Source organism: Corythoichthys intestinalis, chromosome 1 (assembly GCF_030265065.1).
Source record: "Corythoichthys intestinalis isolate RoL2023-P3 chromosome 1, ASM3026506v1, whole genome shotgun sequence".
NCBI classification, from domain to species: Eukaryota; Metazoa; Chordata; class Actinopteri; order Syngnathiformes; family Syngnathidae; genus Corythoichthys; species Corythoichthys intestinalis.
Genome location: NC_080395.1, coordinates 72,833,541 through 72,905,629, shown reverse-complemented (window position 1 = coordinate 72,905,629; position 72,089 = coordinate 72,833,541). Strand labels below are relative to the sequence as shown.

Below are 72,089 nucleotides of genomic sequence, written 5' to 3'. Positions count from 1 at the left end.
CATGATAGGACAAACCTTCTTGCGATAGTTATATGTGTTTTTCTTATTTTCAGATTTTTAAAGCTTAAACTAGCTTCCAAAATGGCTGCCCCTCTTGAAGCTCATCAGAAACAAAGAGCTGTAATCGAATTCCTTGTTGCAGAGGGAGAAACCCCTCTGAGGATTCAACCCCTGCTGGAAAATGTCTACAAGGATGATACCATAGACTATAATAATGTAAAAAGATGGGTGCTGCGATTTAAAAACAGTACTGAAGACCACTAAGAGGTGGGTAAAGCCAGCTTAGCCGATAAGCCCAAAAAGGGGGAAACCATTAACTCTGAGGTATACGTACGTTCCTACCCTCACCTATGGTCATGAGCTGTGGGTCGTGATCAAGAGAAAAAGCTCCCGGATACAAGCGGCCGAAATGAGTTTCCTCCGCAGGGTGTCCGGGCTCTCCCTTAGAGGTAGGGTGAGAAGCCCGGTCATCCGGGAGGGGCTTTGTGTCGAGCTGCTACTCCTCCGCGTTGAGAGGAGCCAGTTGAGGTGGCTTGGGCATCTGGGCATCCCCTGGAGAGGTGTTCCGGGCATGTCCCACCAGCGGGAGGCCCCGGGGACGACCCAGGACACGCTGGAGAGAGACTGTCACTCGTCTGGCCTGGGAACATCTTGGAATCCAGCCGGAGGAGCTGGCTGAGGTGGCTGGGGAGAGGGAAGTCTGGGCTTCCCTGCTAAAGGTGCTGTCACCGCGACCCGACTAAGCGGAAGATAATGGATGGATGGATCAAAAACAGTAGCAGCACAAACAAAACTTTTTACAGCACAAATGTAGAGAAAACAATTGACATCATTTTTTAAATACAGTTGTGTCTGATGGGCAGATGTTGGTAGTAATGCGTTACATGTAGTCCGTTACATTTAATTGAGTAAATTTATGAGAAAAATTTACTTCTAAGAGTAGTTTTGCAAAGCTGTACTTTTTACTTTTACTTGTGTAAAATTGTAAAGAAAAAAATGTTACTCTTACTCTGCTACTTTGGGCTACACAAGAGTGGTTAAATTTTTCCACTTTATTCTTCATATTAGATTTACTATTTTTTTTGCCTGCAATGCCAAGAGTAGAGACGTGCCCGGTATATTACCCGGGTAGCTCTACTGATTTCACCAATTGGACGACGCAACAATAAACAAATGACTCCATTATACGAATCAGACGCAAGCTTTCCGTTCTATCTTCACGCCAGCCTGTTCATTCATGTGGTGTCTTTAAAGCACCATAAAAAAAGAAGTATTTGATATACAGCGCTGCTATCAATATGACTCATAAGCGCAGATTTAACCTCTCACCTAGTTTTTAGTTTGGCACCGATTGACCACGGAAATCTGGAGATATGATCCTTTTAATTTCAAAATAGTAATTATGAAAGAACGCTTCATAATTCAAACTCGGAGCTATTTTCTCCACCAGAGGGCAATCATGCTCTTTGGACGAATAATACTTAATTATTCAATGTTTTTTTTTTTTTTTTTTTTTTTTTTTTTTATTATTATTATTTCTTTGTCCTAAGGTGTTTATGTAATGGGTACAGTATCATTAAAACAATAGTCCAAATACATAACTTTGTGCACAGAAAAGAAATGCCATTGTTATTGTATATTTATGTATTGCTGGCCAAAAGTATTGGCATCCCTGCAATTCTGGCAGATGCTCAATTTCTCCCTGATAATGATTGCAATTAAAATGCTTTGGTAGTAATATCTTCATTTATTTCGCTTGCAATGAAAAAACACAAAAGAGAATCGGGGGGAAAAAAGTGAAATCCTTATCATTTTACACAAAACTCCAAAAATGGGCCGTACAAAAGTATCCCTTTGAAAAATCATGTGATGCCCCTCTGATTTGTGTAATTAACAGCACTGTTTTTTACCTGTGGCACATAACAGGTGGTGGCAATAACTAAATCACACTTGTAGCCAGTTAAAATGGATTAAAGTTAACTGAACCTGTGTCCTTGTGTGTACCACATTGAGCATGGAGAAAAGAAAGAAGACCAAAGAACTGTCTGAGGATTTGAGAAGCCAGATTGTGAGGAAGCATGGGCAATCTCAAGGCGACAAGCACATCTCCAAAGTCCTGAATGTTCCTGTGTCTACCATGCGCAGTGTCATCAATTAGGGTGAATCCCATGGCACTGTGGCTAACCTTTACCTTTAGATGTGGAGGGAAAAGAAAAATTGACGAGTGATTTCAACGAAAGATTGTGCGGCTGGTGGATAAATAAACTCGACTAACATCCAGACAAGTTAAAGCTGTCCTGCAGTCCAAGGGTACAACAGTGTCAACCCTACAATCCGTCAGCGTCTGAATGAAAAGGGACTCAATGGTAGGATGCCCAGGAAGACCCCACTTCTGACCCAGAGACATAAAAAAGCCAGGCTAGAGTTCGACAAATCTTACCTGGGAAAGCCAAAAACGTTTTAGAAGAATGTTCTCTGGTCAGATTAGACAAAAGTAGAGCTTTTTGGGAAAAGACATCAACATAGAGTTTACAGGGGGGAAAAACGAGGCCTTCAAAGAAAAGAACTCCCCCAAAGCCAAACATTTGCTTTGCTGCCTCAGGCACTGGACTGCTTGACCGTGTACATGGCATTATGAAGTCTGATGACTACCAACAAATTTTGCAGCGTAATATTGGGCCCGGTGTGAGAAAGCTGGGTCTCCCTCAGAGGTCATGGGTCTTCCAGCAGGACATTGACCCCAAAAAACACTTCAAAAAGCATTAGAACATTGTTTGAGAGAAAGCACTGGAGACTTCTAAAGTGGCCAGCAATGAGTCCAGACCTGAATCCCATAGAACACCTGTGGAGAGATATGAAAATTTGGAGAAGGCACCCTTCAAATCTCAAAGACCTGGAGCAGTTGGCCAGAAGAATGGTATAAAATTCCAGCACAGTATTGGAAGAAACCCATTGATGGATACCGGAAGCGGTTACTCTTACTTGAGTAAAATTTTGGGGTGCTCTAGTACCCACCTTTGCTGATGGGAGGCCAACATCATGGAGGTAAATTAGCGACTCAGTTCAATTTTCAGCAAATATGGTCAGTCCATCAGCTAAAGAAAAAAGGTGGATTTATTTACTTGTTTTAGGTTTAAATCAAGAATGCAGAACTCAGTCAGTTTTTCAACATAAGGAGAAAGATTGTACGTTTTCCTGCTACCGAACTGTTTTGTTATTTTATTGTTGTTTCATATGCTTTTCTATCGTGGCTTGTTTACCTTATGTTGAACCTAGTATTAGTGGTGATGATTTAAAGCCCCTTTAAGTCAACTCTCAAAATACACATCAGATCCTATAAGTGTACGACCACCAATTTGGCCACTAAACCATTGGTGGGAGGGGCTTAAACCACGACTATATAGGTAAAGTGAAAATATCAAGAGCCGACTAATAGAGACTGCAAGAAGAAAGACAAATCTTTGTCTTGCAGCTTCTTTATTGACTCATCTCTGCAAAGAGAATTTGAATTGAAATCCAGCACTCCAAAAAAATACAAGTAAGTCTTTGTTTTTGGTCAGGTTCTGATATCATAGCAGATTTTTCCATCATGTGTCTATGCAGTATGTGTTTGTTTTTCTTGTTGAAAGATGTATTGGTTGCTCTGACTCATGCTATTTGTTTTTTATTCCATCGTTTGTTTTTTTCTTTTACTAAAAACTGATGACCTTTGTTTTCATGTTTGGTATTTCTGAAATGCTGTCCTTATAATAACCTCAACCATGTATGATTTCTCCCATGGAGTTGGTTTGTTACGGAAACGTTAGACTAACACATATATGTTAAAACATTTAAAGGTGAAACATATCGTGATTAAATAAGATAAATCCAGGATTTCATTTACTTTTGTATTCTGTTTGTTCAAAACTGACCAATTTTCAAGTTTGAGTATGTAAATATCAATGCTACTTTTTACATATCCAAACTTGAAAATGGGTCAATCTTGACCCGAAAACAACAGATCTGATCAGAACAAATAATCCTTTATTGACACTCTGTAGGGGAAATTCTGGTATTGCAGCAGTATAAAAACAACATACTGTCAAAAGTATGAAAAATAGAAAAGTATAAATACTATATACAAGGTATGTACAACTAAAATCAGTACAGGTGAAATCTAAAGTGACAGTGAAGATAGGTGCGATGAAAAAATAACAATGCACATCCAGATGTTTGTGCGTGCATGAGAGACAAAGAAGTGTGTGAGAGTTTGACTGTCATCGTCCTGTTCCATGGACAATTGAATGTGAGCGGTTGTAAAGTCTGATGGCTGTGGGCCCTGCAAAGGTTTTGTATTATCCGGCTGAGTTAAATTACAGGTCAAATTGAATCCATCAGCAAAAACGTGGGCACATTTCAAACCGAACACAAGAGTTAACCTGCCATTAAAAAAACAACAGCAGTCTCGATTCTTGGTTAAAAGCAAAAAAACCATGCAGTTAGCATTTATTTTAAATATTGCGAACTATCATGCCAATGCAGTAGCGGCTAATTTCTCCCATTGATTTTTTTTCACAACGTTTCAAAATGCAAGCATGGTACGAAAAATAGAATAATTGTCTTGAATCCTCGAACAAATCAGTCCTGAGACAATCTTTCCTGTTTGTATGCGGTACAGCTTTCGTACTTTTTCAACAGAAATCCGGCGTTAGATTGCTGCATGCGTGCTGTGTATTTGTGAATAGCTTCTCTTGATGTGGGCGGCCCCCTACTTGAAGGTGAGGCGCAGTGCAGGTGACCCGTCAATATAATTATGAAGTCTATGGTCATAATTATTCTTATCATGTTTTAAAGGCACATTCAACTGCTCTTCCGCTGGACAGCATTAGTTTGTCCAATGTGGGCGCGATCATCGGGTGAATTTTAGATTATAATCCTTGTCCTAATCTACTTTTGTCCAAGAACATGAGACGGATCAGCGTGATCTTGTCGAAAGCAAAGTTTGGCGTCTAAAGCTCACTGATTTTTTTTTTTAAACTGACCTCTGATTTAAGAAGTGACGCAAATAGCATTAGAATAGTAAAGCTGCTATTTCTGGGGAAAATATGGGGATGCTTTACTCTCACTTTCTGAAGATTTTTGGTCATTTTAGGGCATTTTTTGGAGTCACTTGATTGTTAACTCTTGATTGAGTGCCATTGACAGCACTAGACGTAATTCATTTTGAGTTACCTAATCTCCCAGTCAAAATTATTAGGTCGTCTAGCACCGTCAATGGCACTTAAACATGAGCACTAACAGCCAATTCCCAGTTTTAATTATTTGGAGGTCTATTGCTTGGCTGGCAATGAGTACCGGTAAATTTTGGGTCACTTATTTTTTTATTTTAGGGACACTTCCTGATGATTTTAGGTAATTTCTGGGTCACTTCCCATAAACATTAGGGCTTTTTAAGTTCACTTTGTGTTGCCATTAGAAATAAATGTTGGGTTTTTTTTGGGTCAAATATAGGTTGACCTGGACTGTATGTTTTTGGCATAAACACTAAACACGTCGTACGCCTTCATTTTCTGAATTTTTGGATGAGCAGATCATGTGAATTAAACAATTTAGAATTAGGATTTTTTAATGATTTTGATTAAATTCTTGAATAATTTAAATGCAACCGTAAACATGAGGGGCAAAATTAACAGAAAGCCTGCATCGCGTGAATTTTCAGTGTTTCAAAGTTGGAACGGCGAGAATCTGTCAAAGCGCATGAGCTAAAAAAAAAAAAAAAATTGACGGAGGGTAAAGAAAATATGTTATGCTACTAAGAACACAGACATTGTTTCAGTTAGATTAATTAGTAATTTAAAATATTTGACACTATCATGAGGGTTTTCAACACCTGTTTGAGTGAAAATCTTTATTTTTTCCCCTTTTTGAAGGATTTCAAGATGAATGCAGGAGAAAGAGCAAACAAGGCTGCCCCTCCTGAATTCAAACAGAAGGAAACTAGGCAGTTCAAGAGCAAGGCTCCAAAAGCTGGGCAAAAGGGGTAAGCTTCATAATATTCTAAATGTGGACATCATATAGGCAATTATTAACAACATCATACTTAAGAACAATTTTTCTTTTTCAGGTTTGACAATGACGTGCCAGGGATGGAGGGTCTGGGAGGTAAGTATAGTTGTATAGTTGAATAAAGAACAGCGGTCGGCAACCCCTGGCTCTGGAGCCGCATGCGACTCTGTAAACCCTCTGAAATGGGTCTTTATATTAAAAAAAAATATTTGATTACGATTTATTCTGGCACTTGTGAAATTTAAAGCAACACTAGGTAACTTTTCAGTTTTGGTCGATTATAGCGACGCAGGTGGACAAAAGCAGTACAATTTTGCTTTAAGCAAGACTGCGTTTCCCATTAAGACCAGCTGTTGCAAAATAACAAACGTTTGATTTTGTACCGTATTCCCTTCACCGGCCGTCTGACCCCCCGCCCCCAACCAAACTCGTCAGTGCTGCTGAGTTCGGGGGGGTTTGGGTCATGCCAGCAAGTGAAATGTTTATGCCAATGCCAATGTTTATTCTTGAGTGGCATTTTATCCTGGTAGCCTTATAATATTTGCAATTTTTTGAGGTAGGATTTCTGCCTTCCCCAAAGTCAATTAGTGCCGGTGAAAGTGATACAGACATAAGCGGATTTTTAAAGGGGGGCCAGGGGGCCAGGTAAAGCTAGGGGGCCAGGTAAAGCAATAAAACTGCAACAAAAATGAATGAAATAAACAAAAATTATTTTTCGAACAGATCATGTGACTAGCACCTTCGACGATCATTTGCTTTGCATATGATTTTCAAAAAAAAAATAAAATAAAAATAAGGAGAGGGCAATTTTATTTTTCAAATAGTTTTTTTCTTTATTTGAAAAAAATTATGTGTATGTGTTTTTTGGGGTGGGATTAAATGATTTAGACACAAATGTCCTACCTATAATATGGCCCAAACACAAAAAGGATTGCTTCAATCAAAGAAAGAAAAAAGAAAAAAAACATTTTTTAATTAGAAATCAAGTGTTCAAATGCAAAATTTTCAATCTCAAATATTTTTTTCGCATTCAAAAACGTTTTCTATGATTGAAATGTTTCTTTTTCTTTTTTGATTGAAGTGATTTTTCTTTTTGAAAAAAAATATTTTTTGATTGAATAATAAAGGCAAAAACGTTCTAGCCAAATTGTGGCCAAAACACAAATCAACACTACTTCAATTAAAAAAGTTGCTTCAATCAAAAAAAAACACTTGACTCCAATCAAAAAAAAAAAAAAATCAATCAAAGAAAAATAGCTTTCACATGCATTTTTTTTTTTTGAGTTTCAAATTTATTTTTGCTTTCAAACACTTTTTTTTTTTCTATTAAAGCGACTTTTTTGGATTGAAAATATATATTTTGATTGAAGCAAGTTTTTTTAATTTCTTTATTTTTTTTATTGAAGCAACTTTTTTTTTTTTTTTTGGATTGAACAATAAAGACACAAATCTACCCCATATGGCTCCGCCCAGGGGATATAATTTTTGACCGGCGTAACTACATTGGCAGGACACCGGCAGGCTTACCATATTTAATGGATGACGATATTGGCGAAAAGTATTGCCTAAGCAGCCTTAGATTTCCCCTTAAGAATGATGGGAAACAAAAAACGCTCATTGTCAACTTATTATTATAAATATTCATTTAACTTAATTTTATTGCTGACACTGCGTCTCGGGGTCATCAACATGGGTCATCAACATGTTGTGCCCCCCACCCCCACCCCAAAAGTCAAACTCCACCTATGGATACAGAACCCCTCAAGATATAAAAGAGGTGTCATTCGACTAGTTGTCAGTCGACATACTGTAAAGGTTGAAAAGTTACCTAGTGTTGCTTAAGCAAAGAAGCTCAACTTGCCCCTTAGTAGGTATATTAAGTCAGGCTAGCTTTTAAATGTGTTTGATAACTGAACACTAACACACGTAATGCATTTACCAACTATGTAAAGTCTCGGTTGCAGGTCAGAAAGTGTACCCACAAGTCTTTGCACCATTCACAGGCGGATACATCTTCCGAGTGGCAACTGTGACTTTACACAGATGGGGAATTCATGATTTGCGTGATTGTTCTGTAAATAAAAGTATATTTAAAAAAGTAGCCCTTTTTTAAGCTTAGTAAAAAGAGTAACTCTGTCAAATATGCACTACAGAATAAATTTATACAGTATGTACAGTATATATTAGTGGTGTAATGGTACACACAAGTCAAGATCTGGTACGCAACTCACTACAGGGGTCACGGTTTGGTACAAGAGGGAAAATAAAATGGCTTTTGATTTTTTTTTTTTTTTTTAATCACATCATTTGAAAGTTTGTTCGATTGGCTAAAACTAAAAAGCACCTCTCATTTAAGTGCAAAATAAATAAAAGAAAACATCAAACTTGTGAACTTGTGTTTTTTATTGATCTAACATTCTTTAATTCACAATTTATGTGCAAAAATAGACAACACACCCTTTTTTTTACCTAGGTAACAGTTAAAAGTCAGGTAGCACTCGCCAGCTAGCAACCTTGGTAACTTTTTATTTTTATTTTTTTAATAAAAAGATGATTACACTCTCTGTAAACCATAAACAGTGAACATACACTCCCAAATAAGATTTGTTATGATATTGGCTAAAATAAAATGAAATGTGCAAATAGTTCCGAAATTGAAAAAGCATCTCTTGAAATAGTGCAAAAATAAATACTCATTAAGTGTTTGAATGACTTCTGCCTATGGCTAGAGCAAAATAAACATTTCCTCATTGAAAACACAAAATAAATACACTTCAGAACTGTTATTAATACTGCATTTGATCGTTTCCACTCTGTACATTCGCCTTAACTTTCCTCATAGCGATCAATGATAACTTCTTCAGCTGTTTTGGTTTGTCTTCTTTTTCTTGTAATGTCAGTTGTTGGTTTACGCGCATAACCTTTACCGCCCCCTGAGACAAGGTGAACCCAACTTCGACATGGAATTTTTTTTTTTTTTACTCGAACGTATTCGCCGTCCCACTGCGCACACCAAACTGTGACATTATGAGACAAATACAAATACCCTTACACCATTACTATATATGTGTATATACATATGCACATTTATGTACAGTCAAGCTGACACAATCATATCAAATGTCAATATGTGCATGCAGCTCGCAGAAACTTGGTCAAAAGGGCTCCTTGAAAGGTTGTTTACCCCTGATCTAGATCATGTTTGGAATTTTAGTTTAACTTTTATCCTGTTTTTTTTTCTCTCTTCTCATTAGATTCTGCAGTGATCTGTCCCTGGGAGGCATTTGGTGACATGGAGCTAAGCGACCTGGCTCAGTTTGGCATCGTTTAAACTGACAGAATGGCCCTCGGCACATGGTTGACTCTAGTACTGTTATGCATAGAAACAGTAGAATTTAATAGTGAATTTTATACATGTCGGAGAAAAATTTGAAGTCCAGGTTCATGCAGTATTTTGTCACCATCTGTGATATTGTACTTATGTATTTTCCGTCAGTCTTTCTTCAAAATACCAGTCCCACAAACGGGCTTAACAGTTGATTTTCATGCACACAGACAAAGAACATTCATCCAATTAAAAAATATTTACAAGTCTTAAAACGTCATTTATTATGAAAACCATGCAATTTCTTTGACCTGAAAATCAGAGCATTTCTGATACACAATCTGCAACTTAACACATAATAACATCAAGGACTATGTATTGAATTTATAGAGGCATTACACCATTGGGTTAGTGTGTTGTTTATATTTTTAATTGTATTTGTTGCAGTTGGAATATAGAGAAAGTCCATGCTGACCTTTGGCATGAAACTTGAACAAAATGTACAATAAATCCCTATTTCTAAAACTGAATGTCTTATTGTCATTCATTATGTGGGTGTCTGACGACAGGATGCGTCCATATCTAAGGAAAAGAGCATATTTTCCTGCATTCACTGTTTGATTGATTGCATTAGTCTTAAATTGCCTGCAACAGCATGAAAAAAATCTTAAATAGCATTATCATGTTAATTAGAATCAAATTTTGAGACGATTCGACTATATACAACAAAGCGCAGATGTTGGGAAATTAGTCTTTTAATCTGCTCTTTAGCCACGCCTGTCATTATAGCGCTTTAGCGTCCCCAGCTGGAGGATGACGTCGGCAAGGTCACGATTTCAGCTGGTTTAGAATTCAGCCCATTGAGAGGGAAGAATCAGAATGAGGAAAATACGACAAAGAGCAGCAAAATCTCATGATTGTTTCAATCTCTCTACTCCAATATTTTTACAGGATATTCTTTTTATCTAAGTATTTTTCCCCAATTGCTAAAAAAATGGTATGGTCATGACAAATAACAGTCTTGTTATAAATGGAATATGAAACATTAAAAATGCATTTATTCAGTACGACAGAGCAAAATTACTGCATAATGGTCAAAACTGTTGACCTCTTGCGTCTCCTGAACGGTATTTTATGTCGTTATCTAGTTTGCACTCCTACCCGTATTTTAACTTTGTGCATGAATAAAAGTAGCAGACCCTCATCTTTGTGCATCAGTAAAATTAGCAGACGCGCATTATGGAAAATGCTATAAGAAATGGATATGACGTGCCGAGGTGAATTAAAGGCTTGGATCACCAGCGGCGAGAGATCGTTTACTAAAACTGTCCGCATGCGAAGAGCAACTTTTACACAAGTGTGACAGCTTGGAGCAGTGTGAAAAAAAATCCACTATCGCCAACGGGTTTCGAGAAGCCGGTCTGCTGCATGACGAGGAGGACGACGCATGCTCAGGAGTGAGCTTGAGGAGTCAGCTAAGTGCCGTGTTACTGGCGCTGTTTAGAAAGAGAAGTTAAGGTTGAGAAAAAGTCACCCGTTTAGTTAGGTTACAATTCTTTAGTTTGGTAACTTGTGGAACAACACAGCAGCCATACAGACACAACCGCAACAACAATAGGAAGGCACGTCTCTCGCTCTGCCGCGCCTCCCTTACCCCCGTAAGTCACGCGCTATATTTTAACCCGATTCGTTAAAGTATGTTATTAAAACTTATAAAGTTCTGTGTATTTCTCAATAAATATCTCGTGTTACTATGTTGGCACACGCGGCTTATAGACAGGAGAGGCTTATGTATGTACAAAATGGTTTTTCTTTTAAAAATGTACTAGGTGAGGCGTGTAATCGGGGCGCCCAATAGTGTGGAAATTACGGTATGTGTGGTTCTGAAAGGAAAGAAAATTAGTTCTGATGTAATAAACAATGCAAATTGACTGTAAAGCAGTTAATAACACACATACATGACTCGCAGTGTAATGATCACAAAGGGCGGGGGGGGGGGGGGGCGCGCACAAGCCGGAAGCATGCTGCGTGCACAGTTGGTCATCTTGGCCACAAAAGTGGCAAAAACTAAGCACTGTACACTCATATGGATGTACAACATCATCTTAAGATGCTAAACTAACACATTCCCTCTTAACACAAATGTGTAACGCGGATATTATGGTGGGTGCGCGAGTGCGCGCGCATCACCCGCAAGCACGCTGCGTGCATTTGCGGTCATCTTGGCCATAAAAGTGACGAAAGCAAAGCTCTGTACACTCATTTGGATGTACAACATCTTCTTAGATGCTAAACTAACGCATTCCCTCTTAACACCAAAGTGCAACGCGAATGTAATGTAAACAACGCTCTCCTCCACGCAAAGAGGACGAGCGGAGCGACCAGCCGACAGTAAAAACACGAAACGATCACGCTGGTAACGGCTCTAATTTATCATTAGAACTTTATGGCATGAAGAGGTAATACTTTTATTCGTTCATGGACGCACAAAAATTAATAATTCCACTAAGCTGGCCGTCTGCTCGAAATGCGCAATTTACGCCTATTCTCGGTCCCAGAATACGTATTCTATTGTCATGACGTAGGAAAATTACAGGAAACTGACTGCCTGCTATTGGAACGAACACATACCTATGAAATCTTTCTAAAAGGAGTATTAAAATTGATTATAAAATTGTTTAGGATTATTTTAGATGCATATATGTTATATTTTTCTAATAGAGTATTCAGCGAGAATATGCTAGACCCAATAATAGACTTTTTGGGAAAAAATTACCATTTCTTTAAGTAGCCTCATGAATTATGACTTGGCCTATGAATACCACTGCTTCTTTACACTCGGCGGCGACACCTCCTGCCTGGTACCTTTGGGTGGTTACACTGTGAAAATTCATGTTGAGATACTTGCTTGCTTGTCGGTGTGTATCATGCGTCAATTCTGTGACATTGATTGTACTGTTAGGAATCTATTGGAGAATCGTTAAATAATCTGCCACACGATTCCATGGAATTGATACACGTGGAACCGGTTCTCTATAAGAACCGGTTCTCGATTCCCATCCCTAGTGACGACCTTCACCGATCAGCGGCGTGCAAACTCGTCGTTCCTCTGCTGCGGGCAGAGGAGCGTGTGGTTGCCCAAGCCTAACCCAAGGATAGTCGTCGATTGCCAGGCACACGAAGAGGGCAGATGGGACTGAAAGTCTGGACGATATGGCGAACCGCAGACGAGACCGGGGGGGCTTCACAAGCATAAGCATCATTCCGTTATCTTAACCGATAAGCGCTCAGGGCCAGCAAGCTCAACTCCCACTATGGCTCCAAAGAATTTGAAACCTGGACACTTGGATGAAATAAAATCTTCCATACAGAAGTTGAAGGTCTCCTTGACTAGCTTGATTCAAAACCAGAATCAAGAAATCGTCAGAGAGCTCCAGTTAATTTGCGCTGAAAACGAGAAACTCAAGCAGGCGGTCGAGGAGAGAGATGTTCGCATCAAGAGGCTGGAAATTTTGGCTGACGATCTCGACCAGTGCCGACGCGCATATGAGCTCATCATTTCTGGATTACAACTGACGCCTAGCCCAGGTGACACAGCGCCGCAACTGGCAATTGCTAAGCTGAAAGAGTATGGAATAAACATGAAACCGCTGGACATCCGTCGCTGCTTTCTGCTCCCATCTGGGGGGAGAGGAACGGCGACGGTGCTCATGAAGCTGGCAGACCACAAGACCAAGACTGTCCTCCTTAACCAGCGCCGCCACCTGAAAGGGTCGAAGATTTTTTTGAATGACAACTTGACTCGCCGAAATGCCGAAATTGCAAGAAAAGCACGTCAACTCAAGAAAGCTGGAAAAATAGCCAACACCTGGGTCTCGGATTGCAGGATCCTTGTCAAGATGCAAGATATGAAGATTAAAGCTATTACGAGTCTTGACCAGCTGACGAAAATTAATGATGACATCTGAAACCACACTTCTTGACCACAACTTCTACAATAGCTGGATAACTGTAAATACTACACAGCGGACCAGTATAACAACTTGTGGATGTGGACAGTAAACTGAAACTTATCAACGGCAGGAGTCTCTACAAGAATCTTGAACACATTAAGGATTATCTACTAAAGATAACAAAGGCTCTGACTTTAATTTGCACCGATATAACATGACATGTAAAAACATAATTATCTGCTGTGTCTACCGAGCTCCTGATTTAAATGTCTAGTTTACTGAGTATATGGAAAAGATACCGTATAAAACGAATAATAAGCATGTTTTTCGCTGTGGAGACGTCATGTGAAATTCTTACAGTGATCTTTGTGTGCGCCAATTGTTGCCAACATGTACACCTTAGCAATGTATCCTTTTAAGAGACTTATAAGAAAAGCATTTTGAGTCGCTACTCACACCAGCTGTGATAACACATAATCACTTTTGCCACACGCATAGCCACAACAAAATGTTCCCACAGCAAACAGATGCAAAAATGTCAGGGACATGACAGAGCCATAACCTTGTACGCCCTGAAATTAATCGAGCTGCTTGACTGGACGTTGAGTTACTAAACACAGATTGTTTATTGTACAGTTTTGTGGCCATCTGATGTATTCACCATGTCTGAATGTGCGTCTTTAGTTGTATGGGGGACGGGAAACTGATAAGCATATGCTTCTTCCCGTCCGCCTTTGTCTTCTTCTTCGGTTCCCTCGGGCAAATCATATCACATTTTGTAATTGTCAATGATTGTCAATGATACCGATGATGATGACAATAAATTATTCAAAAATAAGCAGAGTATAGCGTTCTCTTGGAAGGCACACGAAGAGAACTGAGGGGGGGGTACGACAAGCTGCCGGTCGTCGGCCAAGTGGCCTTCTCGGTGGACAAGGAGCACTGTCAGCCACAAAATGCAAGCCACGTCCTTATTAAAAGGTGTGCAGCAACAAAAACCTGCAGCACATTTGGCTGGCGTGATGCGAAATATAAACGAATTAATCTGCAAAATCAGCTGAATCCGCAATCCATTTGCACACTATAAAGGTGTGTTGTGAGATGCTGACCCGGCTGACGTCACATTCGCATTCTTCCCAATGCAGGAAGACACTCATTTTCTAGTGGTGTCAACAATAATCCATGCGGCGATGCATCCCGATGCGGGGCATGGACGATTCGATTCGATGCGGGCAACAAGCCGAATCGATTCAGCGCATTTTAAAATATATAAGTACGTTCAAAAATTTTCCCTGCGCAATTCCGGTGATGCAATGGATTTGGTTTCCCCATTTGTATTATTATTGTCACGTTTCATTTTTTACACACTGCATAACTCTGGTCAAGTTTCCCACCAACCTCATAGAAGCCAAAATGTCTCCAGATGTCAGTTTTCAATGTCTTAGGTGCATCAAGAATCTTTCTTGCTCCCTCTTTCTCCGCTTCAGCCATTGTTATGTTATGTCCTATCTCTTAGAGGTTAGATCTTGTGCCCGAATTCGGGTTCGGGCCCAAAATGTTAAGCATTCACGTTCGGGTCGGGTCGGGTCGGGCCGCCCTGCGCCGGACTAATAAAAAAAAAAATGGGATAAAACCAAGAGCAGGCTCTCTGTATTGTGCATTTGCTTGTGCACTCACATGAAGCAGTGGCGCTGCCCGCTTTTTCTTCTTCTCCGCTGTGGCGCTTGCGATTCGTTACGAAAGACACTTTTATTTATGCACACAAAGGCAACACAAATGTGATCCTTTTAAATCCTCTCCTCTGCGTGTCTGCAAAATCGGATGTTTTTTTTTTTAAATATTAAACTTTCCCAGCGTTATTTCGTTAACGCATTGCTTCTATAATGATCACAAAAATATGTAGACTATTTAAACATTAAGAAACATGCGTTTTTTCTGCCATCTCGAAGAAATGAAAATAAATTGCTGCTGCTGCGTTCTTTTTTTTTTCGCGTCACTCCAAGCCGGGTCGGGCTTCAATACCAGCGGGCCGTGTCGGGTCGGGCTGGATTTTTTTAGGCCCCATCTAACCTCTACTATCTCTCTGCTCTCTCAATTGCAAAAAAATGATATTTCCTCATGTTGAAACAGATTGTTATGGCTGCTAAAATGCTGCTGCACTTCATTTTAATTCATTATTTTTTATTGTTATGTGGTACTTACTAATTGCATTTCTAAGTTGATTGCACATATATAGTGGGCTAGGCCTACATTTTACTTTTGTTCTACATTGCAATTTAGTTGGATGTTTTGTTTGCAACTGAACTGATCCCTGGATTGATATTGCGATAAAGATGCTGCTGCACTACAATATCTTCTTTGTCGCTTTCTTTAATATTTACTTGAATATTTTTATCGATGGGTTGTTGTGACTAAAATACAGTGACTGCGTTTACTGATTTTGCACAGGAGTTCAGATGTTGCATTGTGTGAAAGGCTGCTACTGTGTGTAAAAAAAAAAAGAGAAAGCCCTGGTCTCATTCAAATCACCAATTAAATGCTGTGATCAGTTTTTTGTTTTTTTTAAATAAATATATATCTAAAAGTATTTTCATTTGACTTCAACCAGGAGTGACACAAGAGCCAATAAAAAGTTGTTTAATGTCTGACCGCTTGTGTTGCCTCATGATTCACGAAAAATATGCTTTGCTTTAGAATTTTAATGCATCCCAGGCTTTAAGGCATCGCAATGCATTGCCGAATCGAACCGAATCGAATCGTGACCCTCTTAATCGAATCGAATCGAACCGAATCGAATCGTGGCCCTCCGAATCGTAATCGAATCAAATCGTGAGGGCAGTACCGATGCACACCTCTATCATTTTCATGGCGCGGGATTCAAAAAATTATATAATATATAAATGGATCGCTTCCACACACATCCAGGCGGTCTGTTTCATTCAGGAGCATAAAATACCGTGTGAAATATGAAATAAACATGCTTTTCCTGTCATGGGCACTTTGATCCAACCAATTAAATAAAGAGCCTTTAAATCATAGTATAAGTGATACACGAACCTTCTGGTCCAATCCGCGACAGGCAATAACACTAAACAACGCCCAAACACACCCTTTTCCATCCTACAGCCTGCCTCACAAACTCCTTTAACAGACTAAACTTTCTAGTTAGCCGCTGTCACTTCTGAGGAATCATTTCACCTGTTGATTATTGACCCTGGATCCAGCCTTCCTCTCCGTCTGGGTCTGTTTGCTGTTTTTGCCTTGCAGTCTGATTTTTGCCGACTTGGAATGAATTGTTTACTTGTGTTTGAAAGTCTTGGGTGAGCCTTTTTTCAGCTTTTAAAATGGAGTCAGTACAAGTAGCTAAAACTAAGGTGGACAAATGGAATTTGACTAAAAGGCCAAATTCCAACACTTGCCTGCAAACAGTCAAGAAATACTCACTCAGTCAGATTTGACATTTGTTTTTATTCATAAATCCCGTGTTTTTCATCAAGTGGCCTCAGAACCAATTTTTCCGTAAATTGCACTTGTTCGCAATCGCACACTGCTTGCACAGACTCAGTGCACAAGAAAATCTATGGAGTGCACAAAATAAAATTCAATAGAAATGTATTGAGGTCAGACCCGGCGGCATGGGCGGGCATTAGGGGGCCCGCCCTGAGAGACTGCTGTGCCCCCCCTAGCTCGATTAAACTACTGTGTATTTTTTTTTTTTTAATCTTCCACAAAAACACACACACACGGAGAGGATGAACCCTCTATTCATCCTATCTTGATCTGTCGTCATTCAATTCAACCAATCTGAGCAGCGAATGAAGGCAATTGCTAGCCAACCACAGATAAGGGGGGGGTGGGCCAAGTTGCAGGCCATTGGATGCTCATGTTTATCAGTGGATATGTAATGTTTACGCTGAAGCATGCTTACGCTTAAGCACTTTAGTTGAATAAATGCACAAAGAAATGCACCATTGGTTTTCGGCATACCTGTCAAGTTGTACGGTTTCGGCGTAATTTGTACAAGTGATCACTGATTTTTAAAAGTGTACGGCATCCGTTCAAAATCTGGTCGTTTTTTGTGCATTACGTTTTATTTTTCTCAGTTCGTAATGTGCGTTACGATGTGTTACTACGTTGGTTGAATGACGCGAGAAAAGTCAGAGACACTGAGAGAGAAGAGTGTTGTGACGCTGTAGCAAACGCAATGCTTGGCTAAGTGGGTCCAATATTTCCTGACTGTAGCTGACAGACTACAATCTACGCCGAGATATCAAATGCTTATATAACTACATGTTTAATGACAGACGGCGGTGTTAATAAACAGCCGCCATTTTGAAGCAGTAGACTTCTCATAAAGGCTCTGTTTTAATGAACCTTCCTAGCGAATATAAGTACGGTAACTGTTTATCTAAAGTACTCCTAAATCGGCAAAATCTTGACTTGAATCTATCTTTAAATGACGAAAAAGTTTTAAGACTTTCACATTTCGAAAGTAGAAAGAAGGAAACTAATGCAAAAACGGTAGCAATTTTAACAACTTTAACAGTTGATGCACAACATTAAACAATTTCCTAACATAGCAAAGGTATTATGTTTTTTTGTTTTTTTAATGGAAAAAAAACATGAAAGGTAACACCAGTTACTTTGCCAAGTAACTAATTACTCTTACATTCAGGTACCTGAGTTACTAACTCAATTACTTTTTGGGAGAAGTAATTTGTAACTAATTAATTACTTTTTCAAAGTAAGATTAACAACACTGGTCATAAAGATGATGTCTGCATAACGAAAAGGGACGAAAGCGCAGATTTCATTCTGCCAGTTTGTTGCCGAACACAATTTGCCCGCAACTATTGCTGATCACTTCTCAGAATTAGCAAAAGAAATGTTCCCTGACTCAAAGATTGCATCGGTAAGTTCATTTTATCAATTGACCTTTTTAATTTACAATTGGACACACTGATGAACTACCTTCAAGTCAAACTGAATTGCGAGCTGAAGTGCAGCCATCAAGACATGATAGAAATTGCCAAAAGTGTTACATACAATTGTAACAAAAGTCACTGTTAAATTTTAGTAATCATGATGTAGCTGAAGATACTGATTGTTCTTTGATTGCACCAGGTTATATAGTTGTGAAGTGCACGACCTGAGGAGTGCGGAGAAAATAAAGAGTGAAAAGTGAGTAAGACTCTTGTGCTGATTTGTCAAAGCCATTTCCCGCTGCCAATTTGTGCAAGCGCTACATCATTAATTAATATTGCGTGATATTCCTATCCCTAGGGATGGAGAATCCGAGGCTTTCAGAAACAATGAATGAATGAATGAATGAGAGAATTGCCCTAAATTGATTCACTGCTCCAAGGCGTTTGACACACTGCATAAAGGCGCCATCTGCTGGATAAACCTGTGCACGTTTCTTTTTAAAACTAAAGTTCTCAAATTCATTCCATGCAGTCATGTAATGAGCATCAGCATTACATATGTTCAATAGAATTAAGTGGATGTTGTTTATCTCTTTCAACCGTGGGATTGTGTTATCATTAAGTTTGATTTGCAAAATTAAAGTTGAACTTTTTAAGCCTGTGTCATTGCTTTGTCACAACATTGTTGTGATCTAGGGCTATACAAATAAAACTGAATTGAATTGAATTGAATTGAATATGTGTTCAAAGCAGCACAGTATTTGTAAGACACGACAGCGCTAGTCTTGTTAAGTGGGTCATCCTAAATATTAGGGAGTAACTCTTTTGTTTTGCTAGATTTTTATATCACAGTACAGTATGCACAGTGCTTGGGAACATGTATATTATTTAATGCATCATATTATTTACAGGCGCTTTTCTCTTTTTGATTGTTATTTTTTCGGCTCCACACTTGTTCTTTTAATCCATGATCCAGAACAGCTAGTAGCACATTTGGCTCAATACAAACTCCGATTAGCGGGTGGAGCTACATGTTTTTTTTTTTACCTGCACACGTCAGGATGTGTCTGAAAAAAAATATACATTACTGTATATCACCCTTTGTTGCCAAATGTATCACATTTGATACACCTAAAATTTCATGATTTCGAGACTAATTCAGATTTTTGACATTTCTTTTTGGAAAAAATGATGGATACCAGTCAACGCATGCATCTGCAGGATCCATGAGAAAAAGAAACAGGATTTAGCAAGGGTTATAGATATTAGAGCGCTTATTACACATATTCATTTTGACTTTTCTTTATACAAATTGGAAAAAAAGGTTTCTTTAAGATCTTATTTTTCAAATTTTGTGATTTTCTGACAATCGCTTCATATTGCTGGCATTAAAGGTTAAATTAGTGCTGTCAAATTTGTCGCGTTAACGGGCAGTAATTAATTTTTGTAATTAATCACGTTAAAATATTTGACGCATTTAACACATGCACGGAATTATCCACTCATGCATTGCCTCAAACAGATTATAATGATTTCGTTTTTGCATATTGAGAGCTAAAATGGCAGTGAAACGCGAGTGGACACAGGCATTCATTGGACCGCGCCTTTTATTGACATAAACTTTGGCAACTCGTTCATAACAAACATATCTATTGTGGCGAGCGACGTGGGGAAGTAAGACAGGAGAGGATCTTTTTCTTAACATCCTGTATTGTACACAACGCAGAGAAGATATACCATTTGCACCCACCACTGACAGTCATGGTTGCCCAACTTCCCGTCATACATTTGGGTGGAACAGTTAGGTCACTACAGTATAATTTAGTGAAAGCCTTGACTTTGCCTTGGCTAGATTTCTAATTAATTTAAAACTCGCTATTGACACCTTGTGATGTATTTCAATCACTACCTTATGTAGTTAAAGACACTGTGGAAGAACGGCAGGGAGCCCATGTGACGTCCCACTCGGCGACGTCAACAATGGCAAGTCATTAGTTTATTTTTTGAGTGAAAATTTTACAAATTTTATTAAAATGAAAACATTAAGAGGGGTTTTAATATAAAATTACTATAACTTGTACTCACATTTATCTTTTAAGAACAACAAGTCTTTCTATCCGTGGATCCCCTTAATAATGTTAATGCCATCTTGTGGATTTATTGTTATAATAAACAAATACAGTACTTATGTACAGTATGTTGAATGTTCATGTCCGTCTTGTGTCTTATCTTTCCATTCAAACAATAATTTACAGAAAAATATAGCATATTTTAGAGATGGTTTGAATTGCGATTAATAACGATCAAGTAATTTTTATGCTGTGATTAACTCGATTAAAAATTTTAATCGTTTGACAGCCCTAATATTAAATGTTTTTTTGTTTTTTTCAAGACACCCCTCAGGGACAGCGGTTACTGCTTGTAAGTAATACCCACTGTCGTGAATAAATACCAAACAAAAAATTACAATATTGTAGTCGTAAAATTGTGTAAAACCCAGACCAGACCGGGACCATCGGGATTTCTCCTGATCCTCCTGATTACCCACTCCGGGCCTGTATGTATTTGTATCTATTCTAAAAGTCTAAATGTTTGTAGTGAAGGAAAAGAAAGTCATTTTTTTTCTTTTTACAGGATCTTTAATTCTCTTAACGAACAGGAGATGATGACACACAATTCAGGAACAAAAAGAAATCATTAATCACCTAAGATAATTACATTTATTAAGGAAAAAGTAATTTAAAGCTGATTGATCAAGGCGCGTTTGGGAGGAATTCTCATATTGGCTTGATGCCGTCTGTGTTGCCAGGGGCAGAGGCGTAGCAAGGGTCCCCGGGGGCCCCAGGCAACAAGCAACATGGAGCCCTTCGAGCGTGTGCAAGTAAGGGGGACAGTTGGACTTGGAGCAATGGCATATTTAATAAAAGTCTAATAATGCCTTGCTCTCATAGAGCGCTTTTTAGGACACTCAAAATGCCCCCCTTTGCATTATTCATTCACTCCACACTCAGTGGATGTAAGCTTCTATAGACCCCAATCACCAACGTCACACAATCACGTGATCGCTGTATTGTGCCTCCATATTGTCTGTCATTGTGTATCCGTATTGTCAATGATCGTAGTTTCTAAAGGTGGATTCACTTGCAAATTATGGAAGTCCCGGTGCTTTCAGACGCTGTAAACCCATTGGATGAGTTGCATAAAAGCCGTTATTTGGAAAAGCTTAGGTCGATCCACTCGCCAGATCCATATTTGATGCCCAAATCGATGTTTCCTCCCGTCCAGTCCCGTCCCATGCAAAAACCTCCAGTCATACTCCAGTTGATGTCACGATGAGGCGTCGGGTACCCAAAATCGGCACCGGCCCGAATATAAACTGACATTTGGGCAGTTGAGCGTCACCATTGTCACGATTGTAAAATGAAACTTGATTTGCGGTTCGACAACAGGACGGTGTGTGCCGAAAAATAGCCGCCACGCGTGAAAGGTCCCCCCTGACGGGAGCTCTTATTTATAACGTTTTATTGACGTGAAAACATCAAATGTTTTCATGGACGCATTACAGTCATGGATTTACGACTGTAAAATCAGTTTTAAATAAATAATTAAATTATACAAAATATTAGTACTGTATTTCAGTAACCATCTCTTTCAACAGAAATGCATTAGTCTACAGCAGACATGTCCAAAATCCGGCCCGGGGGCCAAATGCGGCCCGTGGTCAAATTACATCCGCCTCCCAGCCTCTGTCATACAATCAATAACGTCTGGCCCGCACACAGACTTAATAAATTGGTCAGCAGTACAGCTACCAGCATATGAAGTAGCTTACACAATCTAAGCAGCACTCTAAGCAACATTACCCCGTGTAACCCCTCCAATTTTCTAAAATGGCGAAAATTGGCAAAAAAAAAAAAAAGTTGACTGCGACGGCCGACGCTTCAAGTATAGGTGGAAATTGGACTATTTCTTCACTAAAATCCGCAACAACTGTGTCTGCCTCATTTGCAGAGACAGTCGCTGTTTTAAAGAGTTCAATGTGAGACGATAATACCAAACAAGACACGCTGACATGTACGACATGATTACAGGGAAGATACGCAGCGAGAAATTGAAGCAACTTGAAGCTAGTTTAATTTCACAGCAGCAGTATTTCGCAAGAGCCCGTGAGTCGAAAGAGAATGCCACAAACGCTAGTTGCAAGATTGTTGAAATCATTCATTTAAAAAAATAATAAAGCAAATGTGACACACCGAATGGCTTGCTAAAAGCGCGCGGATAACAAACGAGGTTGGAAAAACAGCTTGTTTTGGTGATTGCTTGTTCGGCATGGTTGCGGCCAACAGTAACCGTTAATCCTGCAATAAAAAAGTATGTGAGACCAACTCTCCGTGCATTCTCTATATCCAGTGTGACGCTACAATAGATATTGCCGACATTTTAATTGGGTGGGCACGACTCACGTCTGGGTGGGCCCCGCTTTACACTGACTCATATGGATGTACTTACATTCGTTCATGGACCCACACAAGTCCTCTGCTCGAAATGCGCATCTTACGCCTATTCTCGCTCCCAGAATACACAGCGCTTATGACGTAGGACAATAACAGAACGGGTTGCTATGGGAATGTACACATTCCCAAGGAACCTTGCTAAAAGGAGTATTTAAATTGATAATAAAATCGTTTCGGATTATTTTAGATGCATACAGTATATGTTTGTTTTTTGTTTTTTTAAAGAGTATTCGACGAGGAATACGATATACCCATTAATGGACTCTTTTGGAAAAATCACCATTTCTTTAAGTAGTCACATGAAAAATGAGGTGGCCTGTGAAAATCAACGTAAAGCAACTCGGCAAGGACTCTCCAGAGAGTCCTTGGTGAGTCACTCTTTAAGCAATCATTTGATATTAATAGCTGATTGGACTTTCTTAAACATGTATAATCAATGTGACATGGTTAGTGCTGATTGGGATTGATAACAGAATCGATAGATAATCTGCCAAATGTTTCGATGGTATTGATACACTCCCTACACTTGTCACTGTGACAGTGCAGTAAAGCTGCAAGTGCTAAATCTGTTGGCCCTCTGGGGGCCCCTGCTGGCTGGGGGGGCCCTAGGCAATTGCCTGGTTTACCTAGTGGGACGCAACGCCTCTGGGCAGGGATGGCCTCATATTGAGTGCTTATGTATATGTGCGTTTTTTTTCTGAAAATACTGTCACAATAATAAACTTTATGTTGTTCTGATCATATAGTCTCCTCCGTTTTGCGCATGCGCGTCTAGAGTCCGTGGGTGTACGGACTCCACGAGAGTCGTATGCAGTGGGCATTGGGCATCGCAGGCGTTCTGCATCGGAGCTGAGCGCAGCGCACGCACAGTGCACGCGCGGCGCACACTAAGTCACGTAACAGTGTCTTATCCGCCACCTCTCAGCATTGATGGTAAGTACCGTACCTTATTTGTCATTTAATTTTGTTATTTATTAAATCTAAGTGGTTGATCTCTAATTGCTATGCATATCTGGAATTTCATTATATTATATACGGTATACACTATTTGAGCAGTAGTGGCTTAACCCTTGAGAACAGTGTAAGAAGTATTTCCAAAAATATGTTTCTTTACCGTCCATGTCAATATTATGGTCATTATTAGGGTAAAATAAAATTGCACCTTATTAACTCACATATATTTGTATTATGTCACACCTCAATTTATTCACCTCAGATTAACTCATTTGAGCTTAAGCAGACGTCCATTCAACAAAATAGAAACATCTGGTTACATACCCGCGGCACGGTGGCTGAGTGGTTAGCACGTCTGCCTCTCAGTTCCCAGATCAAGGGTTCAATCCCGGGCTTCGGCCTTCCTGTGTGGAGTTTGCATGTTCTCCCCGTCCCTGCGTGGGTTTCCTCCAGGAACTCCGGTTTCCTCCCACATCCCAAAAACATGCATGGTCTAAATTGTCCGCAGGTATGATTGTGTGCGTGAATGGTTGTATGTCTCCTTGTGCCCTTCGATTGGCTGGCAACCAGTTCAGGGTGTCCCCTGCCTACTGCCCGTAGTGAGCTGGGATAGGCTCCAGCACCACCGCGACCCTTGTGAGGAAAAGCGGCATGGAAAATGAATGAATGGTTACATACCCACTTGCTGACTTCATGAGAAAGCGAACTTTTACCTCCCTAAAGTGCGTACGCCAGGAGAAAAAAATTCTTAAAAAGCATTATTATGTGAATTAGAATCATATTTTGAGACGATTCGACTATATACAACAATTTGAAAAAGCGCAGATGACGAGAAATTAGTCTTTTAATCTGCCGGTTAGCCACGCCTACCATTAAATGGCTCTAACGTTCCCATCAGGATGATGACGTCGTCAGGAGAATGGTCTCATCTGTTTTACTATACAGCCCATCGAGGGGGAATTTTTCAGAACGAGGAAATTGCGGTGGACTCGACTCCAATATTTTTACAGGATATTCTTTTAATCCAAGTATTTTTCCCCAATAGCTAAATAAATAGTATGATCATGACAAATAACAGTCTTGTGCTAAATGAAATATGAAATAATAAAAATGCAGTTATTAATTACGACATGGCAAAATTACTCCATAATGGTTAAAACTGTCGACTTCACCTTTCCTGTCACACCTGCCGAACGATATTTTATGCCATAGTTAGTCGGGCTTTTGTCATTTCCCTTCCGGCTTCGGAGAATATAAACAAACCAAGAGGCGTGACAGCTAGCCGAAATGCTAACCCGAACCGAAATATGTTTCAAAGTCTTCAAAGCGGAAAATCACACATAACTGGCCCGGATAATTTCACATTTCACGGTTGTCGATTGTCTTTACTGATCGGCAACCCGCCTGGTGGCGAGCAAATTGGAGTTCATCGTTCCCCTGCTGAAGGCAGAGGGCTCGTTTGCGTGAAGTATGAAATAAACATGCTTTTTGGTGTCATACGTACTTTAATGTACTGTAAAATTAGCTGCAATTGCCAATTCATAAGAGGTACTTCTCAGAATATGCGTCTGATACTTTTCACCTACTGACAAGCTATACGTAAACAATCAATTGTTTAGCAGAGTAGAAATAGGAGCTTTACAGGTCACGACGGGTCCTAGAAGAAGGAACCAGCAATGGCCCCGGGAGGGGGCCACATGACACCGCCTCATCGTGATAGGATCTCATGATGTGAATACTGTAGATACTAATTTATTCACACCTTTGAGGTAGCACTATACTGATACTTCCACTACCATAGGCACTCTTGTGGTAAGGGAACAATCAGCCAGAATTCTGTATTTGACATTTGCAAATATCTCTGGAATCCATATATTCAGATCGAATTGCAACTTCAGGTCTGTGAGTCTCTTCTTTAAACCATTTTTGAATTATTAGTATACTTTTGCTCTTGGGTAACAAACATGACTAAAAGTTATTGTTTACCCTAGACCCCCATTGGGGTCCTGTGGCCTTGAAAAACAATTTCTAACAACATTCAATGAAAAATTGAAGTGCAATTATTACATATTGCAGCTTAATGATAATGACAAAAACAAAAGAGCCAATGAAAACAAGAACAAACACTAGCAGACGGTACATTTGTGGTTTTAATAAACAATTTGTGCACTGAGAATATTTTCTCAGTATGAGACATACAGTGGGGCAAATAAGTATTTAGTCAACCACTAATTATGCAAGTTCTCCCACTTAAAATATTAGAGAGGCCTGTAATTGTCAACATGGGTAAACCTCAACCATGAGAGAGAGAGTGGAAAAATCACATTAATTGCTTTTTAAAGAATTTATTAGCAAATCATGGTGGAAAATAAGTATTTGGTCAAAACCAAAAGTTCATCTCAATATTTTGTTGTGTACCCTTTGTTGGCAATAACAGAGGCCAAACGTTTTCTGTAATTCTTCACAAGCTTTCACACACTGTTGCTGGCATTTTGGCCCATTCCTCCATGCAGATCTCCTCTAGAGCAGTGATGTTTTGGGGCTGTCGTTGGGCAACACGGACTTTCCACTCCCTCCATAGATTTTCTATGGGGTTGAGATCTGGAGACTGGCTAGGCCACTCCAGGACCTTGAAATTCTTCTCCTTTGTTGCCCTGGCTGTGAGTTTGGGATCATTGTCATGCTGAAAGACCCAGCCACATCTCATCTTTAATGCTCTTGCTGATGGAAGGAGATTTTCACTCAAAATCTCTCGATACATGGCCCCATTCATTCTTTCCTTTACACGGATCAGTCGTCCTGGTCCCTTTGCAGAAAAACAGGCCCAAAGCATGATGTTTCCACCCCCATGCTTCACGGTGGGTATGGTGTTCTTCGGATGCAATTCAGTATTCTTTATCCTCCAAACACGAGAACCTGTGTTTCTACCAAAAAGTTCTATTTTGGTTTCCCCTGACCATAACGCCTTCTCCCAGTCCTCCTCTGGATCATCCAAATGCTCTCTAGCGAACCGCAGATGGGCCTGGACGTGTACTTTCTTCAGCAGGGGGACACGTCTGGCAGTGCAGGATTTGAGTCCCTGGCGGCACATTGTGTTACTGATAGTAGCCTTTGTTACTGATAGTAGCCTTTATTACTGTGGTCCCAGCTCTCTGTAGGTCATCCACTAGGTCCCCCTGTGTGGTTCTGGGATTTTTGCTCACCGTTCCTGTTATCATTTTGACGCCACGGGGTGAGATCTTGCATGGAGCCCCAGATCGAGGGAGATTATCAGTGGTCTTGTATGTCTTCCATTTTCTAATAAATGCTCCCACAGTTGATTTCTTTACACCAAGCGTTTTACCTATTGCAGATTTAGTCTTCCCAGCCTGGTGCAGGTCTACAATTTTGTCTCTGGTGTTCTTCGACAGCTCTTTGGTCTTGGCCATAGTGGAGTTTGGAGTGTGACTAACTGAGATTGTGGACAGGTGTCTTTTATACCGATAATGAGTTAAAATAGGTGCCATTAATACAGGTAACGAGTGGAGCCTCGTTAGAAGAAGATAGACCTCTTTGACAGCCAGAAACCTTGCTTGTTTGTAGGTGACCAAATACTTATTTTCCACCATGATTTTCAAATAAATTCTTAAAAAATCAAACAATGTGATTTTCTGTTTTTTTTTTCCACTTTCTGTCTCTCATGGTTGAGGTTTACCCTTGTTGACAATTACAGCCCTCTCTAATATTTTCAAGTAGGAGAACTTGCACAATTGGTGTTTGACTAAATACTTATTTGCCACACTTTATGGCTGAATTTCTGTACTCTACTAACCAGCTCAGAAAGACAGCCATGACATGCTCAGTGAGTTAATCCTCTTGTCCACTTAAGGTGCATAGCTTTCCTTTCCTGCTCAGAGTGTACGTACCTAGACATGCTGTTTGACTGATTGTTGTAGTCCATGTCCTTGTGACCTGGAGACATTTCAGCATTTTCAGCAGCCTGGGCTTTTATTTTGTGTTTTTCACGGCGATGGGGCAGGAGCAAAGCCACAGTGAGGAAATGGATTTAGCGCAGATTCAGGAGCTGTGCATCATTTTCATGAAGGAGTGCCCTAGTGGTGCGTTGCATTTACATGAGTTTAAGAGGATCTTTGGAGTACCCAACACTTCTGCAGAGGAGTCTCTCTTCATTGAAACAATATTTCGCTCATTTGACACAAATAAGGTAAAATGAATGATTAAACATAACAATAGGTTCTAATCTCGGTTCCTCTTACCCGCCTCCGTAATTCCACATTTCTCCTTGATAACAGGACAATGCACTAGATTTCCTGGAGTATGTCGCAGCACTTCATCTGATTTTAAGAGGGAATCTTGAGGATAGACTCAAGTGGTCTTTCAAGATGTATGACAAAGATGGGAATGGAAAATTAGACCGGCAAGAGGTGAAACGGATCATAAGGGTATGTCAAATCACACACGTAAACCATGGCTCTGTGATTAGTATTTCATCATTGAATAAGCAATGAAAAATACTGTCTGTTTGTGTGATGCCATCTTAAAAAAAGAATCATAATGCTATCACTTTTTAGATTATTATTGAACTGCACTAAACAGCTTAGGGCTGAAAGCTTACACGGTTGGTTCGCTTTATTGGATGAGAAGTTTAACTCTGGGTCTGTTATATATGGCTGTACTTTATCGTAATCTTCTAAACCCAAGTTTAGCCCACCACCATGAGAACGGATTTACTTGACATAAATAGTTCTGATTGTTTGAAATGGCAATATCACATTTAGAATGTTTTCTGTCAGCAATGCAAAAGTATTTACTGCATAATCAAATGTATTGGACTCTTTTTCTATATGTGTTTGTAACCCATTTTAAATATTATACAGATTCTCTACAAAATCAAGCTCCAGACAACTGATGTTGATTTGACACCATCTGAAATATGTGACAGAATCTTTGATTTGGTTGACCAGAACAGCGATGGTAAGGTATCACTCCTATTTGAAAAATAAAGTGTAGCTCAATGTAAAGCATACTGCAGTCATGCATGTTTTTTAATTTAATCGAAAATATATATGTTTATTGGCTCATGGAGCAACCCTTTTGACTTACACCATCATAGAGCACACTTGTTTTTTAGCGCAACTCGGACGGCACGCAGGTCAGGGTGGGTGCAGATCGTCTTCCTCTCACCATCTCCTGAGAACCTAACTTACTCGGAACGCGCCTCTTTTTTTGGGATTGCAAATGCATTCACACAACTAGGTGAAAAAGCCCCTATTGAAGACAGTCCTTCAAAAAAGGAGGCGCTACTGAGCTCTGCAGCCACGCCCATATTCAAAGCCAAGGAGGAGCCTGTCTCGTAAAAAAGGGCATTTCCTGTTCCCACTAGGGGATATTTCAATGCAGTCGTGTTCAGGCTGGGATACCACACATACATGTCAGATATGAAAAAGATTGAACGTTGTATGAGGGAGTTATTAGTCATTTTCTGTATTTGATGTTTTGCCCCCCAAAAAATGGCCAATTTTGGCAACCCGGCCAGGTCAGGCCCGTGAATGAAAACTCACAGTTTGGAGAACTTAAGATCTCATACAGTGCCTTGCAAAAGTATTCGGCCCCCTTGAACCTTGCAACCTTTCGCCACATTTCAGGCTTCAAACATAAAGATATAAAATTTTAATTTGTTGTCAAGAATCAACAACAAGTGGGACACAATCGTGAAGTGGAACAAAATTTATTGGATAATTTAAACTTTTTTAACAAATAAAAAACTGAAAAGTGGGGCGTACAATATTATTCGGCCCCCTTGCGTTAATACTTTGTAGCGCCACCTTTTGCTCCAATTACAGCTGCAAGTCGCTTGGGGTATGTTTCTATCAGTTTTGCACATCGAGAGACTGACATTCTTGCCCATTCTTCCTTGCAAAACAGCTCGAGCTCAGTGAGGTTGGATGGAGAGTGTTTGTGAACAGCAGTCTTCAGCTCTTTCCACAGATTCTCCATTGGATTCAGGTCTGGACTTTGACTTGGCCATTCTAACACCTGGATACGTTTATTTTTGAACCATTCCATTGTACATTTGGCTTTATGTTTTGGATCATTGTCCTGTTGGAAGATAAATCTCCGTCCCAGTCTCAGGTCTTGTGCAGATACCAACAGGTTTTCTTCCAGAATGTTCCTGTATTTGGCTGCATCCATCTTCCCGTCAATTTTAACCATCTTCCCTGTCCCTGCTGAAGAAAAGTAGGCCCAAACCATGACGCTGCCACCACCATGTTTGACAGTGGGGATGGTGTGTTCAGGGTGATGAGCTGTGTTGCTTTTACGCCAAACATATCGTTTTGCATTGTGGCCAAAAAGTTCAATTTTGGTTTCATCTGACCAGAGCACCTTCTTCCACATGTTTGGTGTGTCTCCCAGGTGGCTTGTGGCAAACTTTAAACGAGACTTTTTATGGATATCTTTTAGAAATGGCTTTCTTCTTGCCACTCTTCCATAAAGGCCAGATTTGTGCAGTGTACGACTGATTGTTGTCCTATGGACAGACTCTCCCACCTCAGCTGTAGATCTCTGCAGTTCATCCAGAGTGATCATCGGCCTCTTGGCTGCATCTCTGATCAGTTTTCTCCTTGTTTGAGAAGAAAGTTTGGAAGGACGGCCGGGTCTTGGTAGATTTGCAGTGGTCTGATGCTCCTTCCATTTCAATATGATGGCTTGCACAGTGCTCCTTGAGATGTTTAAAGCTTGGGAAATCTTTTTGTATCCAAATCCGGCTTTAAACTTCTCCACAACAGTATCTCGGACCTGCCTGGTGTGTTCCTTGGTTTTCATAATGCTCTCTGCACTTTAAACAGAACCCTGAGACTATCACAGAGCAGGTGCATTTATACGGAGACTTGATTACACAAATTTTTGATTCTATTTATCATCATCGGTCATTTAGGACAACATTGGATCATTCAGAGATCCTCACTGAACTTCTGGAGTGAGTTTGCTGCACTGAAAGTAAAGGGGCCGAATAATATTGCACGCCCCACTTTTCAGTTTTTTATTTGTTAAAAAAGTTTAAATTATCCAATAAATGTTGTTCCACTTCACGATTGTGTCCCACTTGTTGTTGATTTTTGACAAAAAAATTAAATTTTATATCTTTATGTTTGAAGCCTGAAATGTGGCGAAAGGTTGCAAGGTTCAAGGGGGCCGAATACTTTTGCAAGGCACTGTATATCTAATGCACATTCTAACCAATTTTGAAGAGGATCCAACAAACACTTTAGGCACCAAGGTCTCAAATGTGCACCCTGTTAATCGATAAAAATTTCACATTCAATCCAAAATACCCCATTTCCTGTTGGGTTTGGAATATGGGTGCAAGAGACTTTTTGAGCAGTTTTGCTCAATGTATCGACTCCCCAAATTTCATCGCTCTACGTTGAAAAAACCTAAATGGAGAGGCCTTTTTTTTTAAATTCAGGGGGACGCAACTGAGCCATTTTGTTAAACTTTTTCACAACATTGCAAAATAATCTAAATTTACTTTAAGCCGCACGTATGTGGAAATATTGTTGAGTTTTCAAGCATGTTCAGGCCTCCAAATTGGCCATTTTCATTTGCCGAGGAGAAGAAATAATAATAAGAATCTTTTGCATTACAATAGACCCCAATCAGCAACATCACACAATCACGTGATTGCTGTATTGTGCTGCCATATTGTCCGTCATTGTGTGTCCATATTGTCAATGATCGTAGTTTCTAAAGGTAGATTCAATTGCAAATTAGTGCTTTCAGACGCTGTAAACTCATTGGATGAGTTGCATAAAAGCTGTTATTTGGAAAAGCTTCGGTCGATCCAGTCGCCAGATCCATATTTGATGCCCAAATCAATGTTTCCTCCCGTCCGGTCCCGTCCCGTGCGTCAGAGCTCGACCTGATACCACAAAATTTCTATTCATACTCCAGTTTATGTCACGATGAGGAGTCGGGTACCCAAAATCGGCGAATTTAAACCGACATTTGGGCAGCTGAGTGTCACCCTTGTCATGATTGTAAAATGAAACTTGATCGGCGGTTCTACAACGGGCCGGTGTGTGCCGAAAAATAGCCGCCCCGCGTGAAATGTCCCCCGTGATGGGAGCGCTTATTTATAACGCTTTATTGAAGTTAAAACATCAAATGTTTTCATGGATGCATTACAGTAATGGATTTACGACTGTAAAAATCAGTTTTAAATAAGTAATTAAATTACACAAAATATTAGTACTGTATTTCAGTAACAAATCGTGGACTGGGCCACATAACCATCTTTGAAAAGAAATATATTAGTCTACAGCTTTTTACGACCATATCCCAATGACAATCACATAGGTATGATATTTATTAGTTCAAGCAGAGTAAAATAATACATATTCACAGTACGAGTTTATTAGTTCAAGCAGAGTAAAATAATACATATTCACGGGTACAAGAAAGTCGTTTCCGTGTGGGCGCTCCCGTCAGGGGGGACATTTCACACGGGGAGGCTATTTTTCGGCACAACACCTGTTGTTGCGCTCAACTTCTTGCTGCGCGACCGTGACGATGAGCTTCGTAGTGTCCGTCTGATGATGTCTGCGATCGTGTTGGCATCATGACTATTGATGTTTTCGCCGCCGTCTGACGGCTGTTGACACAAACGCATCATGGCTCGAGATAAACAAACCGTGCTGCTTTCGAGATTTGCCCTTTTAACAATGGGCACACAGTAACTACTAAAATGACCGTTTATCTTGTCTGTTACTGCAACCAACCGCCACACTTGCCTTCACCATTTTGATTAATCAATGTTAACGATTGTCAGGAAGGTTTTGGGGTTCATTTACTAGGCGGTGATTCCTTAGACAAGCAGGAAAACACGCAGTAATAGGAGGAATGTACGTAGCGGTAATATGTAAACACGATGAGCAGACGGACAATATGGCGGCACAAGTCAGGGGGGCGGTGTTGTGACGTCCCGTGAATGAGGTCTATAGGGCTCTCGCACACTTGCTCAGGCCCTAATTAACAGGAGGAGGATTAGAATGGTCCAGAATGAAAAGCTATATGGACTCCCTGTGGTTACCAGCCACCAACATGGTGATAGGCTCTGTCTGCAATTGGACCAGGTAGAGATATAATCCATTCCGAGCTCTGACAGTTAAAGGCTGCACCAACAGCACCAAGAGAATCGGGCGATAGGGATCATCTGGTGAGCTGTTTGTAAATCCAAAAGGTTTTCTCTGTCCCGGAATCCAATAGAGCACAGACAGGAAACATTTGAGATTGGTGACGGAGCGAAGCCTGAATTTGAAGTTAATGAGGCACTATACTCCTCACATGGCCAATTACAGTTTAGCCTTTTTGCTCTCCTCCCTGCAGGTGGCGACATAAGCCCCTTTCACATACCCCAATACACCGTTAAAATCCAGGATTTAAACGGACATGCCTTGTATGTAAAAGCAATTTCCCGGAGATTACGCGGACATTTAACGGGTTGCGTCTTAGTATAATGTCTCGGACTTTCGTCGTACGTTGTACCTCAAAGCAGAAACAACGGAGGGATGCGTTCAACGGTTTATTAAATACAAACAAAATTACACGCGATCGCGGAAAAGGGGGAATAACACAATGTGTCTGTGAGAGTAGGTTAACGGGGATCAATAATACTAACCTGAGCGTTAGGCGTATAGCCGATGAGACAACAAAAAAATACACTCAAATACCAGCACAACGTAAGGGATTTCAAAACAAGGGCGGCAGGCAAACAAGCTAGCAAATGCACGAAATTCAAGAGTACAAGTTATTGAATAGCGCCCAGCAAGCTAATCTCGGCACCCTTCTCTTGGATCGCCTGGGCTTAAATACAGTGTTGATGAGCTTGAATTGGCTGCAATTATGACGTTGGGAACACTCCCACAAACAGCTCTGTAAGAAAACATGATTTGACCAACATTGTGACAGCCGATGCCGACCAAAAATGACATGATGTCCAGGTTATAAAATCACACCAGCAGCCCTCCCCGCACAGAGAGCGCTAGTGGGCAACACAGGACAAGTCTGTGAAAGTGTCCGACTCACGTCATTCCCGGGATATCTCTACATGCGTGAAAGCAATGACACGAGTAAATCCCGCGTGCCCTTACTCGTGAATTTACCGGGATATGTTTGCGAAGGGGTTTTATTGTCTCAGCTGGGAGGGGACTGGTTAGAGTATTTTTGACATATTCCCTTTATGACCCAGTTTCTGTCTCCTCTCCTGGATTTGGTTCTCGATCCTAATGTGGAGGGTGATGAATTGATCCAAACTGGATCTCGTCCTGAGCTGCTGGTTCATAACAAGCTCATCTTTGATGTCCTACTGTAGCCCCACATAGAAAGCTCCTTGAAGGGAGTTTTCATTCCACCCAGTGCCATCTACTAGTGTCTGAAATTTGTTGGTATATTTGATCACACTTTGATCCCCGTGTCGAATCGACATTAGTCAGTGGCCAACCTCTCTGCCACGGCACGAATGACCAAACATCATCATATCCACATGGCAATATACAGTGTATCACAAAAGTGAGTACACCTCTCACATTTCTGCAGATATGTATATCTTTTCATGGGACAACACTGACAAAATGACACTTTGACAAAATGAAAAGTAGTCTGTGTGGCGCTTACTGTATACAATAGAGCTAATTTATTTTCCCTCAAAATACCTTGAAATATAGCCATTAATATTTAAACCCCTGGCAACAAAAGTAAGTACACCCCTTAGAAACCACGTATATCCCTAAATGTCCAAATTGAGTGCTGCTTGTCATTTTCCCTCCAAAATGTCACGTGACTCGTTACAGGAGTGCTGTCAGCATTGCTGCAGAGATTGAAGAGATGGGAGGTCAGCCTGTTAGTGCTCAGACCATACACCGACTGCACTCTACATCAAATTGGTGTGCATGGCTGTAACCCCAGGAGGAAGCCTCTTTTGAAGACAGTACACAAAAAAACCCGCTCGTCTCATCAGCCCATAGGACATGGTTCCAGTAATCCATGTGCTTTATTGACATGTCTTCAGCAAACTGTTTGCGGGCTTTCTTGTGTACCGTCTTCAGAAGAAGCTTCTTCCTGGGGTGACAGCCATGCACACCAATTTGATGTAGAGTGCGGCCTGTGGTCTGAGCACTAACAGGCTGACCCCTCACCTCTTCAATCTCTCACTCCTGTAACGAGTCACAAGACATTTTGGAGGGAAAATGACAAGCAGTACTCAATTTGGACATTTAGGGATGTACGTAGTTTTTCAGGGGTGTACTCACTTTTGTTGCCAGGGGTTAAGATATTAATGGCTATATTTGGAGTTATTTTGAGGGGAAAATAAATTAACTCTTATATAAGCTGCACACAGACTACTTTTCATTGTGACAAAGTTTCATTTTGTCAGTTGCCCCATGAAAAGATATCCTTAAATATCTGCAGAAATGCGAGGGGTGTACTCACATGTGTGATACACTGTATGTACTTTACACAATATGCAATAGCCACCTCAGGGATGAATGGATGGATGGTTGCTGGCAATTAGCATCGGTTTTTAGCCTTGCAACTTACATGCAGATTTCACCAGATTTTTTAAATCTTCTCAATTGTTTGTCCATGGCAATTTCAATTTCATATTGACAGAAAAAAACTAGGACATATTGCTCAGTCAATTTTTCACAAATTGGTGAACGTGATCCATTTTTGCTTGTGAAATGGCTTTAGGAGAGGTATAGTGTGGGTTCGTTTTTTTTTAAGCATTTCTCAAATGTAAATAAACATAACAATATACAGTGGTACCTCTACTTGCGAACGTCTCTACATACAGAATTTTAAGGTTAAGACACGCCTCAACAGGGAAAGTGTTGTCTTTTACGAAAGGCAAAAATACTGTATGGCTGGTGCTCCCAACTCCCAGAGTTGAACGTAACGTACTTATAGCTGCTCTGCCATTGGCTATTGCCTAGCATTCCTGGCATCTAATTGGCTAAGGGGGACCACGACTGTATGTGTATGCGTGTATCCCAGCGTCCTATTCATTCGGCCCTTGTATTCCGCCAGCTTTACATGAGTATTAAATTTTATTCTTTACTGTTTTCTTGGTTTATTTACATGATGCAGAACTCTATAATTTTATGATTATTGTGCAATAATCTAATTGTAACATGTATTTGTTACATATTTTAATGTATTTCTATGCATAAAAAATTTATGTCTGAATTTTAGGGGGCTTCGAACGGATTAGGGCATTTACATGGAAAACGCGTCTCTTTACAGAATTTTGAAGTTACGAAACTATTTCCAGAACCAATTAATATTGTACGTAGCGGTACCACAGTATACATAATTACATAGCATGTTTTATAGTGTATTCAACTGAATAATGATTAAGAAGGATTTATCAGTCTTTTACATGTAACCTTACTATGTTTTTAAAATTTCGCATGTATGTACCCTTTGTTGGCAATAACGGAGGCCAAACGTTTTCTCCAACTCTTCACAAGCTTTTCACACACTGTTGCTGGTATTTTGGCCCATTCCTCCATGCAGATCTCCTCTAGAGCAGTGATGTTTTGGGGCTGTCGTTGGGCAACACGGACTTTCAACTCCCTCCACAGATTTTCTATGGGATTGAGTTCTGGAGACTGGTTAGGCCTCTCCAGGACCTTGAAATTCTTCTTACGAAGCCACTCCTTTGTTGCCCTGGCTGTGTGTTTGGGATTATTGTCATGCTGAAGGACCCAGCCACGTCTCATCTTCAATGCCCTTGCTGATGGAAGTAGATTTTTCTTCAAAATCTCTCGATACATGGCCCCATTCATTCTTTCCTTTACACAGATCAGTCGTCCTGGTCCCTTTGCAGAAAAAACGGCCCCAAAGCATGATGTTTTCGCCCCCATGCTTCACAGTGGGTATGGTGCAATTCAGTATTCTTTCTCCTCTAAACACGAGAACTTGTGATTCTACCAAAAAGTTCTATTTTGATTTCATCAGACCATAACACAGTCTCCCAGTCCTCTTCTGGACATCCAAATGCTCTCTAGCGAACCGCAGACGGGCCTGGACGTGTACTGGCTTCAGTAGGGGGACACGTCTGGCAGTGCAGGATTTGAGTCCCTGGCGGCGCATTCTGTTTCTGATAGTAGCACTGTGGTCCCAGCTCTCTGTAGGTCATTCGCTAGGTCCCCCCGTGTGGTTCTGGGATTTTTGCTCACTGTTCTTGTTATCATTTTGACGCCATGGGGTGAGATCTTGCATGGAGCCCCAGATCGGGGGAGATTATCAGTGGTCTTGTACGTCTTCCATTTTCTAATAATTGCTCCCACAGTTGATTTCTTTACACCAAGCGAAGAGTGTAGAGTCACAGAAAACGTTTAGCCTCCGTTATCGCCAGCAAAGGGTACATAACAAAGTACTGAGATGAACTTTTGGTATCGACCACATACTTATTTTCCACCATGATCTGCAAATAAATTCTTTAAAAATCAAACAATGTGATTTTCTGTTTTTTTTCCCCACATTCTGTCTCTCATGGTTGAGGTTTACTCATGTTGACAATTACAGGCCTCTCTAATCTTTTCAAGTAGGAGAACTTGCAAAATTGGTGGTTGACTAAATACTTATTTGCCCCACTATATGTTATCAAAACATGCAGTTCTTCATTTAATTTAGGACATTAATGATCTTGCACTTGTGCCACACAGGTCAGATATCGCTATCGGAGTTCATGGAAGGCGCTCAGAAAGATGAATGGGTAATGAACCTGTTCAAGTTGGACGTCAACGCCACCGGATGGGTCATCCAAAATTGTGGCAAACTACCATGATCTTACTAAGCGGATGCTCAATATTGGTTCAGGGGTAACAGATAGGCTGTCTTTATACCTTGACTTGTTTGAGCTTCTTTTGATTTAAGGATGAACGGCAGCGAACCGTTCTCTGGCTGCAGTTTTGCTGTAATTCGGCCAGCTGGTTTGAGGGTCAGAATGCTTGCAGCAGATCTGTGAGTAAGCTCAGAAGGCTCAATACCGTGATAAAGTTTGCATTTCAATTCAAATTCATGAAATATTAGTCATTTTATTCATTAATATTCCAAATATTAATGATTATCTAGATGGATGGAACCCAATACCTACAGTACTAATGAAAAGCAACACTGTGATATTTTTTTCAATATTTTTAAATTACCGTATTTTTCGGACTATAAGTCGCACCTGAGTATAAGTCGCACCATCCCAAAAATGCGCAATGAAGAGGAAAGAAAAACATATAAGTCACACCAGAGTATAAGTCGCATTTTGGGAGGAAATTTACTCCATAAAATCCAACACATAGAACAGATTTCATCTTGAAAGGCAATTTGAAATAAAAATACAATAGAGAACAACATGCTGAATACGTGTACAGTATGATAATGTTGCATGACTCATGAACAACAAAATGTGAACGTAGCCGTTATGTTAACATAACATTAACATTAACAGCTATTAAGGTAACTATAGCATAAAGAACATGCTAACAAGTTTACCAAATCATCAGTCTATCATCAGTCATCGCTCTAAAAGACCAAAATAACATGTGAAATGATACAATAATGCGTTATTAATTTCACACATAAGTCGCTCCAGAGTGTAAGTCACACCCCCAGCCAAACTATGAAAAAAATCTGCGATTTGTAGTCCGAAAAATACGGTACTGTTAACTGTTTTAATCATTGTAATTCTTTCCTATTAATATTACAAAGTACTCTATATACTGTACACTTGTGTTCACCATTCAGTAGAATGAGAAAGTGTCTCAAAACGTTTGACTGAGGTTGTATGTACACAAAGAGTTTCATTTTGAGCCACTCTTATTTTCTTTGCACAATTTATCTGTGTGGTTTCTTAGCTATTTTTGTTTGTTTGTTTAAATTTGTTGTCACTTTTTAGTTGTTTCGGTAGGTTTACTGTCTGCCATACTGAAATAATAGTACATCCCTTTGTGAAAGAAGCCAATTAGAATCAGAGACAAATTGCTTGGTTGAAACATTAAGAAGGGAAAAAACTTTAAAAGAAAAGAAAACTTTGTCTGCCTTGTGGAGTCCCAGTAGGAGCGCTAAAATGCAATGATGATATTTGACCAATGTAACCTAAATACAAAGGAGACCCTCAAGATACGAGCACAGTCCGACCAACCTTGTAACATGAATGTATTTTCTCCATAAGAAATAATTGAATACCAGTTAATGGTAAATTAACTCACACTTGTATAGCACCTTTCCACCATCAAGTCACTCACAGCACTTTGACACTATATGTTCGTTTGCCTAATAATGACGCAGCATCAGGAGCAACGTGGGGTTCAGTATCTTGCTCAAGGATACTTAGGCAAATAGAACCCACAACCTCTGGGGTGGGGAACAACTATTCTACCACTGGGCCATGCCACATCCATGTTAATGTGGGCAACACTTCCCATGACCCCTCATCGGGGGGGATAGTAAAAAATCTTTACTCTAGTAAGAGTAGCGTTACTTCAAAATAATATTACTCAGGTAAAAGTTTCGTATTTTTTGGACTATAAGTCGCACCTGAGTAGAAGTCGCACCAGCCATAAAATGCCCAACGAAGAGGAAAAAACCATATAAGTCGCACCGGAGTATAAGTCGCATTTTTGGGGAAAATGGGTACAGATCTTCTACAGATCATCTTGAAAGGCAATTTAATATAAAAATACAATAGAGCAGAACATTCTGAATAAGTGTACAATATGATGTTACATGATGCATTAACAACGAAATGCAAATATACTGTCCTCACCAGGGCACTACGGCTCGGTCCTGGCTATACAGCAAGCTAAACTCCCAAATGACGATGCTCGATGTCCGTATAATTTGCTGAATCAATTCCATCGTTGATTCCAAACAAGTTCACCTCAACGTAAATAAATGATCATTAGGTGCTATCACAGCAATGAAACAAACGGTTAGCATGCGTTCGCTAGCATTAGCACATCGTTCAAACAACCACACAACTGACTCTAAGTGTCCGATCGCGGGTGGAAAACACACAACAACAACAGAAAAGATGATACACACAGGCGTTGCCTCTGTAGAGATATTTTACAAGCATAAACAATGAACGTAGGTTCGCATCCGTGTCTCTCTCTGTCTGTCTCTCTCTCTCTCTCTCTCTCTCTCTCTCTCTCGCCCACTCGCTCAGAGATGCTGCGTTGCTGTCCGTCTTCTTCTGGTGTGTGTGAGCGCTCTTCTTCGTGTAAACAAGTGCGAGTGTGCCACCATGTGGGCGTAAAAGCGGCACAAATTAAAAGCATGCATTTCAATATAAAAAAGTCAATAATACAATTGAACACACATTGCCAAAGAGAGAATGCGAACGTGCCCATAGCTATTAAGACTTATTCAGATAACTATAGCTTAGAGAACATGCTAACAAGTTTACCAAACCATCAGTGTCACTCCAAAACACCAAAATAACATGTGAAATGATATCATAATTTCACACATAAGTCGCTCCTGGGTATAAGTCGCACCCCCAGCCAAATTATGAAAAAAACTGCGACTTACAGTCCGAAAAATACGGTAGTCGTCCAAATAATGTAGTCAAGTACAAGTAAAAACAAGTATTTGCTGAAAAGAATACTTAACTAATGAGTAACATTGCGAGTAACTGCTTATATTTTTGTTGGATTTTTTTTTTTTTTAAACGGTGTTTTTTCTAAGCACAAAGTTATCTATATGGACTGTTGTTATGATGATACTGTACAGTAACCAATTACATAATCACATTAAGCTAAAGAAATACAAAAAAATAATAATAATTGAATTCTGATGAGAAAAAATGAAGCATTATTCGTCCAAAGAGCATGACTGCCCTATGGTGGAGAAAATAGTTCATAGTTAAATAGTGAAGAGTTCCTTCATGATTACTATTTTGAAATTAAGATCATATCTCCAGTTTTTCGTGGTCAATCGGTGCCACGTAAAAACTGGGAGAGAGTTTAAAATTTGCGGTTTTGAGTTATGTTGAGGGCAGTGCTCTATATCAAATATTTCATTTTTTATGGTGCTTTAAAAATACAACATGACTGAACAGGCTGGGGTGAAGGTTGAATGGCAAGATTGGGTCTGATTGGTATAATGAAGTCATGTAAATATTGTTGCGACGTCTCATTGGTGAAATCGGTAGAGCCACCCTGGTAACACACCAGGCATGTCTCTACTCTTGCCATTGCTGACAAAAAAATAAATAAATCTAATATGTAGAATAAAGAGGAAAAATGTAATGACACTTGTGTAGCCCAAAATAGCGGATTAAGAGTAGCGGTTTTTCTTAATGAATCTACTCAAGTAAAAAGTATGGCTTAGTAAAACTATTCTTGGAAGTACATTTTTCTCAAAAAGGTACTCAAGTAAATGTAACGGAGTACATGTAACGCGTTACTACCCACCTCTGCACATCATCAATGTTCCCCTCTAATTTTTCATATGTCTGAGCAGACACACAAGCTCCCTGAGCACACTGCGGACAACTGTGAGCATCAGATGTGGATGCTGTGGCCACACACCAGTATCATGGCTGTTAAAAACCTTGGATCATAGTAAATTACACGGCTTATCAAAAGAATTAAATTACAGCAGCAATTTTCATTGGTCTACTTTGAATAAAATTGATTTGGCCCACTCAAAATGAAAAAGACAAAAATTGCTTTGCTCCTGAGACCTGTACTATGTTATACAGTATGTGAGAGTCCTGCTTTAAACAAAGGAAGAGTCCTGGTTTGGCCTGCGAAGGGTCCAGTTGTGGCATGGGTGAGTTAATAAATAAAACAGTGAACAACAACAATGTGAGCACTGTATATCAAACACCCACATTAAAACTGTTCATACAATACACACCTCCTTAAAACTAGTTGAATTCCCTTGTTTTCAGTGTAAATCTACTAAAAATAAGTGAAATTATCTGCCAGGGCTTCAAGTAAATTTTATATTTCTTAAAATAAGAAAAATAGCTTGCTGAAAATAAGTGTAACAGACTTTTTTTTAAAAGCAAAAAGTTAATATATTTAATCTTTTTAAAAAAACGCTTATCAGAAATGCTCTTAATTCAAGAATAGATATTGTTTAAAACATTAATTGAAAGCAAATCTTTCTTAATTTAGGTGAAAAATTACCAAATTTTAGATGTATGGTCTTAATAAGAACAATTAGTAACATTTACTCAAAGTGGAACAATCTGACGCAGTAATCGGTTAACTTGTCTAACACTAAAAACAAGATGGTGAAAACGATTTGACTTGATTTAAGAAAAAATTCTGATTAAGATGTACTAAACTTATAGTGTATACACACCTCCCTAAAACTAGGTAAATTCCATTGCTTTCAGCTTAAATCTAATAGAAATAAGTGAAATTATCTGCCAGTGCTTCAGGTAAATTTTACTCAGATTTCTTGAAATAACAACAGCTAGCTGATAATAATCTTAACAGATTTACTTAAAGCAATAAGTATATTTAATCTTAAAAATAGCTTTGAAATGTCAAATGACAAGAATACATATTGTTATCTAGGGCTTTGCCTTGCAAAAGCCAAGATAATGTTATTCAAAACATTATTTGAAAGCAAATGTTTCTTGATTTGGGTGAAAAATGACAAACTTTTAGATGTATGGGCCAAATAAGAACAAATCGTAATATTTACTTAAAATAAGTGGAATAATCTGACGTATTAATCTGTTAACTACACTGCAATATTATAATGTCTTTTTCAGATAATTTTCCTTAAATCTAGTCAAATAATTTTCTCCATCTTGTTTTGAGTATAAAACACTAGTCGACAGACCCTGGTGTAGTAACGTTGTCGCGTTGCTGTATCGAACACACAAATAGGAGTGTCGCGCTGGCACATCACTGTGGCACCAATAGTAGTCCTTGTGATGCTACAATATGTTTCTATTGAATTTTATTTTGTGTGCTGCATAGATTTTCTTGTGCAACGAGTATGTGCAAGCAGTGCGCGACCTTAGAGGGAACATTGCCCCCCATGTAACCCCGAATAATTCAAGGCATCATTTTTAATGCGAAATAATCTGAAAAAGAAACTACGTTATTTATATACAAGCACTTATCATGAGGGTATGAGTCTTCTAGCGATGTAACAAAAGTGCGAGCCTGCCGAGCCTATAGTCTTTGCAAAGATTGCTAACACTCACATTTTTTTCATGTTTTCTCATTATTTCTCTTGTTTTGTCTTTTATTTGCCTCACTGATTCAGATGCAATTTGATACAAAATCAAATAATGAGGATAAGCAGCATCTTTTGACACAAGATCTAGAGTGATGCTGAGACGCTTGGGGAGACAAAGCGAAAAAGAGAACTGGCCTGCGACCTGACGGGATGCCGAGGCACGCCATGCCAAGCGAGCGATTGCATTATCACACTAATTTTCTATCGTGATGATGCTCGTATTGTTAAAAACTCCAAAGGTGAGGTGCTCGTATCATGAGGGTCCACTGAATAGATTTCTTTAAAAACAATACAGCTCCCTCATTTGCAAAGTGAAATCCTGAAAAAATTACAGGATGGAAAGTATTGGAACTTGTAGGTTCAAAATAGAATTTGTAGTCTTGAGTTATTTTCCCACAGTCCAAATCAATATATTGAGTGTTTGCTTCGTGAATACTCCAAATCACCATTTTGTTTGGATTTTAGTGCCAATAGTTGTCTATCTAGTGACTGAATCGACCTCCAATCTACCTCTCATCTTAAATCAGCACCAACTGGTTTAAACCTGATTCCGGTACATTAAATCTACCTCAAATCTACTTCTCACCTTAAGTCAGCAAGAACTGGTTGAAACTTAATTCGGTACATTGAACAGGACAGGTGGTATGAAAAGCAAAAAAATAATTGATTACTGAAACTTGAAACCTATTGGTTTGTTCAAAATCTTGCTAACGAGCCAATCACTGTCTACCTCAACTAGATTTTCACATTTTTCAGAATGTGTAAAGAAAAAACTGTGAACATCACATACTTATTTCATATTGATGCTCCAACTACCTCTAATATTTTTGTTCAACACCTTTAAAGGGCTCTGCTACCTCTTGATGTCTTGCTTCTGCAATCACTGTCAAGTGATATACTTTGGAACATTTACAAGATTTGAAGAAGACCAAAACATTTGTCAAACAAGATGTGGTGGATATTTAGAAAGTATTCACAAAAAAATGTGTCCAGATTCATTTCACCCATCTGTTACCACGGCTACAGTATATCTGAAAGAATTAAAGAATAACTTCCCAAACCTCAAACAGGAATGGGGTTTTAATGATTTGAAATTAAAATCAACTCGTTTCAATTGCTACCCATTATTCAGCAATGGTGATTAACTGCAATTTCAACAAAACAGCAAAAGCCACAGTTTGGAATATTTTTGTCATATGTGCCACGTTTCAAATGAACAATGACAAGTTATATGATTGTCTATTGTACTTCATTCCGTGTGTTCAACGAGGGAGGGATTCTTATAATTAGATAACAGTGGGCCAAGCAAAGAAATCCCTCTTCTCCTAATTAAAAAGAAATTTTCTGAAACAAACTTTTTATGGTTTTACAAAATGACAAAATTCATAAACAAATTGCTTTAGAGAAAAAAGTGTAGCGATATATTGTTTACATGCATAACATGCATTTAAAAAAAAAAAAAGCATATTGTGATAAAGTTCATTATTTTCATCATGTAATGATACAAATTAAACTTTGATATATTTTAGATTTATTACATACAGCTGATGTAGTTCACAGCCTTGTATTGTTTTGATATTGATGATTTTTGAAAAAAAAAAAAAAAAAAGTAAAGAAACACCAAAAATCTCTATACCTCAAAAAAAAAAAAAAAAAAAAAAAAAAATTGCATCTCTCATCCTACCAATTAAAAAAATGTATTTGAAATTCAAAATAGTCAACCTTAAAATAATTATGTTCGTTATGCACTCAATACTTAGGGAATCCTTTGGCAGAAATGAGGCAATCACCTTGCTACACTGACAACCTTAAAATTATCTGTGGCCGTTGCCCAAATGACCACATGAGGGAGGTATAATAGCAAATAAACCAAAATTACCAACTAAATTAGATAACAATAAATGGCAAAATGAAATACATTAACACCAAACAATAAGTAAACTAATGTGTATTTAAATTAAAATAGAAAAAAAAAATCAAATACTTAAATTAACTACTTAAATGTCCCCCCTCCAGATGGTAGGTGCCAGGTTTTACACAGCATGGTCGTTGCCTGAAATCACAATAAGATTGAGTTTTCAGACGAATATTAACTAAAGTGTAAACACTTCGGAAAATATTTGTCGTAGGGCGGAAAATGCAGACAAAACTGAAAAAGCAGTTTCTGCTCTTGCACTCCTCTTTAAAAGAAACTGCTGTATTTTAAGCCAAAAGAACTGTTGTGTTTGATAGAACAATATGTCTATATGCTGCCATAGCAGATTCATGGCGCATTAAGCCCCCAAACTATTTTTAATTCGTCTGTTTTACCCTGGAAATCCCCGTTTACAGACCTCACGCAACTGCTTTTGTTTCAAACCAGCCATAAAACGAAGGTAATTAATTATATTTATTTTTCAAAATGCCTGTCATTCTTAGCGTAGAATGATGTCTAATATTCCGTTTAGAAAAATTTTTTTTTTTTTTTTAATTATTCACTCACATATTTTAAACTTTTAAACAAATTACGTCACAATGAAAAAAATGGTGTCTGGTCAGATACGTACCTCATAACTATTGCTTAATTGTATTCTCTTTTTGTTACTGTCACATTTTCTCCGATATGTTAGATGATAAATAATCGATCCAGACAAAGAAAAATTGGAGGAAAAAAAAAATATATATATATATATATATATATATATATATATATATATATATATATATATATATATCAGGGGTCGCGTTAACCGAATATTTTCCGTCGTTGACCGGTTTTTTAAAACGGTGACGGAAAAAACTGAAGTCCGTCCGTTATTTTGACAGGTTGCAATTCACACCCCAGACCACAGGGTGGCATATTAATTAGCTATTGTCTCTCTTAATGCATGACGTCGTTGGCTATTCTGTCAGAATATTGTAGCGTCACCGTGGTCTGGCGGCAGCACCGTGATTGACACATCAACGCGAGGTTCTTATTGGTGCACCCGGTGTGCCAGCGCGTCATCCAATTGGTGGACTAGATTGCCGCCTGTGTATAGACAAGTTTCCGAGGTACTTCCGGTTTACTTCCTTATGTCTTCCTTCCCCTTCCGTTTCCGCCTGTTTACCGTTGAAGTCAATGGCGGTGGAATCGAAGTTGGAAGGTCTTTATACAAGATCCCGGGAATGTTATTTTGATGTAGGCGGGTGGAGAACCAAGCCAAGGCCTCCATGCTTTGTACCATGTCGATTTCCAAACCATGGGTGCTCGTACTCGTCATACAGGTGGGAAGGAAGGAGATGTACAAAACTGACAGCTCCTGCAGTCATGCCCCCGCTGTTATGGAAGGTAATGTGCTCTAAAAATACGAAACCTAAAATCTGGCGCATGAAACGACTTGTTGCCTTTGCTATTGATATTACGATGATGATTGTAATTACGAAGTTTAATCATTTTTACAACAACTAGCTTCTGCTACTGCTGCTAGCCGCCTGCTGCTAATCGTGTTTGAATGCACCGCATAAATCCAAGTGTTACAAGTTTTTATTCGTTTGTTTACAGCTGGGAAATGCTGTTATAAAAGGGAAGACAACTTGACTTGTACGTTGATGGACATATATCGAACATATATCGTTTGCGTTCCACAATGATGATGACAGCTCGACTCCCGGGAGAGGCCGAGAGAGAGGCAGGAATTGTGACAGACGTTGGTTCGCCGAGATCGCCGTGATCCAACTACGAACTTGTGAACGGTAGCATCTTTAAATATGTGCTAATGGAGCTGGAATTACCGAGGACGGGAAAAAAGCACATCTAAATGCCGCCGAGGGCCTCCGTGATGTCGCTATTTGTTCACGAGGCTCCAGAGCTCTGCGGTCTGATATCACATTCTCGTATGCTATTTTTGCAATACTTTTATAAATGTGATTTGTTGACCTGTTTTGGAGTGCACCAATCGTTTTAAATAAAACAAGAAATTGAATCATGTCTAAATGTTTTATTGCGATCAATGCCTGCAATAAAAAAAAGAATGACATACTATTTGTGTTTACATCATATGTACATAACCTTGTAGCATTTCCTTGTAACAAAACAATCCATGTCAGCCCTTCTGCAGTCGGCAAATGTAATATAACTTGTAATTTCACCACATTTTGGTCACTAATGGCCGTAGTATCAATCCATTCCTCACGTTAACACAGGCTGACCGTTGTTAATAATTTTGTCCACGAATGATCAACGAAGTGACACGAACTGCCATCCAATCTCATCTACGTGTCATCTAGGTCGTGCTGAATCAATTTTTGAAGATTCCATGGGTTGCTCTGGCTTGATTTCGTAGTTTTATCGTCGTCAATACACTGCTAATACACTGTTACTCGACCGGACCGGAAGTGCGAAGCAGACATTTTCCAAGATGGCGGCGCCCGTATTTCGCTCAGGAAACTTGTCTATAGACCCCAATCACATGACGTCACAACTCCGCCCCCTGACTGGAGCAGCCGTATTGTCCGTCAGCTCGTCGTGTTTACACATTACCGCTACGTACATGCCTCCTATTACGGCGTGTTTTTCTGCTCGTTAACATTAATAATCAAAATGGCGAAGGCGTGTGTGGCGGTTGGTTGCAGTAACAGAGAAGATAGACGGAGAGACTTGAAGTTCTGCCGTATTCTGAGAGACCCGAAGAGGAGAGCGAGATGGACTGCTGTAGTTCGACAAGAAATCTGGGCACCAAACGATCCACAGACTATGTAGTAGTCATTTTATATCTGGTAAGACGCATTTAATATATATTTAGAAGATTTTGGGCTGACAACCACAATTAAGATCATTGTGTGACGTTGGTGATTGGGGTCTATATAGTTGCCTCTTTTTCTTTGGGAGTGGAGTTGTTTTGTTGGTGTTGGCGGTAAGCAGAGTAAAAAGAGGGAGAAAAATACAACTTCCGTGTCTAATTTTTCGCCGCCAAGCAAGCGTTACAATATTAATTAAAAATGAATGAAAACTAAATACTAGTGAATATGTCATCATTATCATTTTAAAAATTTAAGTGACTGGTAAAAATAGATTATGACTGGATTTTTATGACCCTGTCAGCCAAAATGACAGACAACGAAAATGTCTAGCGCAACCTCTGATATATACATATTAGGGCTGTCAAAATTATCGCGTTAACGCGCGGTAATTAATTTTTTTAATTAATCACGTTAAAATATTTGACGCAATTAACGCACATGTCCCACTCAGAAAGTATTCCGCCTTTTGGTAAGTTTTACAGCAAGACTTTTTGTGCTGTCCAACAGCGAACTCTTGTGGTTGCTTTGCGACATGGTTTATTGTTTTTTTTCCAGTTCATTATGGCTGCACGACGTCTTGGGCTGATAATGTTGTGCTTATATGATCCTTGGACAAGATTTGTCCGTAAGTATGGTTGTTGTAAAGAATGTACATATTATGTTAGTAAGCGAAATGTTATATTTTTTGTATGAGACGCTTTTTGTTTATGTTTAGTGAACCTGTATATCGTGCTAAGCTAACGTTGTTGCTAATGCAATGCTTGTGTACTTTTTTTTTTGTAGTTTTACAACGGTCTAAAGAGGACAATGGTTTGAGGCCATTTTATTAATAAATCAGATGAAAAAGGAAGAAGTCTAATTATTAAGGCGTCGTTCACTAGCTGTCTAGCTTTGGAAAAAGTAGACGCTTCGGAGTGAGGACAGCATAGACATATGTATATAACAATGTATATATCCATCTTGTGTCTTATCTTTCAATTCCAACAATTTATTTTACAGAATATATATAATTTACAGAAAAATATGGCATATTTTATAGATGGTTTGAATTGCGATTAATTGTGATTAATTACGATTAATTATTTTTTAAGCTGTAATTAACTCGATTAAAAATTTTAATCGTTTGACAGCCCTAATATGTATTATTTATATATATATATATGAATAGGAAAATCTCAACTAGGAAAATCTCAACCACTCCTTGATGTCTGCGATTTCTGCATCGCGACCCTTGTTATATTACCATGTTTCACACATAAATCCCCCCAAAAATCCAGCTGTGGCCATTAACAGCTGTGTCTTGACACTGTGATACATGCTACATGGAGTTTTTGGATCGAAAAAAGGTAAGTACGCGATCTCATTAAAGTCATGGCGTCTGTAATTCTGCTCTTGCATGCTCTCACCTCCAGATAGGGTTTTACTGTTTAAATGCTTTTTTTTTTTTTTTTTTTTTTTTAAATATGCCCTCCCCAGAAAATTGAGATTCTAAGCTTTATAATGATGTATCACACATGCATATGGGACAGTTTTGAAAGTTGGCCAAATCGGGGGTCTCTTTTGTTGTTTTGGCAACTTTTGTTGCCAGGGGTTTGGAAATTCATGGCTATATTTTGAGTTATTGTGAGGGGAAAATAAATTAACTTTATTATATAAGCTGCACACAGGTGGCTACTTTTCATTGTGTCAAAGTGTCCTTTTGTCGGTGTTGTCCCATGAAAAGATATACTTAAATATCTGCAGAAATGCGAGGGGTGTACTCACTTTTGTGATACACTGTATACACTGTATATGTACACTGCTCACATATACACAGTATATATGTAAATAACCAGAATAATAATAAATAAAGAATTATGTTGAAATAAGGCCCTTCACTGGTCCCCGCCACATACATATGAGTCTCTTTTTCTAACAGCTTCATAGGTGCCGTATTGGTGTCCCTGTGGGTTATAATAATAGGTTAAGATTCTCATAAGTGTCTTGTATGTTAAAATGACAATATAAATGCTTAAATAGTCTTATAAACATATAATGTTCATCTTATAAGGACCTGCAAGGGCCCTATGACTTATGAACTCAGTTTTTATAATTGTCGTATTGCCTGACAATAAGGCCATTATCAAACCTAATGTATACTTATAAACATATATTAATGTTAATAAGCATCATATATAGGACTTATTGACAATTATTAAGTCTTACTTTTATTACTTTTATTAATACTGATTACTCGGACCTTAATCTAAGGCGTTACCTGCATGGGTAAAACCTGTTGTGTTTTATTGTGTCTTATCGGTAATACTGTGCCAAAAGCAGTTGTTTTCACATTTCTGTGGTTTCCATGGCGACCTTTAGGTCAGGGAGTTCCGACACCTCTGCTTTTCCAGGAAATGACGCTTTCGAGTGATTTGGCTAAGGCACCAGAAAACCAATTGGTCTAAAATTAGCCTGTCAGGCGAGTTAACTATGGTAAGACAAACCTCCGGTGTAGTCATCTTTGACCTGAAACCACGTGGTTCTTTGATTTTGACGTGGGCTTAATCCTTAATCTCCCTGAGAGCTGTTTGTTACCCATGACGTACAGTTGCTCTCCTATTTACTACAGTTAATTCTTCACAAGTTAAACGCTTTTTTGCATAGTCCAGAATGAGGGATGGATTATTCTTTTCTTCTTTTATTTTATATTTTTAAAACTCTAATGGATACAATTCGAACTTTTGATATAAATCTTTGAATATCTTTTTTTTTTTTTTTTCAATTATTCGACATTGACTATTCTGCAGGAGAAGCCAAGACTTATTTGTAAAAAAAAAAAAAAAAAAAAATGTCTAATTTTATGAGGATATGCATTATGTATGATTTTATATAAAACTATGGGTCAAACCCAGAGTGCTACTGATAAAGAGGTTGCCCTGAAAAATATCCAGGAGCTGTACCGTAGGTTTGCAGATGAATGTCCAAGTGGTAATTTACACCTGCATGAATTCAAGAAAATTTTCGGAGTCAACAGGAAATCCTCTGAGGAAGAATCAGCATACATGGAAAACGTGTTTCGATCATTTGACACAAATAAGGTAATGTTTTTTTTTCCAAGACCTGGCTGTTTAATATGTAATAGTTGGTAACATTTGCATTATACTCAATTGAGAACAATTACTGTAAATGGTAATGCAAAAATTACACTGGTCTAGTCACATTTGTGCACAAAATATGTATACCTTTTGTAGATAAATTGAGGTCACTGAATGCAATGCAAGTGTCAGAATATAAAACTTGGTTCTAGTTTGCAAGGTACGTCCAAGTTTTCTCCTTCTGCCGAATAAAGTGTGCCATGTTATCTCTGCAGGAATAACAATCGTCAGTGTGACTTTTAGGCTGCAATCATACCAACCGAATTCCAAATCGCATTGTATTCATGTGACTATTAGTCCATTTAGTCATACTCTCTGGACACGAAACATACCATTGGTGCGGTTCCCAAAACTGATCTTGAGGCCCTATTTCCATGCCAAAATAATCTCTGTATGATCTTTTAATGAAACTAGTAATGCATCCACAGAGTCCACACTGTTCTTTTAGCATATACTTGTATATATACATATATATGGCGGAAAACCAAGGGCGTAGGTTTGGTTTCAACATTGGTAGGGACGATATAACAGCATAACCTGCATGTACACTTTTTGCTGGGGACGGTACATTAATAAGACCAAACAGATTGGGTGAACGGGGGTCAGGACTACATCGCTCACGAATATGAACCTAATTTATCAAAAGGCTAAATGAGCAATGCAAAATAAATCTGTATTGGCTTATACTAAATTTCGTAGGTATTGGTTCAGGTTTGATTTGATTCAAACCTTTGTTTTCAAAAACTATTAAAGGGTATGTAGTGCCCTGGGAAAATTTTAATATTCCATCATTTATCCATAAACGCATGCCTTTTGTATTCATATCATGTCACATCGTGTAATTACACACAAGAAAATGAGAGAAATTTGGCTCGATTGTCAAGCTAAAACGACCGGCGCCCGAGATCTGGCAGATTGTGTGCGTGACGTCACAACAAGTGAAGAGAGTGCCACCGGCCACTAGGGGGGCAGCGCCTGTCTGCATCAATATAATTCCTTCTAGTGAGGGGAGAATTAGGTGTGTTTTGAGCTGTTTATGCTGATGCATTGTCTTCGTCCTGCACATATTCCAGGTTCCCTCGTTGTCAATAAAGGATAATTCAGAATTGACAGTGAGGGGTGTTTCTTCAACAAGAAAAAGGCTCAGTGCTTTAATACTCAATGTCGGCGATGATAGCAGACAATTTCGTTTCTAGTTTCAGCGACGAATCCGACGTTGAAGGACGTAACGAATGTTCATCTAATGGTGACGAGGAGAGTTACGAAGCTTTAATCGGTGTTTTAGGTTACCAATTTGAGCCCAAACGAACGCCAATGCAGCGTAATGAAACGGTCATTGAGGGGAGCAATGACACTGATGAAACATCGGCAGCAGATCGTGTGGGAAACACCAATGATTTGTTTTGCATTTCTTTTTGTGAAGCTGATACACCGTGACTGCAAAATAAAGGAATGCATAGAATAATTATCATTTATTGCGCTATCATAGCTTTTCGCTCTGCCAACAGACACAAATATGAATGGGATCAGAGGATTTGTTCTATATATTTTACGAACGATAATTTATACATGAGTCCAGTCCTGTATCCAATGCGTAACATTTTTTTATTATAAAAGAGTACTCACTCTGGCCATTTCGAGCTTGGCTGCTCCCCTCCTTTGCTTAGCTTTAGCCTCCTTTACCAGTCATCGTCCTCTTTCTTGATATCTCGGGACATTTAGGTGGCTGCGCCTGTATGGTCGGCACCGCATCTCCTTTGAGCAGCAATCTTTTAGCAAAACCCGATTTCACTTGTCCATAGTTCGAGAAGCTTTCAGGTGGAAAATGCGCACCACAGAAAAGCGTGCCGGAGGCTGTGTCTAGAAAATTAGCCCTCTTTGCACGGACGAACTTTACCCATTGTCTGTGTAGTCCAGCTTTTTTTTCGCGTTCAGGAACTCATGGATACTATATTCCGATAAATAACTATTTGTACACCACATAGCACAGCAGTTTTGAACCATTTTTGTGATGTTTTCGTCAAACAAACCCCAACGCTACTCTCTCGTCGTTAAAAAACAATGGCACCTGGCTCCGCCTCGACTGTCAATCACTTGTCGTGACGTCTCCGCCCCATTCGGCTGTTTCCGGAGCACTTTCGGAAATGTTCGTCATTTTCTATCTATTTTCGATAATTGCTCATTAATGTGATTGATTTTTTTGTTAACTTTATCAATATTTGTTATCTTGGCACATAACGGTTCTATTGATGTCTCACACCCCCGTTGCCGCTACACACCCTTTAAAGAAAGATTTTGAAAGCTTCCAGAATAAATGTCTGGGTTTTATGAGCAAATTTAAATTGCAATATTTGAACATAAATTATATTAACATACAATTCAATTCAATTCAATTCAATTTTATTTGTATAGCCCACAATCACAACAGAGGTCTCAAAGGGCTTTACAGAGGCAATATGATGCACAATTAGAAATGAAGCAACAAAGATTAATAGATACAGTTCAAGTCCTGGGTATCCCCTATCCTAAGACCCTCCATGCCGGCAAGGAAAAACTCCAAAAACTCCAGAGTCAATTGGGAGAAAAATGAGAAACCTTGGGGAGTACCACAGTCAGGAGAGATCCACTCCCAGGACGGATAGACAGGAACCCCAGAACGGCTAATGGGAATTAGCAAGCGAAATTGTAGTCCGTAAAAATACAGTGGAGTAAAGGAGCAAGAAGAGGTCCCTCTGGTCAGATGAGACGGGGGTAGCAGCGAGGACGTCAATCCAGCCAGGGGTCCGGATAGTCAGGAGGCTGCAGCTGAAAAATAGCCCCTCCCCAGAGGGGAGGGGGGAAAGGGGACACCGGGTGACTAGTGATGAAGAGACTAGACAACTAGATATTAACATTGGAAAATAGAAATAAAGTAAGACAAGTGGTAGGTAGAGTAAGAAAAGGAGATAGAACTCAGCGGCTGTACTGCCCCCAGCATTATAGCTTCTAGTGCAGCTTAAACTAAACTGTGAGTCTACCCCGACTTCAACTAGCCTAACCATAAGCTTTGTCGAATAGGAACGTTTTTAATCTAATCTTAAATGTGCAGACTGTCTCGGCTTCTTTAATACTAGCTGGAAGCTGATTCCATAAAACAGGGGCTTGGTGGCTAAAGGCTCTAGCTCCGACAGTACTTTTATAAACCGTGGGAACTACCAGTAGACCTGCATTCTGAGATCGGAGTGTTCTGTTGGGGCGGTATGGAACGAGAGCATCGGTGAGATAAGATGGCCCCAACCCATTAATGGTCTTAAATGTAAGAAGGAGTATTTTAAATTTAATTCTAAACTCGACTGGAAGCCAGTGAAGTGCCTGGAGCACAGGGGTGATGTGCTCTCTTCTATTGGTTCCTGTTAAAAGTCTTGCTGCTGCGTTTTGGACTAGCTGAAGACCTTTTAGAGAGTTTTTAGGACAAGCTGCAAGTAGGGAGTTACAGTAATCCAATCTCGATGTAACGAACGCGTGAATTAATTTTTCTGCATCACTTTTAGATAAAATATTTCTAATTTTGGCAATGTTGCGCAGGTGAAAGAAAGCCGTTCTACAGGTTTGTTTAATGTGTGCTTTAAACGATAAGTCAGGGTCAAATAAAACTCCTAGGTTTTTAACTGTGGCGCTGGAGGCTACACTTACATTGTCCAGAGTGACTATCTGGGCAGATAAAGAGTCTCTAACACTTTTCGGGCCTATTATAAGGACTTCTGTCTTTTCAGGGTTAAGTAGAAGATAGTTAGTGCTCATCCAGGTATTTATATCTCGGACGCAGGCGTTTAGTTTTTCTACTTGCCTGACCTGCTCAGGTTTAATTGATAAATACAGTTGTGTGTCGTCAGCGTAACAGTGAAAGTTAATGCTATGTTTTCTGATGATATTACCTAGAGGAAGCATATACAGCGTAAACAAGATGGGCCCGAGGACAGATCCTTGCGGCACACCATAACTAACTCTAGAGTACGATGATGATTGCTGGTTTACATTGACAAACTGGTACCTATTAGATAAATATGATTTAAACCAGCATAGGGCTGCTCCTCTAATGCCTATGTCACATTCTAATCTCTGCAATAAGATATTATGGTCGATTGTGTCAAAGGCTGCGCTCAGGTCCAGCAGAACCAGGATCGAGACTAATCCAACGTCAGCGGCAAGTAACAAGTCATTAGTTACCTTAACTAATGCGGTTTCAGTGCTATGATGAGCTCGAAAGCCAGACTGGAACTGTTCAAATAAACTATTGTCCTGTAGGTGCTGACAGAGCTGTTTAATTACCACTCTTTCAAGGACTTTGGAGAGAAATGGTAAGTTAGAAATAGGTCTATAATTGGCCAAAATATCAGGATCAAGAGTAGGTTTTTTCAAGAGCGGTTTAGTAACTGCATATTTAAAGGACTGCGGCACGTAGCCAGTAACTAATGAGGTATTTATTATATTTAAGATAGTGTCAATAGTTAGAGGCAGGGTCTCTTTAAAAAGTTTGGTTGGGATTGGGTCGAGGAGGCACGTTGATGGTTTGGAGGACATTCTAATTGAAATTAAATCAATTTAGTCTACAGTGGTAAAGTTATTTAATATTTTAGAGGGTTTTATAGGAGATTCCGAATTCTTTGTCTGCACTTTATCAGACCTAATAACTGGAAGTGATTCATTAATTTTATTTCTAATAGTTGCGATTTTGTTGTTAAAAAATTTTAGGAAGTCATCACAGCTAAGGGTGGTTGGGATATAAGGTTCTATTGAGGTGTGACTGTTTGTCAGCCTTGCTACAGTGCTGAACAGAAACCTAGGATTATTTTTGTTTTCCTCTATTAAGGATGAGTAATATCTGGTTTTAGCCGTACGCAAGGCCTGCTTATATGTCACTAAGCTGCATTTCCAGGCAGAGAGGGTGTGCTCTGTGTTGGAACGGCGCCAAAGTCTTTCTAATTTACGTGTCGATTGTTTAAGAGAGCGTGTTTCAGCATTATACCAGGGAGAGGCTCGTCTTGGCTTGACAGACTTTAATTTGGAGGGAGCGACGACATCGAGGGTGGTACGAAACGTAAACAGAACACGATCAACAAACTCGTCATTAACAGCAAGGCCGGGCATCATTCCTTCATAATTAGATGTCATGGAGGCAAATATAGGCTGAATTATCTGTTTATACTCTGAAACAGAGTGATCACCTAATGTCCTTTTCATCTGAGTTCTGGTCACTAGTGGCGGATTATCTTGAAGCACAAACTGAAAGGTAATTAGAAAATGATCAGACAGTACGGGGTTGTGGGGATGGACACTAAGATCACTAATCTCTGTACCGTATGTTAAAATCAAGTCCAGTGTGTGCTTGTGACTATGAGTTGGTTTATTTACATTTTGAATGAAGCCAGTCCCATCTAGTAGGTCATTAAAGGCCTTACCAAGGGAGTCACCTTCATCGTCAACATGTATATTAAAATCCCCTACAATTATAATTCTATCCCAGCTTAGCAAAGTACTAGATAAAAAGTCAGAGAAATCTAACAAAAACTGTGAGTAGGGACCAGGGGGACGGTAAACCACTATGAAAAGAATTGGTTTTTGGTTCTTCCAGTTAGTGTCTATAATTGATAGTGCTAGACTTTCAAAGGATTTATAAATGTGATTAGCTTTACTTTTTGGGCTCATACCTAAACAAGAGTGTGATATTACTGCCACCCCCCCTCCACGGCCCGTGCTTCTAGCTGTGTGAAAATTCACGTGACTTGGGGGTGTGGATTCATTAAGTCTAACAAAGTCATCCTGCTGAAGCCAAGTTTCAGTCAGGGCCAAAATATGAATATTATAATCCCCAATTAAGTCATTAACTAACAGAGATTTGGGCGAGATTGACCTGATGTTTAATAATCCGCATTTTATATATTTATTATTACAAGCTATTTTATTTTCACTGCTATCAGGGACTATATGTATTAAATTCTTTGGTCTCGTTCCTATAGTACTCTGTTTTCCCCTGTTCACTATACGAGGCACGGACACAGTCTCTATCTTCTGTCCTGAATTTTGGATTTGTGACAGCTCGGAAAGAGGCGAGTGGTCACTACTGACAGAGTTGTGTTTTAGACTACAACACTGCGCCCGGGCCCCCACTCTGAAGTGTCACTTTTACACAATAAATAGAAACTTGTTCATAATCTCTTCACTATCTAAGAATGCAAAAAATAAATAAATAAACATTTATCTTAAGACGACTCAAGATTGTCTAAATAAAAATATTAAATGTAACTGCAAAAACTTATAAAACAAAAAGGAGCCTTCATACATGTAAAACACTACTGCTTTTGTCAACAAGCACAGCCAAACTCGGAAAGAAAAAAAAATTAAAGCTCCTTTGGGCTACTTTAAGACCACATAAATAAAATAAAAATAAAAATTGGGGTGAAGGGGGTAAACTCACTATATTTCTCATAGTTTATTTAATGCTATAGTAGAAAACACATTCAGGAGGACACTTCTCTCTAAGCAGCTTCCTATTCGAGTTTTGCAGGTTAGCAAATTCAAACAATTTAATGCTATTCTAACTGTGATGCAGGTTCAACTTGCAGTAAAAAAAAAAAAAAAAAAAAAAAGTGGTGTGTTCCCCACCTCAAAAACATTGACGTCTTTTTACATTACTTAGAGTGGATGCTGCCAGCCGGAAAAAAATCTTCTAATATCCCCCCTCTGTGATGGGGGTGAAGGGGGCGGAGGAGAAGGCATGTTGTCGACATGTTGTATTTCTGTCTAACTTTTAGTGCGTGTGTGTGGTGGGGGAGGGGTAAAGTCATCAAACAATCAAACATGCGTTTGGGGGGGATTAAACTGGCACATTCAGCAAGTGAACAGGGGTAAATTTAAGCAAGGGCGTAGGTTTCGTGTCAACATTGGTAGGGACGATATAACAACATAAAGTGCATGTAATTTTTTTGCAGGGGACGGGACATTAATAAGACCAAACAGATTATTGAACTGGGGTCAGTGGCAACATTTCTCACGAATACGTACCTAATAATTGATATGCCGAATGATCAATGCAAAAATTAAAAAATAAAATAAAAATCTGTATTGATTTATACTAACTTTCACGTGTATCACATCTGCTGACCCCCACCCCCGTTCGATTCAAAACTGCTAAAGAAACATTTTGAAAACTTCCGGAATAAATGACCGGATTTTATTAGCAAATTTAAATGTCAATATTTGAACATAAATTATATTAACATGCACCATAACTACAAACTTGTAAATAATCTCTTAACTATCCAGGCAGGCAAAATATAAAGATTGCTCTTAAGACCACTCAACATTATCTGTCGCAATAAAGAAATTAAATATAACCGAAAAAACTTCTTAGTCAGGGTATAATAAAAATGGAGCCTTCGTTCAGGTAAAACACTACTGCTTTTGTCCACAAGTACAGTCAAACTCAACAAAATATGAAAACTTTTTACCTCGATTATGATTAATTTATGATTATCTAAAGAAAAAAAAATGTCTGCGTAGGCTGCAAATAAAAACATTTTCTATAGTATAAAATAAATAAATAAATTTTAAATAAATCCAAGTCATCAGCCAATCAAATGTGTGTTTGGGGGGTGTGGTGGGGGGTACCGGCACATTCAGCAAGTGAAAAGGGGTAAATGTAAGTCTGAACATAATGAAAATGAGTCGTTTAATAATGGTAGGGTCAATTATATCCTTACAACATATAGGAAGACAAAACAAATGACCTATCAGGTGATTCAAAATGAATGTGCTAAAGTCATAACAAAACATGTCAAAAATAAAAAACATTTCAAAACTAGCATGGACACACGTGTTGAATATCATTTCAAGTTTTAGTCCATGTTTTATAAGTGCCCAAACTACCGCTACTTCTACAAACTACTACTTACAAGTACTCAGTGTGGCAAAATAAATGAAGATGTTACTTCCAAAGCATTTGTAATTGCAATCATTTTCTGGGAGAAATGGAGCATTATCTGACAGGATTGCAGGGGTGCCAATAAATACTCTTGGCCAGCAGTATACATAATAATAAATGTATGTCGTGCCATGTGTTTGCCACTGGATAGCAGTAAATACACATTTTAGAGAGAGCCAAAAAAATATAAATTAATCAATGTGTAAAATGATGTTCAACACATGTGTCCAAGCTAGAGTTTTGTAATGTTTTTCATTTTTGACATGTTGTGTTATGATTTTGGCCCATTCATTTTGAATCGCCCTATAATGCAAATAAGGTTGCTTAAAAGTTGGTGGGGACAATTTGAGTATCCTGAAAAGTTGGTCGTGTTATGTCCCTACCGTCCCTATGCAAACCTATGCCCTTGAATTTAAGTCTGAACATAAAGAAAATAATTCACGTAATAATGGAATAATAATGGTCAATTCTATCCTTAGAACATATATGGGTAATTTAGATTGTCTTCCCATAACTGAAGTCATTATGTATTGCAAATAAGTTTGCTTTAAAGTTGGTGGGGACAATTTGAGCATCCTGAAAAGTTGGTAGTGTTATGTTCTTACCGTCCCTATGCAAAGCTACGCACTTGCGAAAACCACAGGCAAGACTGAAAAAGCAGTTTCTGCTCTTGCTCCCCTCTTTAAAATAAACTGCTGTATTTTAGCCGAAAGAACTGTTGTGTTTGATAGAACAATATGTCTATATGCTGCCGGAGCAGATTCATGGTGCATTAAGCTCCGAACTATTCTTACCGGTAATTTGTCCATCTTACCCTGGAAACCCCTGTTTACAGACGTCGCGCAACCGCTTTTATTCAAAATGTCTGTCATTTTTACCATTGAATCATTAATTGATGTCTAATATTTAGTTTAAAAAAAAAAAAAAAAACGACTTTAAAAAATTATTTACTAGCATATTTTAAACTTTTAAACAAATTACGTCTCAATGAAAAAAATGGTGTCTATAGATAAGTCACGGCTATCTACCTCATAAATATCGCTTAATTTTATTTTTTTATTACTGTCACATTTTGTCTGATATGTTAGATGATAATCGATCCAAACAAAAAAAATTGAAAAAACAAACGTTTAAAAGAGTAAATATATGAAAAAGAAAATCTCAACAACTCCTTGATGTCTGCGATTTCTGCATCGCGAACCTTGTTATATTTGAATGTTACACCCAAAAAATCCCCCCAAAAATCCAGCTGTGGCCATTCACAGCTGTGATACATGCTACATGGAGTTTTTGGATTGAAACAAGGTTAATCCGCGATAATATCTCGTCAAGTCGTGGCGTCTTTAATTCTGCTCTCCCATGCTCTCACCTCCAGTTAGGGTTTTGCTGTTTTTTTTGTTTGTTTGTTTTTTTCTAAAATACCCTCCTGTTCAAAATTTTCCTTCCCCCAGATTATTGAGATTTTAAGGTTTCCAATGATGTATCACACATGTATATAGGACAATTTGGAAATTTGGCCAAATTGGGAGTCTCAGAGCAGTCCCATTGACTGTATGAATAGGTATGTCCTTTGAACATCTTCAGAGTCGGGGTTAGATTGGGCCTAAAAAAATCTAGCCCGACCCGGCCCGATCAATTAACTTGATTTGCAGGCTGAAATTTTATGTTATATTTGTGAGGACTCAGGAGAAGAAAGAAATGCGGGGATGCGATGCGTGGTTGAGTTTTGTGTGATCAGATTTGTGACAATGCTTGTGCATTTTGATATTAAATTAGAGCCCGTCTTTTGTTTACATTCAGCGAAGTCGACACAAGTTTCTGTAAGTATTTTCAATAATCAATCTGAAGCGTTTCCATACCCCACTCCGATTCGCACGGCATACCGTGTTGTTACTCAGATATTCAGCATGACCGATGGAATACATATATTGTCTGCTGGCGAAACAGCGCAAGGACAGGCACATAATCTGCGCGGTTGTGAGGGCCTGACTTTGGCGGGTTACATTAATGATGTCCGCCTCAATCAGCTGGCAAAGGTAACGAATTCCCTCAGCTGGAAATCTATATCTTACCACGGAGAACATCGTCCGGGTACGCCAGCGGATTCTGGCGATCTCCAAAAACCCGTGCCCTCCAAAGACAGCCCCTCACAATCCACACACCAATGTCGTATTGGTCGTCCAGGTACATTGTCAAGAGGACACGTCCACGGAGGAGTGCTGTTTAAACAGAGCGTGGTTAATTGGAATCCTGGGGTTAAGCAAGATCTAACTCTGAGACGACCAGGTTTGATGTGTGGCATGTGTTGCCATGGCAACTTTCTCCAGTTTCAACATATCCACCCTTCGTCGTCCCCTTTAGCCAATAAATTATGCTGCATGTGATGAAGTTACTCTCGAAGTTACCCTGCTAAGCCAGAAAACCGGCTTCGTAGTACAGGCCACAGGTCTTAATGCACAATTCCGATTTTTTTGTCACATCTGTTGTTTTTTTTTGTTTTTTTGGGCATGCCCATTCAGACTGCCTTTGTCCATTGAACCAGTTCAAGTGTTACGCATGCGCACTAATTCGCAGTCCGACACGTGCTGAGCAAACTGACCCATATGCGCAGAAGCATCAAAACAAATGACTACACATGCTGGCTAGAAGGCATTACAGGGTGATCATGTTTTGATTTCCAAAAAGAGGACACACATACCAGACATTGATAATCCCCGTTTAGGTGTATATTCAAAGTTTATATGGATTAATAGAATGTGCACGCGTCAGTTTGCCGTGATTCAGCCATGTAAGCAATACTGAAATATTGCCTATTTGAGGCACAGGGACAAAAAAAAAAAAAAAAACTAGCATTATCAGCTCAGACCGCTGCCACATTCTGGAAAAATGTGGCAGAGATCGGATTTAAAACACATACGAAAGTGACCCAGATCAGATTTGAAATGGTCCACGTCTATAGGATTTGTCATGGTCAGCCCATCAGTTAATGACTCACTTGAGTCGGAAAAGCACGAAAAAATCAAATTCGTGCATCAAGACCTGCGGTCTGAACCTAGCCTAAAAAACCTCATTCACTAATAAAAATATTTTTGTTTGTAGGCCTGTGTTATTAACTGTATTTGTTTGTTTGTTTTTCAGGATGGAAAATTAGACTTTATGGAATATGTGGCAGCGATACATCTTGTATTACGAGGAAAACTTGAGGACAAGCTAAAATGGTCTTTCAAAGTGTATGACAGAGATGGGAATGGCTGTCTGGAGAAAGAAGAAGTAGGACATATTCTCAAGGTTAGTATTCTGCTTGTTTTTTGTTGTTGTTTAGTCGGGCTTTGCTCAAGTGATTGAGGCAAGTGGACTGTTGGAATGTGTTGACAGAATGATACAGTAATCAGAGGTGGGTTAAGTCGGCAAAAATATTACTCAAGCAAGTGTAGCGTTACTTTAAAATAATATTACACAAGTAAAAGTAAAAGTGGTCATCCAAATAATGTACTCAAGTACAGTGCAAGTGAAAAAGTATCCAGTGAAAAGAATACCCAAGTGAGTAACATCTTCAAGGGCCTCTGTGTGTCCATTTTTTTATTCTGACCAATTTAGCACAGACAGTTTAACCAATGAAGTTTCTGCTAAAGCAAGCAGCACCTGACTGCAATCAACTGATTACACAAAAGGTGTCATCTTGTCTTGTTGAAATGAAGTCCAGCACCCACTGCAGCCCTATGTGGAATAGTTTGCACACCCCTGGCTTAGAGTGTGATATTTTTTTAAACAACGATATATATATATATTTTTTTTCTTATTACAAAAAAATCGATATGAACTGTAATTATTATACTGCACTATAACCTATTACGTCACCATATTAGGACCAAAAAATAAATAAAAATCATCAAATTCAAACTAGAAAAATTAAACATTACCTGTCCAAAGAGCAAGCATGTCCTCTAGTGGAGAAAAAAAAAATTCCTACCATGAATTGAAAACAGATGTATCTGTGTCAAATAAATCACTGCCAAATGTAAACTGGGAGATAGAATCAAACAAATCCACACTCTCGAGTACAGGTAGTTCCCGAATTTCCGCATAAATCGGAATTAACCCTTTAAGTACCCCTAAATAGCTCCTAAATCCCGAAATAACTTTCCAAAAACATGTATTGTACGCCATTCTACTGTCCTCGCCAAGTCCTAGCTAGACAGCGAGCTAAGCTCCGAAATGACCCAATGGTAGACATCCGTGTTGTTTGCTGACTTTACTCAATCGCTCATGAAATCAACATTTGCAGAATATAACTAAAACAAAAATGAAATTAAATAAGTTTCATCTTCAATAACAGCAATTCAGATTTGAGTTTATAACTAGCTGCTGATACAGCAATAACAATCCAAACAAAGGATTAGCAGTTAGCGTCCGCACATCATCAAAAACAATCACATAAACTCGCCCCAAGTATTTGACCACAATTGAAAACGCACAATAAACAGTACAAAGGGTGTTTTATACAGGTGTTGCCTCTGTGGCTGCTTCACAAGCAACCAACGTGCATGCAGAGTTGCAGGCTTTCCCCTCTCTCTCTCTCTCTCTCTCTCTCTCACTCGGCTGCGCGATTTCTTTATGAGAAAAAAAACAAATGTGCTCTTCCTTGTGTGCGTGCATGCCCATGTGCTCTTCGTGTGCGTAAATATGTTCTTCTTCATGTGTTCATGCGTTTTTACTCGCGTGCCATTAATACTACCTGCTCAAAAAAAAAAAAACTGCTCTTCGCTTCCCGCGCCGTGCTCATATTTTTCTATCATTTACATCTTAATTTCAATGATAAGCGTCACCTTTTTCCTTTTTTCACCACCTACACTAATCTGCTTAGAACCCATGATGATTTCTTTCACGAATAAAAATCCGCCACAAGAAAGTCCATCTTGTAGGAAACCAATGACATTGCGACGCTGTCATGAATCATCGTATTTTGAGCATGTCATCATATGTTGAGACAAACTATTAGTCAAATGTTACGTCGGATGTTGAAATGATTGTATGTCGAAGCGATCGTCTGTCGAGATACCACTTTATTTATATATTTCCTTTTTATCTATTTGGTCCTGCATATTGACAACAATAGACAATTCATTCTCATAATAATTCTCAATTTAGATAACTAATGACACAAAATTAAATATGTATATAAAGATGTATTTATAAATTTCATCCTCCGTAGCCCTGAAGTGTTTGATTACTTCTTCAAAGAAACCATCGTCATTATCCACAACAACGCCTTGTGAACTCTCCAGGTAGATCTTTTAATACATGTAATTAATCCAGTTAAAACCTTAATACACTTCTCCAGTTACTCTGTAAAGAAAGAGGTTAATTAACCGTGATTAATACAGAAAACCAGATTTCCAGCCTCCACCTCGCTGCGTATGGTGTTTTGTTTAGTGATCAGTAATGTTGTATTTGTGCCAGTAATACTTAACATATGGTCACCACCTTGCAATGGAATAAGGAATAATGGAATATGGATAGTTTGTAGGGATAAAAAAAATTTACATGAACGGGTCACATTAAATAAATAATATAGTAGCTATGAACATTTTGAAGTTGTTTGTCCCTATTCACGTTTTTTCCTTATCTGCTCAGATTATCTACAAATTAAAGAAGCACTCTGACCCGAGCACTACAGAGAACATTGAGGATATCTGTGATCGAATATTTAGCATACTGGACAAAAATGACGACAGTAAGCCATGTTTAATTCAAAGTCTTTTATTGTAAATTTCTATACTATATGGAATAGACGTGGATGATAACATTCTTACTCTTTGTAAATACACTGCACAAAAAATAAAGGGAACACGACAGTAACATGTTATAGATTTATTGAATTTTCATTAAATACATTGTTCTTTCCATAGCTGAATGGGCTGACAACAAAATCACACAAAATTTATCAGCGGAAATCAAATGTATTAACTCACCGAGGTCTGTATTTGGCATTATACTCAAAGTTAAGGTGGAAAAACACACTATAGACTGATCCAACTTTGATGTCATGCCCTTTAAACAAGTCAGAATGAGGCTCAGTAGTGTGTGTGGCCTCTGCGTACCTCTGTGACCTTCCTACAATGTCTGGTGAAGCCAAGTCGCAGGAATCAATCCAGCCGATACGGTAGGCCTCCCGCCGGAACAGCCCCTGCAAGTCGACCCAAAAGCCAAACCCCGCATGTCCACTATAACGTTAACCCTTTGTACTGACTCAATTTTGAACGGTTAGAAAACTCATTGAGACCAAATTGACAATTTATTCGGATCGACAGGGGCAAACAGAAACACTCAAGGCAAGGTCAACCTATTGTACGTCAATAATAGTTCCTGAGAGAAATGACAACACCTAGTTAGATATTCAGTCTTTTGAAGGCTCTCGCAGGGTGGGCCGTGGGCAGGAAGAAGGGTGTGTTAGGGATTATTGTCTGTTTGTGGATTGGACAGGTGGATTCGGGAGCTACTGTTGTCCGGGCAACGTGGATGTGGATTTTTTTGCCACCTCGGCGTCAATGGGGCTCTTGGAGTATACGTCGGTAGTGTTATCAGTTGGATATTGGGTGTTCTCCTGTGTTCCTCGTGTTAGGACAGACCGTCCTACCCATTGTCGTGGACAGTCTGGGAGAACTGGTTGTGAGACTTGGTGGTACAGACGTGGGCTTGTCAGCGTCAATCTAGCTCAGTGCGTCAGAAGCATGCGCTGGGCCTCCGTGATAAGAAGGCGTTGTTTATCTCTTATGCCCAATGTTCTGCTTGTTTTCATTAAAGTATGGTATAAGTGCTACTGTACTGGACTGTCTCAGGAAATTAGAATACACAATATTCTAATTTTTTGAGACAGTCCTGTGTATATATACAGGACTGTCTCAGGAAATAATATTGTGTATTCTAATTTCCTGTATTCTAATTTCCTGAGACAGTCCAGTATTTATTTTATATTGGATGTGTTAGAGTAATACAAACAGCCATACGGTAAATACGAGAAACAATATTATTCCCTGATTGATTATATTAAGTGTGTTAGAGTAATGCAGTCAGACGATGCCTATCTACCTGACTGGGCATGCTCCTGATGAGTCAGTTCTCCTGGGGGATCTTCTCCCAAATCTGGACCAGAGCATCATTGAGCCCCTGGAAAATTTGACGAGCAACCTGGCACCCTGGGGTTGACTCCAGGAGAGCTGGACAGGGCGATTGAAGGTCCTTAAACCCTCAGTAGGATCGGTATCCGTTCCTGTGTTCAAGGAGGAACAGGATGTGCACTGCCAGAGCCCTACAAAATGACTTCAAGCAGGCTACTGGTGTGAATGCTTCTGACCAAATAATCAGTCAGAAACGGGCTCCATGAGGATGGCCTGACAACCCAATGTCCTTTAGTGGGCCCCGTGCTGACTGCCCAGCACCATAGACCTCGATAGACCGCCAGAATTTGCAACTACGCCACTGGCTCAGTACTCTTCCTCAATGAGAGCAGTTTCAGCCTGAGCACATGCGACAGACGTGAAAGGGTCCGGAGATGTCATGGATAATGTTGTGCTGCCTGCAATATCATTTAGCATGACCGGTTTGGTTGTGGGTCAGTGATGGCCAGGGGAGGCATGTCCCTGGAAGGATGCACAGACCTCTACAGGTTAGATAAGTGCACCCTGACTGCTATTAAGTATGAGTTTAAGGATGAACTCCTTGGACCGATTGTCATAAGCTAGGCTGGAGCAGTGGGACCTGGATCCCTCCTGGTTCACGATCATGCCCAACCTCATGTGGCTAGAGTATGCATTTGATTTTCATAGGTAATTTTTAAAAACAAACTATGGAACGAACAAAGTATTTAATGAAAATATTACATTCTTTCAGATCTACAAGGTGTTATTTTAGTGTTCCCTCTATTTTTTATTTTTTTTAGCAGTGTACATAGCGATTATAGTAAATATAAGGAAAATAGTTATTTTTGTATGATTTTAACTTTCTCTAATTCATTCTGCAGGTCAAATTTCCTTAGAAGAATTCATGGAAGGAGCTGAAAAGGACCCGTGGGTGCTGGAACAACTCAGATTGGATTTTGCAGCCTGTGAATGGTTTTTAGAACATAAGAAGAATCCAAACTCATGATATACGTACTGTAGTCATTATATAGTTTATATTTGACTAATGTTATACAAAAATACTGAACAGTCCTCGAGTTACGAACGAGTTCCCTTCCTACGCTGGTGATGTCATATACAGAAAAGCAATGTGCACTAAATAAGCAGAAACTATGCACTGGGGACCAAATGGCGGACAAGGAACAGATGTCGAAAAGTTGAAATGTCGTAACCCAAGGACTCCCTGTATGGTGGAGTTTTGATATGCCAAAATGTGGACTAAACATGAACTGGAGTTTGTATTTTTTCAATCCATCCATCTTTTCCTGCTTATCTGAGGTCGGGCTGTGGGGCAGCAGCTTCAGTAGGGAAGCCAGGACTACCCTGTGCCCTGTCATTTTGTCCAAGGGGATACTGAAGCGTGCCCAGGCCAGTTGGGAGACATTGTCTCTCAAGCGTGTCCTGGAACAACTGCGAGGCTTCCTCCTATATGTATATTTTTTCTTCACATTTTGTGGCGTAAGTCTTTCATTTGCATCACAAAGTATGTTTACATACAGAGATTACCATTTCAACATCACAGTTATCCAAGGCCATGCAAACACGTTCAAAACCCCGAATATGCTCATATTCTGCCCCTGGAGTCATCCTTTTCTAAACATATATTTCTGGCCACGTAAACCTGCTAATGCCATAGCTTCATTTGAAAGAAGCAGTCTACTAAAAAGCTGAATATGCCATACACAACTTAATAGAAAATTGCCTTGCATCGTGGTTGTCTTAAAAGGCTGAATATGAAAAAAAAAAAAAATCGGATTTTGGCTGCTCGTCTGGAAAAGGCCTTTTGTAGTCTGCACAGGCTCTAAGGATTAGCTGAGCTGTCACATTAGCTGCTACTTCTCTTGAGGTGTGGGGATTAGTGCAATAATGGAAGGAGCTGACCGGTCCATACGTCAGAGCAGGGAAGGTGCTGTGCATTAACGGAGGAGCAATACAAGTGCAAGCGTTTCAGCAGCTTCCCCCAGCAGACAGGAGAGATTCAATGATTTCTCAAACATACATGCACGGTTCGGAAAACGACTAAAAATGTGTTTTTAACAAGGTAATGACCACGTATCATGATTAAAACATATAAACTCAATCAAGTTGATTTTGAATAATACCATACCTGTCAACCCGAGGCCGTTGGCAATCTTACAAATAGTGACGTACGCCCTTACAAATTGGTGACTAATCTTACAACGTTGTATGTGGCGTGCAATATAAAACAAAAATAAAGCTCAACTTTTAAAATAATTTGAAGCGGCATGGAAAATGAATGAATGAATGAATTAATTAATTTATTTATTTATTGGTAATAATGTCACATAGTATAACCTGGTGCAATCAAAGAACAATCAATATCTTCAGCTACATCATGATTACTAAAATTTAACAGTGACTTTGTTATAAATGTATGTAGCACTTTTGGCAATTTCTATCATGTCTTAATGGCTGCACTTCAGCCCACAATTGAGTTTGACTTGAAGGTAGTTCGTTCGTATGTCCAATTATAAATTAAAAAGGTCAAACGATAAAATGAACTTACTAATGCAATCTTCGAGTCAGGGAGCATTTCTTTTGGTAATTCTGAGAAGTGATCAGCAATAGTTGCAGACAAATTGTGTTCGGCAACAAATTGGCAGATTAAAATCTCCGCTTTCGTCACTTCTCATTCTGCAGACTTCATCTTTATGACCAGTGTTGTGAATCTTACTTTTATAAAGTAATTATTTACAGTGACAAATTACTTCTCCCAAAAAGTAATTAGGTTAGTAACTCAGTTACCTGAATGTAAGAGAAATTAATCACTTGGCAAAGTAACTGGTGTTCCCTATCATGTTTTTTTTTTTTCTTTTTTTCAAAACAAAACAAAACAAAAAAACATAGTAACCTTTGCTATGTTTGGAAGTCATTGAATGTTGTGAATCAACTATTAAAGTTGTTGAAATTGCTCTCGTTTTTGCATTAGTTCCCTTCTGTCTACTTTCGACAGTTTGAAAGTTTTAAAACATGTTTCATCATTTAAAGATAGATTCAAGTCAAAATTTTGCCGATTTAGGAGTATTTTAGATAAAAAGTTACTTATGTCCGCTAGGAATGTTCACGACAACAGAGCCTTTCAGAGAAGTCAACTGCTTGAAGATGGCGGCTGTTTACTAATGCCGCCAAGTCTGTCATTTCTCCCATTGATTTTTTTCACGTTTCAAAATGCATGCATGGTACGAAAAATATAATAACTACCTTGAATCCTCGAACAGATCACTCCTGAGACAATCCTTCCTGTTTGTATGCGGTTCGGCTTTTGTACTTTTTCAATCCTAAATCAGGCGTTGGATCACTGCATATGTTGACTCTGCGACCGACTGCGAATAACTGAAGCGGACTGTAGGGCGGACCCCAACCTAAAGGCGTTGTGCAGTGAAGGTGGAATCTGACCCGTCAATCATTATGAAGTCTATGTTCTACTAGTACATTTGAACTTTTTTTTGTACAAATTTGGTAATGTAGAAATAACAAAATTTACGCCATCACTTTCTTTCATGTCTGATGGCGTTCGCGTGCAAAAAAAGTTTGCTGTTTCATTTTGCAGTATACTCACGTAAACAATTTTGAATATTTATGAGTGTAAAATTCACGTCAAACGGAATACTGGCTTCATCTAAATGTGGCGACTGTGTGACCATTGTGCCTGATGTGCGTACTGCTACCTCAACCTATTAAAATAATAAAACATGTTTTTTTTTTTTCCTAAAGAAATTCTGTGCTGTCTTTTTCTACACACATCTCTCTGAAACAGTTGAAAAATTCATTGCAATAATAACACAATTTCCTTTTTTCACCTGTCCTGTTCAGTTACGTGGACACAGAGAATGAGAATCTGTTGGCGTTTATCACACTAGCACTGTTTGGTTCTTTTTCTCAGACAGTCCGCTTCGTTTTAAATGTAATGTAAATGTGACCGCGCAACCGAACTCTACGTTGGACCAAACAAACGAACTCTAGTCTGCTCAAAAATCATGGGTCTCAGTCTGCTTTAAGCGCACACTGCTTCGCTTGTGAATGCAACTGGGGTAGGGTGCACTTTTGCTACTTTATGTGCAACATCACAGCGTGGAGCTGTGATGCTCCAGGCCGTGAAGCTACACGCAGGGCAACTTTGGAAGCGGAAGTACAGGCGTGCACGTTATTCAAAATCAACAATGGCAAGATGACAATTAACAATGGCCAAATGTTGTGCTGCGATAAGCAGTTGCATTTGATACACAGAATCAGGTTGTAATGTAGCGGTTGTGTTTTGCATGCTGTTCCTGAACCAAGGGCGTAGGTTTGGTCTCAATATTGGAAGGGACGATACAGCAGGATAACCTGCATGCACACTTTTTGCTGGGGACGGGACATTAATAAGACAAACAGATTGGGTGAACGGGAGTCACATTTCTCATGAATAAGAACCTAATTAATTGATAGGCTCAATGACCAATGCATAATGAATCCGTATGGACTGATATCAACTTTTATGTGAATTAGTTCAGGTGATACACTGTTCGATTCAAACCTTGCTTTCAAAAACTACTAAAGAAACATTTTGAAAACTTCCAGAATAAATGTCTGTTTTTTATTAGCTGACATAAACATATTAGCCGACATACAGTGTATCACAAAAGTGAGTACACTCCTCGCATTTCTGCAGATATTTAAGTATATCTTTTCATGGGGCAACACTGACAAAATGACACTTTGACATAATGAAAAGTATTATATAAGCTGCAAACACACTAGAGTTAATTAATTTTCCCCTCAAAATAACTCAAAACATAGCCATTGATATCTAAACTCCTGGCAACAAAAGCGAGTACACCCCTTTGAAAAATCGTACATCCCTAAATGTCTAAATTGAGTACTGCTTGTCATTTTCCCTCCAAAATGTCATATGACTCTTTACAGTCAGCATTGCTGCAGAGATTGAAGAGGTGGAGGGTCAGCCTGTTAGTGCCCAGACCATACGCCGCACTCTACATCAAATTGGTGTGCATGGCTGTCACCCCAGGAGGAAGGCTTTTCTGAAGACGGTACACAAGAAGCCTGCCTGTCTTATCAGACCATAGGACATGGTTCCAGTAATCCATGTGCTTTGTTGACATGTCTTCAGCAAACTGTTTGTGGGCTTTCTTGTGTACTGTCTTCAGAAGAGGCTTCCTCCTGGGGTGACAGCCATGCACACCAATTTGATGTATGGTCTGAGCACTAACAGGCTGACCCCCCACCTCTTCGATCTCTGCAGCAATGCTGACAGCACTCCTGTAATGAATCACATGACATTTTGGAGGGAAAATGACAAGTAGTTCTCAATTTGGACATTTAGGGATGCAAAATTTTTCAAAGGGGTGTACTCACTTTTGTTGCCAGGGGTTTAGGTATTAATGGCTATATTTTTAGTTATTTTGAGGGAAAAATAAATTAACTCTATTATATAAGCTGCACACAGTCTACTTTTCATTGTGTCAAAGTGTCATTTTGTCAGTGTTGTCCCATGAAAAGATACACTTAATTATCTGCAAAAATGCGAAGGGTGTACTCATTTTTGTGATACACTGTAAGCATAATGAAAATAATTCACTAAAAATGGTAGGGTGAATTCTATCCTTCCAACATATGGGAAGGCAATCTAAATACCCCGTCTAACCTAACTCATATAATGCAAATAAGGTTGCTTAAGAGTTGGTGGGGGCAATTTTACCATCCTGAAAATTTGGTACTGTTATGTGCCTACCGTCCCTATGCAAACCTATGACCTTGTCCAGAACGGACCATGTGCTAGTGACAGTGGCCGAGACAGGCTGAGCCGTTTCGTGAGTCTCGCTCTCCTGGCGACAATTTGACAGTCCAAAACATGTGACCTCGCGGTACCACACGGTTCCCTTTCCTTGTTTAATTTCCCCTATGCAGTTTTTATATATTGCAGTTTGCTCGGCATAGAGTTGGGAGGGAGCGACCCCACCACTGGCCGAGCAGCCAGTGACTTCTTTAAAAAAAACAAAGGCGGGTACACTGTTGTGTCCTGTCTCTTCAATGCCAAGCTTGGCTGC

At 39.2% G+C, this 72,089-nt stretch overlaps 2 protein-coding genes across 2 annotated transcripts; both read left to right on the top strand.

Annotated features, from left to right (window-relative positions):
- The first annotated feature begins 27,622 nt into the window (after positions 1 to 27,622).
- guca1g (guanylate cyclase activator 1g) lies at positions 27,623 to 37,874 on the top strand. The gene is made up of 4 exons (XM_057846823.1): positions 27,623 to 27,920; positions 28,009 to 28,158; positions 28,594 to 28,690; positions 37,447 to 37,874. The coding sequence occupies exons 1-4, from the start codon at positions 27,726 to 27,728 to the stop codon at positions 37,566 to 37,568; spliced, it is 564 nt and encodes a 187-aa protein (XP_057702806.1). The 5' UTR covers positions 27,623 to 27,725; the 3' UTR covers positions 37,569 to 37,874.
- A 12,461-nt stretch (positions 37,875 to 50,335) lies between these two features.
- LOC130927656 (guanylyl cyclase-activating protein 2-like) lies at positions 50,336 to 69,667 on the top strand. The gene is made up of 4 exons (XM_057853596.1): positions 50,336 to 50,826; positions 61,982 to 62,131; positions 64,478 to 64,577; positions 66,864 to 69,667. The coding sequence occupies exons 1-4, from the start codon at positions 50,608 to 50,610 to the stop codon at positions 66,986 to 66,988; spliced, it is 594 nt and encodes a 197-aa protein (XP_057709579.1). The 5' UTR covers positions 50,336 to 50,607; the 3' UTR covers positions 66,989 to 69,667.
- The last annotated feature ends 2,422 nt before the right edge of the window (positions 69,668 to 72,089 follow it).

Bases quoted from the DNA above. Each gene is read 5' to 3' on its own strand.
- guca1g (XM_057846823.1), top strand. From the start codon at position 27,726: ATGGGGCAGGAGCAAAGCCACAGTGAGGAAATGGATTTAGCGCAGATT. The intron at 27,921-28,008 runs GTAAAATGAATG...CCTTGATAACAG, and splicing joins GCTCATTTGACACAAATAAG to GACAATGCACTAGATTTCCT. The intron at 28,159-28,593 runs GTATGTCAAATC...AATATTATACAG, and splicing joins AGGTGAAACGGATCATAAGG to ATTCTCTACAAAATCAAGCT.
- LOC130927656 (XM_057853596.1), top strand. From the start codon at position 50,608: ATGATTTTATATAAAACTATGGGTCAAACCCAGAGTGCTACTGATAAA. The intron at 50,827-61,981 runs GTAATGTTTTTT...TTTGTTTTTCAG, and splicing joins GATCATTTGACACAAATAAG to GATGGAAAATTAGACTTTAT. The intron at 62,132-64,477 runs GTTAGTATTCTG...TTATCTGCTCAG, and splicing joins AAGTAGGACATATTCTCAAG to ATTATCTACAAATTAAAGAA.